Below are 69,436 nucleotides of genomic sequence, written 5' to 3'. Positions count from 1 at the left end.
TTGAGGAAGTGCGGTTGGGGCCCACGCGTCACGTCCTGCCCGGCTGGATTGCCGGCGATAGGGGAGGGTGGGGTGGGTCCCACTGGGAGTCGTGTGGTGCACCGCGTTCGCATAACGCGTCAACGCTGTGGGCAGAGGAATGGATCATTGCCAGGCTCCACTTGTTGAAAAGACGAAAATGGCCCCGTTTCCTTCCCGAATTTAAATTTGCCGCAACCACCGTTAACGCGCATTTGCTTCGCTAATCATTTGGAAATAGTCTTTCTTTTTTGTTTGTTTTTAAAAACAAAATTAAAAAGGATGAGTGACTGCTACTTTCCACGCTGTGTCCCCGTTGTATGCCACCTTTTGTCTTTGTCGATGTAGTTTATAAGTTATGCTATCGTCATTCATTTGATCTGAAAATGAGAATAATTTATTATTAAAAAATTAATTTTTTTTTATATAAATTTTATATTTATTTATTTTATTTAAAATGATTGTACGATACTTATATACTAACGATTGCAACTATCATTTTTCATAATTTATTTGTACTACTTATTAATTTTATTACATAATTAATATTATGCATCAAAAATAAAGTAGAAATTATGTTTTTTACAAAAAGAAATTCGAAATTAGGCTCCACTTGGTTTTCGAGTCTCCTCGCTTGTGTTGCCAAAGAAGATTATTTTTAGAAATTGTAGCTTTTCAAGGGCATAATCTCTTTGTCCGTAACGATGATCAAAGCCGCAAGGGAGGTAGATTGAGTTTGGCGGAGTCTGGTCACTTTTCGAGTTAGCTTTGCCTTCTTTGCGAGCTATCGTCGTCATAGCGCTCTCCCTCACCTCTCTAAACCGCTCTAGTCATGTTCTTGATTTTGGAATATCTACGTACGGTCTCTTTCTTTATTATTTTAATATATTTTAATTTCAACCACAAAAATTATTTGAGTAAGGCACTTTTTTTAAAAAAAATAAGTATGAGTCGTTGTTGGGGAAAGAAAAATAGTCATAGTTCTTTTATTTATCATATTTCTTTATTTTATGATGTAATATTAATTAAAAAATTATATATATATATATGTATGAATATGTAAAAAATAAGAATAATATTAAATACAATATTATGGTGTTTAAATTTTGCACACTAGTTTTTAAAAAAAATAAGTAAGCCTCATTTGTTTTAAAATTCTTTCTATTTTGCTTCATTTTATATAATTATTATAATTTTTTTAAATTTTTATACAAAATTAAATAAACGATTCAATTTTTTTAAATTTTAAAATAAAAATAATATTAAATAATATCTTTTATTAAATTTTATTAAATTTTAAATTTTAATTTTAAATTATCTCATCCTGCTTATCTGAAAAAATAAATAGAAATTATATATTTATTTTATAAATGCAAAAGAAAAGTAGAGGTGGTTGAAGAAGCTTGAAGCCATTTGATCGTGGAGAAGAGACGCCACCCAAGAAGTCAGCGGTGAAGCTGAGATTGGGGGCGACGTGGCTGGCACTAACTTTGTCATCGCGGCATTGGTCCTTGCTCTTAGCCGTTCCAACGTCCACGCCATTAGAGAAAATTACTGCACGGGACCCACCTGGCTGGCGACTTACTCCTCTGCCTCATATGTTGTTGAATGCACTGGCATTGCTGACCAAATTTATTTTTATAACTGTTTAAAAAATATAATTTAAATTGACGTGATTTTATTTTATTTTTTAGATTTATTTTATAGAATTATTATTATTTTTTAAAAATTCATTATATTTGAAAAGTTGCTTATTCTTTAAACAGTTGCTGAATGAGATTTATTACTGTTTCAGAGAAAAGGATTACTGTTGTTTACAATGATTTTAATTGAGAAATTCAAATTATAATCTTGGAGTATAAACCAACTTAAAAGTTTGGCTAATATTTACTCCTGTCGTTACCGAATGACTCAATGCATATTTCTATTCTTTGTAAAATACTGATATTATTTATCTTAAAATTTATCATCTTCAATCACACTTCTTCACGTTGCATATGATTTTATATTTTGGTCATTTATATTGTATTCACTTAAAATATGTCACGTCAATAAATATAACTACACAACTCGTGCTAATCCTGATCAATCCGGTTTATTAGGTTATTTTAGATAGACATTAATATTCTCTATTTTGTTCTGACAAAAAATAAAGAGTTATTCTATTCTCAAGCTAATGTATAGAATATATCATCCACATTACTTAAATGATAAGATTTGATTTGTAAGATTCAAATTTTAAAATTTATCTTTTAAATCAGAATGAATTATGTAAGTATTTTACTAAATATGATTTACACAATAACTTAAGAATAGAATCTTTAAAAAATAAATAAAATACAATATGAAGCAATGCTTGTTAACAAAGAATTACCGTGTCATCTCTGGAAAGAGGAAAACTCCCCACCCCACCCCTAAATTCTAACTATTAATATAGATGAAAATAGAATTTAGGGGGGGGGGGGGGGGGGGTAGGGGTGTTTAGGGTGGGGGGTAGGGGTGGGCAGCGGGGCCCCGCCCCCGCCCTGCTTCCGCTCCGCCCCCGCCATGAACCCCGCTCCGCCCATGCGGGGGCGGGGCCCCCGCCCCGCATTTCTCCCGCTCAGCCCCCGTCCCCATTTATATATATATATATATATATTATATACATATATATAAACATAAATATATATTTATATTTTACAAATTGTGTATATATAAATATATATTACAATTTGTTAGACTTGTTCACAAAATATGCATTGGCAAATTTAAAAATTACAGAGTTTAAAAACTAATACACTACAATTTACACAAAATATGCACTAGCAAATTTAAAAATTACATAGTTATTAAATTATAGTCATATTTATAAAATTTAAATTTATAATTTAGATCTAAAAGTGTATTTTTAATTACTTTTGTACTTATAAATAATTTTTAAATAAAATAAATTAGTATTTTTTTTTAAGTAAAAGAGGCGGGGCGGATGGGGCGGGGGACGAGGGGTGAAAACCCCACCCCCGCCCCATGCAGGGCGGGATGCGGGGAAGGGGTGCCCCCGCCCCGTAGGGGGCGGGTAGCACCCCTAGTGGGGGGCGAGTTTTTCATTGAAGATTTTTCCTATACAAAACACAAAAGAGTAATGTTATATAAAATTTTAGGATGTGTAAATTTTCCTATTTTAAGATACTTATATATCTTAAGACTGTAAATATCATTTCTTAGATTAGATATATAAAGTGCCGGTATTTGATAAATTGAAGATAAAATCTATTTAAAAACTTTATTTTTTAACACATTCAACACACTGCTCGTGTGAAAGCTTTCCACATCAGCGGTGCTAAACAATGATTGATGTTTTGATCTTTTGTGTGTAGCAAAATTCTAAATTAAATTATATGAACATTATGTTAATTTGAGAGTTCAAAATTTTACCCTTTCCTGATAAACATTATTGTGCTTCATGTGCTTGCATATCTTAATTTAAATTTTAAAATTCGGGCAAAAATCTTGATAATAATCTTTATTTGAAGTTTGAACATGAATCAGTAATGAAAAAAAAGAGAGAGAAAAGAATAATAAAAAGAGAGACCTAAATACCATCAAAGCGCTGAAAAGAAAAGAACACAAAAAAAAGACAACGCGTGGCCAGAGAGAAAAAGAAGAGCGTCGAAGGAATAGATAGGTTAATAGAACACGTTAATTACGGACGAAATCATGCGGGAATTAAGCAGTAGTGCCACGGATTCCCAGTGGGTTTTCGTCGGCAGGATTTTTACACTTCATTTATTATTTTTTTTTTAAATTTTTTTGCGCCTTTAATTAATGGGACCCAGACCTTGAGCAACGCTGCTCAAACAGCCATAAAAAATTCATATGACCTCCCTAGAGGGCCCATGCGTCCCATGATTGTGGGCCCATGTTCCACACCATTGCCCATCCTTTCCCATCATTGTACACTTTTTTTCTTTTAATGTTTTAAAGTTTTTATCTAACAATATTACGCTTTGTTTATTTTGATAGATGGAATGAAATAAGAAAAATTCATATTAAAATTAAAAATTAAATTAAATATTATTAAAATATATTTTTTAATATTATTTTTATTTTAAAATTTAAAAAGGTTGAATTGTTTAATTTATTTTATGTAAAAATTTAAAAAAATTATAATAATAAGATAAGAAGAATTAAGAAGAGTTGTGAAAACAAATAAAACTTAATCATATCTAAAAAATATCTCATTATATATACTGAAAATCTAATGTCTAAAAAATATCTCATTATAAGCCTAGTGTAAGAAAAAAAAATATCTCATTATAATATTATTTGAAAGATGTAGATGGATGATATGGAACGAGTTGAGTCTTTGATCTTGAAATTCTTAGATATTTTTTTTTCTTACTTTGCACGCAAGAAGAAAGTCAATATTAGGGTAACATGGAAAGAGGAAATAGAATAATCACAAAAGAAGACAGTGAACAGAAACTCAAAAGTTATGTTCAAACTTTTATATTCGGTATTTGGTATATGAATAAATATAGATGGAAGTTATTATTAAGAATTTTTATTTTATATATATAATGTGATATTATCTAAATCATATATCTTTTTAAGTAAATGTTGAAAATAATTAATCAGAAGTAATCATACAGCGAAAATATATACTGTTATAATGACTTCTCTTTAATATTACTCCCGATATATATACGAATTTTATGTACCTTTTATCTTCTTCATTTCTTCACTCGACACTTTTTCGACAACACCATCATCACTGTTTTCTTTGGCCTTTTCTTTTCTTTTCTTTCTTTCTCTTTCTCGTGCCTATTCCTTTTATCTGCCATAATCTTCCCCACCTAGTGGTTCAGTATAAAAGTACGCAAGTCAATAAAAATAGTAAAATGGTATATATAATTGTAGAGTGTATAAGTGTTATATAATCATTTTAAAAAAAGTAAAATTTATTATTAAAAAATTAATTTTTTTATATAGATCTCGTATTTATTCACTTTTTTCAAAATGATTACACGATATTTACAAACTCACGACTGCAACTATCATTTCTCATAAAAAATACTATCTACATAAATAAAAATACTATTTTCAAATAAAATTATGCTATATAAAAAAAAATCGTTACCAATGCCTTCCATAGACGCTCCTGACAGGAAATAAAGAATAAAAACTTCTTTAATATTAGAAAGGGAGAAATTATATTTATGACACTCTTCAAAATATGAAGTTAAGATGCGGATTCTTATTAATATATAATATTTAAAGTATATAAAAAATAAAGTACGTTCGTGATATGCACATTATGACTTGGATTCTAAATACAAAGTTTGATCCTTTGATATTACATTACAAAAGAGACTATAATTTAAGGACGAAAGTGTAATTATCAATTAGAAAGAGTTACACCACACAACAAAGGAATTAATTCCTCTTAAAACCATACAATTTTCTTATTTTCCTGAGCAACAAAAAGATTCCTAGAAAGAGACATTTTTAGCACTACAAATTTTCACTATTTTCTAAAAAAAAAGGAAAAACAAGGCAAGAGATGAGTACCAAATCATGGATACGATAAAAACCGGAGTGGTCCCTAATTCAAGCAAGTGTATGGTGCCATGTGCTGGATTTATAATCTTATCAAGAAAATGGTAGGGTTGGAGAGATAAGACAATGCCTTTCGCCTTTATGTTAAAGGACCAAGGTTTCCTGTGATCGCATTGGCGTGTCCCTGCCTAACACTATTTATTTACTGTGATCCAATCTGTCTTTTAGGAGATGAGTTCTCTACATACAGTCACTTTTAAATATTTTTTATATATTTTTGATTGGTTAAAATAATTATTTTATATTAAAAAAATATATATTTAATCATATTAATAGAATATATAAAAAATACATAAAAGTGAATAGACGTAACATTTTTGGTAAGTATATAACTTCATTGTATTTCTTCTGTTTTCACTTTATCCAAAACCGTCGGCAGGTGGAAACAAACGACTCGAAATCATTGAACCTAACTAGAAAGGTATTCTCGTTATGGCCGCTGCTTATATGGCAAACCTAACAGCCTGCCAGAAAATACAACGCAATAATGGTATCTCAGTTCCCACACCTAACTGGCAGGGTTTTTTCTTTTTTCTTTTTCTAACTGGCAGGGTTTAAATACGAAAACTATATATCTCAGTGATTTTCTGAATATATAGAAAAATTAATTTGTTTTTAAGGAGGACAAGGGTCATTAAGAAAGAGAATCAGATGATTGACTATGATTGGAACATCATTAATAATGATTACCAGATAAGAAAACAGAGAGAATAAATAAAAGCACAAAAAACAAACACAAGAAGGAAAAAAAAGAAAAGAAAAGATTATTATATAGGGAAGAACATGTCATCACGAAATAAAATCTCTAGTGCTTACCAAAAATTATTGTGCATATTAAAATGAATGACATAACATAATACTATCATATATTATCGTGTGTTTTCGAATTAATTTCTTTGGACCACAGAAGGACCGGCCACCATAAGCAACCCGTTCCTTGGGTTGCCTCCACCTGGCCTCCTTATGACAACCTAATATTGTGTATGGTTGAATACAAAAAGAAGAATCTGAACAAAAAATCTTTTAAAAGATCTGCATAAGGCAACTCTTTTTTTTTTTTTTTTTTTTTTTCTTTCCTGCATTTTTTTTTTTTTTTTGGGGGGTCTGGGTGTGTTGTCTGTAAAAGATTTTAAAGCATCACGAGAATAACTACTACTATAAACAAGAATAGGAGTCACTTTTGGGGTTATGCATAAAGAAATGACACGGGTTGCCTTGCAAATAAAGAGAAGATACAGGTCACCATGCCCAAAAAAACAAAAAAAGTAGAAGAAAAATTATGTCCATAGATGAAATTTTATAGAAGAAAAACTATATATGTCAATTGGAGTCACTTTTTATGATAGATGAAACTCTATACTAGATAAGGAAGAATGGATTATGGGTGACCACATGCATGACAAGCCAGGCTACACTTAAATTTGGAATCATGGCATTGTTTTAGGATGGAACCCACATACTTGGGGTGTTGGTCACTGAAGCTTTATTCTAAAGTTCCCTGTGTGAGGTATTTACTAATGCAATTACAAACCAAGTATAGTTTAAGTGCAAGAGCATTGCCATAAGGGGGACAAGTGATGGGGTTAATCATCTAGATACTACAAAAAATCAGGCATTTTTCAGTGCTCAAAATCGTTGCAAATATCCTTAATAATCGCTGCATTTGATCATTTTCAACGATTTTTAATTCGCTGCATTTTCAACGAAATTAAACCTTTACTTTTGATTAATTTCAGCGATAGACAAAAATTGTTACAAAAAGCTACTAGAAAATTCATCCTAGAGATGAAAACAGGATAACTTGAACCAAAGGAGCAAAACCCTACCAACGCAAATTGAAAGAAAAAAAAAAAAGGCATTTTTTTGTCAACTTTTTGACCGTGGCATAATTTGCAGTATTGAATAACCAAATGCACTGGTTCTTCTGGATGCAGCTGGAGGAAGAACAATGACCTATGCTAATTTCTAGCTAACAGCCAAATTTCTTGGGTTAATTTTTCAAATATATTAAATGAAATTAATTTAGACTTTTTAACCATACTAGATAAACTCTTAGGTTGCCACATAAATTATATAATCAGATGAAGCACGTAACAAGCAAATGCATGCTGAAGAAACCCCAAATTTTTTTTTTTTTTAAAAAAAAAAGGGGAAGTCAATTTATGTTCTCTGGACTGCAAGGAAGTACGCAAGTGAACAGATTCAATTGAATAGACCTGTGAACTACAAAGATATAAAAAAACAAAAGGATTCAATGCAGGAAAAGCTTACCTGAAGCTATCCTTAGTGTACGACAGCTGGAAAATTTATGAGACTAGTGAAGTGGCACGGCATTGCCATCTCAGCTAAAGAGAAAGGGAGAAAGAGAAATCAGACCTATCAGCATCATTCTATTCCCATATAAAAATATTTAAATAGCCAATGCCATCTTATATAGTTTCATACTGAGTACCGCCACAAATCAAATAATTCTATTTCTTTGTTTAGGGAAACATCGTAAGTTAATTACAAAATAATAGAACTCAAATGTGAATATGAAAATACTGAATGGAAACCAAGGCAGGCAATAGATCATCAAGTAACTGAAAACCCAATACATGAGATGGTGTAGTTCAAACTATTATAATGGGACAACAACAGCAAGTTTACTTATTCGCGTTGCAAAATCTGGATATTACTCATGCAAACAGACAAACAGAAAATGAATAAAACTCACATGCATTGTGGCCAACATTCAGGGGCCAAGATCAAAGTGTGGCCTTATAGCTATGCCCCTGCGAAAGGAAATTGCTTAGATTATCATTTCTTTTTCAGATCTCTGTGAGGGGCCTGCCCTTAGCTTAGCTAGCTTCTGCCCACAGTCATGATCATGTGTCTTTGTCGAGAGTCAAGTCCCTTATGATGCAGGAGAGACATTTTATACGAGGCATTCTTTACCAAGAAGTTAAGATATTATAACCATTTACATAAAGATAAACCGTTGTTCTCGCGCGTCATAGATCAGCTCACTCACATAGATGAGCGGGAGGAAGATTAATCCAAGTCAACATTACTACAGAGAATGCTGACATTAATGTATGTTGAGAATAAGTGTAGCTAAGACTAACACAAAGTATAGTAGCAGAATTAAACGAAAGAAATTGATGACAATCACACAGAAAGAACACCAAGAATTAAGTAGTTCGACTCAAAATGAGCCTACGTCCACTGGTGGAGTCGGTATCGAAGATTTCACTATCAACAGAGATGGAGTTCAGATCAATACAACAAAACTTCACAAGGAAGTTATCTCTCAAACTCTGTCTAGACTTCTCTCTCAAGAAAACACTAAAACAAGAGCAAAATGAATTCTGAAGTCCTAAAACAAGAGGAGGCGCCGTTTGATATTTATAGAAAAAGTGAGAATTCACTTTTGTGAACATTGGCTCGAGCGAACGTCGAGCGAGTGTCGAGCGAACGTAGATATTCTGCACTTCGCTCAAGCCAACAGTTGTGCGAGAGTCGAGCGAAGCTCTCTGCCTGAACTCGCTCGAGCTGGGTGTCGAGCGAGGGTCGAGCGAAGCTCTCTGACTTGGATATTGCTCGAGCTGAATGTCGAGCGATACTTGAGCGAAGCTCTCTGTCTGAATTCGCTCGAGCTGAATGTCGAGCGAATGTCGAGCGAAGCTCTCTGTCTGAATTCGCTCGAGCTGAGTGAACCTCTGCTCGAGCGAACCTACGACACTTGCACTGTTCAATCAGAATTCAAGCCACCTCATAACAATGTAACTAAAACTCCATTTTATAATCAACAGATTTGCTTCCCTGTGCATCAGATTACTAATGCTCCAGTAAAATTGAATTTGTAGAATCACCACAAGCAACTAAATTTGTACCTCGTGCACCAGAGAAAATACTAGAGATGCTGCTGCTAAGAACCAACCACACTATTTTTTTAAGTACCTATGATTCTGTCAGTTATTGAAAACCGTACACTAAACTCACTTCAATGTATTTCGGCCTCATAGGTGAGTGGGTATATGACTTCTATTTATGAAGAGTCTTAACCTCTTCAATGCATCGAGATATATAATGTTTTGTCCAAATTAAAAATATGCATCAGTACTATAAGTGAAAAAGAGGAGGTCCCAGTAAAAGTTACAAATTTTGCAGTTGGCTAGGAAGGATAGACAAATGCCATTCTCAGATCAAACTGCAAAAGTTATGGTTATGATTTATACAATCTCCAACAAGTTTGATGCAAAACTGAAAGGTTGAAGCTCCCCAAGGTCTAAGGTTCAAATCCCTGTGAATGCAAACAATCTTTAAGGGCTATCGGACTGGGAGATTTTTCCCTTGAATTACCAGAGGTGCACTTGCAGAAAACTCCTTGCCGAGAGCCTGTCCAACCTCGGGATTAGTTAGAATGCTATTCCCGGACACCCAATGCCAATAATATATATATATATATATATATATATATATATATATATATAATGAAGCAACGTACACATGCACACACAAAAATACAACATGTGCACAGAAGCACACAAGTTAGAAGCCATTGCGAACAATAAATTCTCTTCAACCACTTACGAGTTAAGGCTGAAATACCATGCGGGTAGAAACACTCAAGTTACAACAATTTAATATCAAAACACATTAAAACCATGCATTGTATGTTGATAGGGTAGTTGCCTCTTGTTGTCACACACCTACACACACCAAACATTGTGAACAATCTTCAACTACCATTTGCATTGTATGTTGATAACTACTACCTCTTGTCATCACACAAGTTTTGCTAATGCAATAACTTCCTTGCAATTTCTAGACCTTCTCCCCTCTGAAAACAAGACTATCGTTTATTCCTAAACCTATCTAGAGTTTAATCCTACCAAATCACCTGAATTTCAAGCTGACGATGAAAACAGAATACCTACTTGTAGGAACAAGGATATATGTGGAGCCAACACATCTTGCATGCCGAAATAAAATTATGGAAAATGAGTAAGAACCTGCCTTTTTGTATCCCTAATGTAATACCCAGGATTAAGTATAGGAGGGAAATTGAGGTGAATGAAATCTCACGTTGCTCGGGAGAGAGAAGTTACTGTAGTTTATAATGATTTCAAGAAGTTTTAATTGTGACCTTGATTAGTCATTTTAGAGTACAAGCTCAAATGTGACTTCGACTTTTTTTGGGCCATTACAGATGATATCAAAGCCAATTCCCATCTAGAAGTGTTGAGCTGTGCTGCCCATAACTAAATGACATGATAAGAATGTTGGATATTTAAGGTGAGGAGATTGCAGCATGCCATATTGAGTATAGGAGGGAAAGAGTGGTGAAAGAGATCCAATAGTGCCTAGGAGGATGAATCCAAAAGGCTCCAATTGCAACCTCGACTACTCCTTTTGTAGTAGTGTTATATATTACATTCTTATTCCACTCTCATCACACTGTGCTGACGTGACATCATTTGTCAACCATTAGATCATTTTTTTTTTTTTTGTCAAATAACATATTCAGAGGTTGATGAGTAATGCCATGTAACATAGTAGGATAAGAGTGGGATGTGGATGTAGGATATATCATTTTTGTTGGAGTATGCATATGGTTTGGATTTGGTTCGTAACATATACCTAGAGTCTGATATGTGGTGCAGAATCATAAGTTACTAACCATATTGTCTTAATGTTCACGCTCGTTGCATCGAAGTATAGGAAATGCAAATATTACGCTTAACCACATGACAGTAGTCTGAAACAAAGGCACAATCTAAGTGATGCGACAATCTGTAATCGGAAAAGAAGATTTATTGAACATTGGCACACTACTACACAATATACCATGATCTTTACGTTGCTTGCACTTACCGTCCTATCCAATGAGATACAGATTTAAAAATAAATGTACCGAATGAGTACTTTAGGTAGCCAACACAGAAACGTATTTTACGTACTGAAAAAATACAGATGAACTTCTTCGATCAAAACGTCATTATTTAACAGCTAACTTGACATCAAGGAAGAGGTGCCAATAATAACATTAACTAAAAAGGCATTGAAGATGAATACCTTGATTTCAAGCCTGAGAGTCCGTGAAATTGACACACTAATACACATGATTAAGAAAATAATTAGCACATGCTCGAAATAAGAAAAAAAGGTGCCAAACGCTTTCAAAGCACCTAATGATTCTAATTCAAGCATTAAAAAAAACATTGAGAATAAAAAGAGAAAATGAAACTCGAAGCGTCACCGATTGTCGAGGTTTTGCAGAAAATAGAAGCTGGAGCCCAGTTGTATCTGGACTATGGATGGAAGCAGGAGCCCGGTCCCAGAAAGCAGAACCCCAGGCCCACTCAGAAGCCTGCTTAAACTCAAAAGCCGCAAGGGATAAGAAAGTCATTTTAATTTTTAACGATTTACATTCATGATGTAGTGATTTTAGAATCACTTCTTTTTTGTCATTGATTTTATTACTCAATTAATTTCGTTAATTATTTTTTGTTTATTTAAAGGGCTGAGCAGGTAGTTTTTTAATACTTTTATTTTCTTATTTTTAAAATTTTTTTTGCTCTTTAGGATGAAGTCATGTGTTTGTATTTTGTACAAGGTCTTTTTACTTGTCGTCCAGCTTTTATTGTTGGAAGTGCCTTAATGCAATCTCTCTTTTTTTCAAGTATTTTTAAAATGTTTTTAAATATATATTTTTTAAAAAAATAAAAAATTTACTAAAACTAACTTTTTTAAATATTTAAAAATAAAATAAAATGCATTAACAGTCAAATTAACCTGCAGGGAGCAAACTAGCTAGCCTTTCGTATATAATTGTTTTCGCCACGTATCATTTTTTCATTTAGTGGCATTGAAGACAAACGCGTGACATCATTACGTTCATTTTATTTAACAGATTTATATAGACAAATGGATTTAAATATAAATTCTCCAAACCCAGAATTACAAATAGTAAAATTGAAAGAGGATAAATTATACAATTTTAGAACGCATGCAAACTTCATGTCATCTATTTAAAAAAAGTATATGAGAAATATGAGATCCTTTCATGGTGGACCCACTTTTTTAAATGGAACGTTCGAAACTTGTACATTTAAATAGACTTACAAGAATACTGCCTTCAATTATTTCTGAATCTCAATGCATTTGTGTCTGGAAGATTGATAATTGACAATGTGTTAGTGACTTATGAACTTGTGAATTATTTGAGGCATAAGAGGAAGGGAAAAACATGGTATATCTCTTTAAAATTGGATATGAGTAAGGCATACAATAGGATGGAATGAGATTTTTTGGAGAGAATTATGTTGCAACTTGGCTTTGCTCCTTGTTTTGTTAGTTTAATTATAGTATGTGTTAGGACTGTCTCTTTTTTAGTCTTGGTCAATGGTGTACCTCATGGACCAATTGTTCCTAGTGGAGGCATAAGGTAAGGTGACCCATTATCCTCTTATATTTTCCTTCTATGTACATAGGGTTTAATTGGACTTTTGAGATCTGTTGAGAGGGACCATACTGTTAAAGGGTTGCGAGTATGCAGAGGAGCTCCTATAGTTAATCATCTTCTACTTGCGGATGATAGCATAATTTTCTGTAAGGCTGATGCTACGTACACCTACCAAAAATATTCAAGCTATATTGGATAAATATGAATTAGCTTCTGGTTAGAAAATTAATAAGGATAACACAGTCATGGTCTTTTCAAAAAATGTGAACGGGGACAGTCAAAGAGAATTGTTGAGCTTGTGGGGTGTTAGATTATTTCAGCAAAATGAAAAATATCTAGGGTTGCCTAACCTTGTAGGTAGATCAAAATCAAGGGCATTTACTGAAATTAACAATAGAGTATGGTTCAAGTTACAAAGTTGGAAAGAGAAGCTTCTTTCACAAGGTGGGAGAGAAGTGCTTATAAGAGCTGTAGCTTTATCCATACCCACTTATGCTATAAGTTGCTTTAAAATTCCAGTGGGCTTCTATAAGGCTTTGGAGAGAATGATGGCTAGATTCTAGTCGGGGTAGAAAAATAATGAGAAAAAGTTTTATTGGATGAGTTGGAGTCGATTGTGTCATTCTAACTTTAGAGGAGGTATGAGATTTAAGGACTTGCATTTCTTTATTATGACTTTATTGGTTAAGTAAGGATGAAGGATTTTACAAAATGATGGGTCCTTATTACAAAGAGCAAGGCATGTTACAAAAGGGACATTTATTTTTCAATCTAAGCTAGGGTCAAATCCTTCTTATGCATGGAAAGGGACATGAGAGGCTAAAAAATGGTTATTGGCACGTTGTAGATAGAGAGTAGGAACATGAGAGAATATAAAGATATGGAGGGATGCGTGGATTTCAGAACATAACACTCTAGAACAGGAATTGGAAAAAAAGGATGATTTTTCTGTAGAAGAAACAGTGGACATTCTTATTAATCAACATACAAAAGCATGGAAAGAGGATCAAGTTAGAGCTTTCTTCAATCCAATAGTTGCCGCTGACATCCTCAAAATAAAATTGTCAACTACTCAATATGTGGATAAGTGGATATGGACTAAGGAAAAAAAAATTGAAACTTCAGTGTTAAAAGTGCATATCAACTAATACAAGACCAAAACAATAGCAGTAGTGGGGAAAGTTCAACATTTATAGAGGAGAAGAGAATGTGGAAAATGATTTGGCAGATGTTCCAAGGAGGATCAAAACTTTTGCATGGAGAGTTTGTAAAGATATTTTGGCAACATTTAGTAATCTGAGAAAGAAAAAGGTGAAAGTGGAAAGTAGTTGTTGTTTTTACAAGTCTGATCTGGAAGATGTTCAATATGCTTTACGGTTTTGTCCTTCTGTGAGTGAGCTTTGGAAGAAAATTGTGCCAATAATGTAACAGTTAAGCTCAGATATGGATTTTATTGATGTCATTAGATTTGTTATGGCTCGAGGTACTAATGCAGATTTCACATTGTTCTTTCAAATAAGCTAGAGTTTGTGGTTCAGGCAAAACAAAATGCAAATGAAAAAGACTTTGATTAAACCAGTTCAGGCTATCAACCATTCACTGTCTTTGCCAAAATTTTTTAATGATGTAAGGAATTCTTCATCTTAGGTGGTTGGAAGAATATGTCGTTGGCAGCCACCTCCAAGCGGTTTTTTCAAGTTAAATGTTCATGGGTTGTATTTTCTGATGTGAGCAAAGCAGGAGTGGGTATGATACTTCGAGATGACAGAGGTAGAGTGGTAATAGTTGCAAGCAAGTTGGAAGATGAGGTTGAGGATGCTGCCACCATTAAACTGCTTGCTTTATTAAGAGGCTTATAGCTATGTATTCCTCTTGGTCTTCAAAAACTTATTATAGAGTGATCGCCTGCTCATGGTTCAAGAATTACAAGTTAATCAAGACTCTTACTCAGCAAATGGAAATTTGATTAAGGAAGCTAAGAGCTTGATGCAACATTTTATAGAGATAGATATAAAACATGTTAATCGTATGGGGAATGAGGTAGGACATAGACTAGCTCGTTCACTATAAGAAAACTACTTATTTGCGACATGTTATTTCCAGCGAAATGACTATTTTTAACTAAAATGAGTCTGTTTTCGTCACAAATAGTCATTTTCTTTGCAAAAAAAAAAGTAAAAATACCTATTTTTCTTGTAGTGGTTATGCTTGGAATGTTGTTGATATTCATATGTAGTGGGAGAATGTTCCTACTTTTGTTGATCATGCTATTTGGTTTGATCAAAACAGTGCGTATGTATTGCTCTTTTTGAAAGTTTGGTTATCAAAAAAAAAAAAAAAAAGATTGTATCTAATATTCTTTGAAAATATACCAACAAAACTATTTAGTACTTTTCAACATAATTTTTAGTCAGTTGTATTTCTGCAGACGAGTAATTATACATGAATAGTGCCTCAAACTTCTAATTTTACATGAAACAAAAAAAAAAAAGGAACCCCTTTTACACTAATTAACCCTACATAACCGGCTCTCTCTCTCTCTCTCTATATATATATATTGTATATCATCACCGTATACAAGAGGAGTCTTCTGAGGTGTTACATCTGATTTGCAGTTTCGACTCGCGAAGCAAAAACCGAGATGCTTCAATTGCCTCATCTATAGACAAGAAGAAATACTCCTTCCCAATGGTGTCTACGAATTTCGAGGCTATCATCTTCTCCATAACCCTAATCCTTGGGTTTATGATTGCCATCTGGAAAATATGGATGAATAAATAAATAATCGAGCAGCTTCAATTAATTATTTATAACTTTTCTTTAATTTTCTGATCTCTCTTAATCTGTCCTAATTATTTATAACGAGTACTGGTTGCGGTATGTTTACCTTAATGTCATATGCTTGCAAGGTTTTACGTATTTCAGTTAACGTTTCGATGCCCGTCATGTCAATAGCTGTAACCCCTACATACAGAGACAAACACGTTTCAATTAATCCACATACAAGCCAGTGTTAATCCATATATACTCTTGACATATAATTATGAGGATTAGATTTGTAAAAAAAAAAAAATAATAAATAAAAAATTAATTAAAATTAGTAATTAAAAAATTAATGAGATTTGTGTTCCCGTGTTCTAGCTCTATCCCAAATTACAAATATATATAATTTCTCGATTTTAAATTATATTATAAACTATTCATCATGATATAGTGTCGAAGTTGATCTCCGTACCTGTGAAATCTAATAAAACATTCTCAAGATTACTTCCTTCAGAATTTGAAACAGCCTGTTCCTCTCGAATCCACCTCAAGATCCTACTCAAAATCAAAGCAGACCAAATTCCCAAATTGAACTATACCCTTTTGGAGGTACTGTAGAGTGAGTGTGTGTGTGTGTGTGACAATTTGACAAGTACTACATATTAATATATATATAAACATGAATTACGTACCTTTCTCTGAGGTAGGTGGAATTGGCAAAGTAAATAGGGGAACCAAGTTGTAGAAGTAGGATGCCCTGGATGTTCGTTGAATCTGGATACTGCTCAATGTCACGATACACAGAGCTGGCAACTTTTCCAAGCTTGCAAGTGGCAGGCCTTGCCATGTATACGAGTGCTCTAATTAGACTAAGTCCAACCTGAAAGAACAATTTATACACGGAACTCAATAATTAATAAACTAATTATATAATATACTTTTTGTTTGATACTTTATTCAGAGAATTATTGGATTAACTTTGGAAAAAACTCACTATCTAATTAATTACTTGATCATGATGACCCTCAATTATCTATTAAACAAGATACAATAAACCAGAAATTTCAATGGAAAATAAAGTGCTATATATTCTTAAATGAAGTGTAATGCTACAGTTACAAATAGATCCTATAAAAATTAACAAGACTTAATTCATATGATACGTTAAATTTACTTTACAATAAATATGGTAGTTTTACAATCTAACGTACTACATTAAATCAAGTCAGTTTATGAGTTTATTTTCGTAAAATCTTTTTGTAGTTAAAGTATTTCTCTTATTGAATTCATAAAAACTTACCGAAAGAATGATGCCAACATCCATGCTTATGAATGCAACACCGAAGAAGGCAAACATGCAAATGATAAAATCGAACTTGTCGACCTTGAAGAGGTGATAAGCCTCTTCATAGTTGATGAGTCCAAGCATAGCAGACATTATAATGGCAGATAAAGCAACCAGAGGGGTGTAACTAAAGAGAGGAGCCAAGAACAGCAGCGTCAGCCCCATGCCGATCGCCATCACTACGTTTGACATGGCAGTCTTACATCCGGCATTGAAATTTACAGCAGTTTTCGAAAATGGTCCTGCATCATGAGCGCATAAACTAATTTAAACGTATACCATTTTTTTTTTTTTGGGTAAAATTTCTGAATAAATATAAAATTTCACCAAAAATTAAAAGAAAAAGATCATCGAATAAGTATGTATGTATAATAATTTCACACCAGTTGTCAAGTAGCATGAAGTGAAAGACCCAACAATGTTCATCAAGCCAAAGGCTATCATCTCCTTATTCCCATCAACTTGTTCATTGTTCATAATGGCGAAGCTTCTTCCAATTGCTATTCCTTCCTGCATGAATTATTTTTATTTATAAATATATATATATATATACCCTTAAATGAAATTATATTAATTTATAGAAGAGATCAGAGTACTTACGGCCATAGCTATAAGGCCAGTTGTAATCCCCGCTTTTATTAACGTTGGTAGATATTTAGAATTAAAGTTTAGCAAATTGATTGAAAGAGGATTTATTCCTTTCTTCAAATGTCCCACCTAAAAAGGACAAGTAAAAGGTAAAAATTAAAAAAAAAAAAAATAGAGTTGATAAATTAAAATAAGAAAAAGTAGGGCACTTACAATTTGAATACCATGGTACTCCGCATTAGCGAAATAAGCAAACAAACATCCAACTACAACGGTCACCATTGGAGCTATGGCCGACACCCAAAATAGCTTTGGGTTCTTTTTTTTCTGCAAATTTATGCTTGAACGTCAATGCTATATATTACAAAGTCTCTTTGTGTGTGTGTGTGTGAGAGAGAGAGAGAGAGAGAGAGAGAGAGAGAGAGAGAGAGAGAGAGAGCAGCATTACCACGTATCTAGTTGTTTGAAGGAAACAAAGGAAAGTCACACCGACTACTGCACTCTGCCACCTCCACTGTCAAAGAAAAATATAATTAACCATCATCATCATTTTTTATAAGACCACTAACTACTGTTTATTAACGCTCGTGTTTAATTCTTCAATTATTCCAAAAGAACATCATGCTGTATGGTGCAATATGGCTAGGGCTATCAGAGATCGATATCCAACTACAACGACAAAATAATTCCATACCCTTCTATTATTTGTGAGTAACATTTCTCTAATGATATTAAAATATCAGAAACAGTTAAATTAAAAATATCATAGAAATTAGAGCGCGCGGTAGTAATTAAAATATCATATAAAAAAGTAGTTTAATTCATTACCTTTTATATTTGTGTATCATTAACTCAAATGATAACAGATTAGAAAAATGAACACAAGATAAATAAAATATTACAAAAAACTCATGATCTAAGGTATTTAATTTATAAAATCTAGTACTTATAAAGACTTAATTTTCTTTTATAAAAAATATTATATATAAAGGATCCAGATTCCTTCAAATTGTTGTTTAAATTTGAAGGTAACTGTGAGAGTGATAAATACATAAAATAAGAATTATAATATTTCTTGAGCATTTAAAATAGAGTATATCTAATTCTCTAGTATACCTTTCAAAAATAATTTTTCCAATAACGACAACTTTGTGTTACACATGGCTTATATCCAAGAGAATTTTCACGTGATCTGTATGAAAACCTTATTTTAAGAAAAGCTATCTAGAATTCCTTATTGGAAATACTGTATGCTTATTTATTATTTTCATTTCAGGTAACAAACCACTACATGAGTTCATGAGTTTATGTGCGTGGGATCCAACTTGCAGATACAAAGCCGGCCTGCCCTCAAGCCCTGTTTGGATGAAGGGAAAAAACAGACATGATCAATTCTTTTACTTTTGTTTCTAGGTGTTTTTTTGCGTACAAACCTCCTTTCTGTTCTTGAAGATTGCATGCATTACAGATATGACGTCTGTTTTAGTCGTGAAATGATGCATTCCGAAAAATCCCTTTAACTGTTGCAGGCAGATAATTATCGCCGTCCCTCCCATAAAACCAGTTATCGTCGAATGCGATAAAAAATCCACTAAAATTCCCAACCTGCAGAAATCACCTTTAACTTGTAATCAACGACCAACATCTAGGTAATTGTAATAATTTTTTTTTTCCTGTACAGACTTGAAATAGTCCTTAAAAAAAACCTTGAAACAGTCCCTCTTCTTCTCTCTATTCTTACCTCAGAAAACCTAGAGCTGTCTGAAAGATACCAGTGATGAAAGTTGTTGTAAAAATTAAGTGGATATACAATGCCGGATCATCTTTTGGCGATGCCACATCTGAAATGGTCGACTGCAGGAGCAATGAGCATGCAGCTACGGTTCCCACTGCAATATGCTTCGAGTTCCCGAAAACAGCGTATATGAGAGGCGGAACAAAGCTAGAATCTACAAAAAATTAATAGCCAACAAAATCTATCAGTTTTTTCTTTTTCATGAGTAGAACTAAATTAATTTCAACTGCATGCAGACCTTGAACCAGTTAAACCAATATATATAAATATATATATATATATATATAAATATATATATATATATAAATATATATATATGTATATATATATTTATATAGGTCTTACGTACAGAGGCCAATGATGGGAGGAAGGAATGCGAGTTTGGCGTAGCTGATTCCTTGGGGGATGGCAAGGCTAGTAATGGTGATGCCCGCCAGGAGATCATATCGGAGTAAACGTAAATTATATTTGGGAAGCCACTCGAGGATCGGGACGAAGTATTGTATGGCTTTTTTGGCACAGCGAGAGGGTTTTTCATTTTTGAATTGGTGGAACGGATCGTCGGGGAAGAAAGTTTCTTTCAGATCCGATTTCAAGACGGTGGAAAAGCCTCTAGGGGGAGCAAAGCTTACCGGGTGTTCAGGTTCGTTAGGAGTGCCCATAGAGCTAGGCCACAAGTAAAATTATTAAGTGGAGAGAGAGATCAGAGATCAGAGCTAGAGAGAGAGAGAGAGAGATCAGAGAGAGTAGAGAAGTAAGAGGGGATTGCCAAGAGTAAGGAGAATTTGTTATGCATTTATAGGCAAATATAGTGGAGAATGATACAACTGTGACGAATGGATAAGCAGAATATGACAAGCTAGCGAGAGTGACGCAGATAATATTAAGTTCAATTAAGGCTTTTTTTTTTTTTTTTCAGTGTACTCCATTCAGGAGAGGAAAAGCCGTAGAAACTAAAAATACCTTTCACAAGTCCATGCGTATATTAACCTACGATAGTTATTCAAGTGGAATTATTTGAAAACAGAAGAAGCTAGCCATGCATTTATCTCGAGGAATTAGAGGAAAAAAAAAGATAATGAACTGAAAATATTTTTCTAATTACAGTAATATATTAAATTTAGACCTAATTAATTGGTGCTAATTAAGTTCCAACATCTTTCACCCAACTTTCCTTTCTTCAAAGATATATATATATATATATATATATATAAATATATATATATATATATATATATATATATTGTTTGGGAGGAAGGAATGGAAAGATCATATGGAACAGATAAAAAATAATTTATTTGGAAAATTCAATTCTCTCTTATATATTTGGGAGTTTAGGTAAGAATAAATGGAAAAAGTACTAATTTCCTTGTTGAAGTATTTATGAGAGAAAATAAAATGAGTAAAAGAGAATATATACCCATTAATTTCTCAAAATTACCTCAATTAATTTTAATAAGAGCTAGCTACCTAGCTAGCGTTAAAAACATTCATATATATATATATATATATATATATATCGAAATGCATGCATGTAATGAATTATTTTACCTGTCATGATAGCCAAATTTGAAAGCTCTCATGTCAACGGAATTACTTTTCCCCTTCATATCACGAGCTGTAGAGGAATAAAAAAAGATCTAGCTAGTTGTTTTTGAAAGACTCGATCGATCGTATGTAGAATCATGACGGTTCCGAATAATATTTTCGAGCTAGTTTTCTAATAATTATAATGGCAAAGACTTTCAGTAGTACTATTTTTCGAAGCCAAACTTGGATAAATTGATCGGACCCGTTTTTCAAACTGGCCAGGATAAGCAATATTTATATATATATATAGTTGTTTTTATTTTTAATCCAATTAAAGAAATTAAAGAGAGGAAAAAAATAGAAAAAGAAAGAAGAGGAGATTATATATATATATATTTATATATATATATAAAATGCTGATCATGAGTTTTCTTTCATCTTGAAAAAAATAAAATAATTAATTTCTAATTGATCTAGTTGTCTTTTAGTTTATTTTTCTTTTTCGTGGCGTGACTTCATTAACGAACCATGCATCTATCATCTCTGCATCATGGATATTATATATGGTTTTATATATGAAACTTAATAACAAGCTGCTAGCTAGCAGCTGACGATCATGCATGATGACTGATTAATATTTATCTGCAGGAATCTAAAAAAATATTCTTTCACAAAAATCAGGAATTCTATCTTAATCTCGAAAATCCATTCGAGTGGTGGGTTCAACGCGGCCCTTCCTTGCAACCCTGCCCCCCCAAAAAAAAAAAAAATATATATATATATATATATAATAAGAAAAAAAAAGTTACAAAGATACATGAATGATACATGCACGACATCATGAGGTATACGTGCGTACGTAATTGCTTAAGAATAAAGCAATAACGTCGTGATGTATATTATATGTGTGTGTGTGTGTGTGTGTGTGTGTGTGTGTATATATATATATATATATATATGTGATTAGGTAAATAAAACTTTGCGCTAATTCATCGTAAGGTGAAAAGAAAGAAAAATAAAAAGCTTGCATATTAATATATATATATATATATATATATATATATATAAATTTGAATGTGATAAAATATTGTTAGTATTTTTTTTTACCATAGACGGATATTCGATACGACTAGCATTAATATTGTTGAAGATGCAAATTATTAGCGTGTTATCAAACAGCTTGCAAATGTGGATGGTACTACGTACACATGCATGCATATATATATATATATATATATATATATATATATATATATATATATGTGGCGTCGCCAATATTGATTCTTCTATATATGATTTGTTCATGACCACAGATTGAGATGTAGTTGAAGCCGCCATGCAATATTGATTTTGTCACTGGCCCAGCGGCTTGCAGCCCTCCCGCAGGCCTCCACCCCCCACCCGATTTAAAGAAGTAATATTTTAAATGCACATGATTGAAGATATTTTCAGATGGAAATTTTGGCCGATTAATAAAACCTCCTTTTATTCAAGCTAGCTTTATTTATTTTTTATTTTTTTTCACTTTAGCCTCGTACTGTGGCTGCTTGTGCATGATTTGAACCACATACAATATATATATATATATATATATATATATATATATATATATATATATATATGGCTTTTGCAGTTAATCTGACTCTTACCAATTAATAATTATACAAACGCAAAAAATAACCATTCGAATAGATTTTATTTGGGACAAAAATAAAATTCCGTCCCTAATAGTCATAACTGAATGGATTTTTGTTTTGTAAAACTAGTCACAAATAGTCATTTACCACGATTAAAAACATCACAAATAACTATTGCGGTGAAGGCATTTGTTGCCTTCACCTAACAGCATATAGTCATATAAAATCAACAAAATTAATATAAAAGCTGCAAAAAAATCTTCATTACAAAATCCCCTCAAATTCTTGACCATAACAAATTAATTGAGAGAATTGACACAACTCATTACAAATTCTTAACCATAGTCTTGAATATGCGAACAATACAAAATAACAAAACATACCAAGTTTGAAAATTTTGATCTTTTGTTCTTCCCAGATCTGTTCATCTCAATTATATTCAAGTCTTAAACTTTTTATCTTCCTTTGTAGTCAAGAACAATCCCTAAATTAAAATTTCTATGAACAATAATAATATTAGCCTACAAAATATTCCCAAGAACAAAACCTACAAAATATAAACATGAAGCCTACACCAAGCATCCAGAATTTGTAATAAATAATATTATAATAATAAAGAACATCGTAAGGTGCCAAAAAAATAAAATTTATAGTAAACAACAAGCTTTTATATATTTCAAGAAAATTGAAAACAAGAACAAAATCTATGTAAGTATATCTCAAATACAAACCAAAAAAGTGATTTTTGAGCACCAAGCATTCCCTATAAGAACAAAAAAGAGAGACAACATTAGTGGAGTATAGAAAAAATGTATATTCAAACTACAAAAAAAATTTCATTTGTTTGAAAGAAAAAATAACTCTTCTCATTCCCTACTTCACAAGAATACTTCTAAAATTTCTCCATCTTTGGTATGCTACTCTCTCTCTCTCTCTCTCTCTCTCTCTGAGCTGTAAAATATCCCAAATTTCTTAAAATCTGGGGCGCTTTATATTTTTTAGAACATTGTTGACTGTACGAACGGTAAAATTTCAAAAGATTAGAGTGTTCCAAATCCCGGGCAAATTTTACTGAAATTTAGCTGTTCAAACTAACACTACTCCAATTCAAACAACCACTATTTCCATATGAACAAACACACACTATTATAGTTTGAACAAATTATTACTGCTCAAACGGGTTTGGTGCCATTCGAACGAAACGAACACAGTTCAGACATATATAGTTATAAACCGTAACTATGAACGATAAAATGTCAAAATTAGTACGTTTCAAATCTCGGCAAAATTTCACTGAAATTTAACCGTTTGAAATGAAAATATTTCTGTTCGAACAGACTTTTCTATTCGAATGGGCATAATTTTCGTTCGAACCGAACACTATTGTAATTCGAATGGAAATTATTCTAGGTCGAACAAATTTTTAGTGTTTGAACGAGTTTGGTACCATTTGAACCGAATTAACACTATTCAAACGGATATGCTAGTATGTTTGAACGGACAATTAATTTTAGGGACAAAATCATTCGTCCCTAAATATTACTGTTTGAACGATAAATTACCGTTCAAATAACAATTACAGTTCGGATTGTTTTTGGAATGAGATTTGGATTTAGTGTATATATTGGCTTGGTCTCGTATGATGTATATCCAATAGGCGAGCAGCTGTCTCCCTTGATTGATTAGCTTGTGGATTTTGACTAGTCTCAACTCTCAACAGTTTATATATATAGAGGACTCCCATATATCCGACAAAACTTATAAGATGGATTAAATGATCATCTCAACTTCTGGGTATCGATCGTAAACAAGTTGTCGGGCAGAATCAATGGATTGAAATCATGGGTACCCACTTACCAAATTAAAAGACAAAATGTAAAACGTCGCTTCCTCAAATCCTCCAAATTAAAGGAACGGATCGATCATAGAAGTTCAAATTGGGGTGTCTCTACATTGCCATATAAAACCTCCCTCAGTTGGCCTGCATGCCGCCATGAAGAGGGAGACAGCAATACGCATCATGTATATATAATTGGGACTGTATTTTGGTTTGTTCTGAGCTGCATGCGGCAATATTAGACCTTTTAAGCTATGAAAAGAAAAATGTCTTAAAAAAAATTAATATTGATTAATTACATTATATATTATTCAATCAATGGATAGGAGCAATTCAATCAATGTTTTCACTCTACAAAATTATAATAAGCATGCAAATATGAGTCTTAGAATATTTATTTCGGAAAAGAAATTAGGGGCGAAATGAACTCATAAACAATATTTTTATAATTATCCATTTTAGCCAGGGACATGCGCGCGGTGGTTATTAATTATTTGGCTGCTGCGCCAAGTGTCGGCCCTTACAATTGGCTGCAATTGGCTTATGGATTTATTTACTTACCTCTTATTTATTTTCACAATCATCCCCTTTTCATCTCATCTATTTATTATAATTTTTTTAAAATTTTTAAATAAAATAAAATAAACAAATCATCCTTTTCAAATCTTAAAATAAAAATAACATTAAAAAAATATATTTTAACAATATTTTATTTAACTTTTAACTTAATATAACTCATTTTATCTGTAAAAATAAACGAGACTTTACAATAAGTACCCTAGATCAATCTATTAATGGACTGATCATATACGTATTTTTGATTGACAAAAGATATTGAATCGATTGATCTCTACTTCAGTAGTTATCATGATAATGAAAATTATTATAAATAACTTCAAAAACAGAATGATCAATGGAAAATGAAAGGTAAGACAATAATAGAAAGAAACATTTGTGAATTTGGATACCCACTTCCTAAAAAACAAGTATATAGTGTTAATTACTTCCACAAAACTTCCAAAATGGAGTGTTCAAATCAGAGTGTGCGTCTACACTACTGCCGGCATATGAACCTCCCTCAGTTAGCTTGCTAATTTGGAGATCAGGGCCGGGGGAGGCATTACCTTGCTACTTCGAATGTGTGATCGATCAAAGTCATGTTGTACAACACATCAAAAACATAAATCTATTCAAATTTGAAACGTAATCACTCAATAGTCACTTACTACTGTAGTTTGCTGGTTAATCATTCACCAGCTTTTCCAGTCATTTCAATGGCCTCAATCATTGCGTATATGCTTTGCCAACTAATTCAAATCTGGGTGACAAAATAGGGAAAAAAATGTACAAAACAAGAGAAAATAAATAAAAAAAAAAACTTAAAAAAATAAATTCTAGTGATCATCACGGATGACTCCTGACCAGCTAGCTAGCCTCATGTCCAAGCCTAATTTGCCAGGAAGCTCATAGAAGATGTACGTTTGAAACATGGCCTGGGATGATGTATCAGCTAGCGCGGGGGCTTTTCTATATTGGTAAAAGTAAATTAAATTCATCTCATCATTAATTCACACTGATAGTCTCATTCTTCCTGATCTATATGATGGCCGGGGCTTTGCTTGATTAGAACTAAACTCCATTCACACATATAAAACAAATTAAGCTAGTTTGGCTCAAATATTATTCTTAGACTAGATAAAACAAATTAAACTAGTTTCCTATTTAGGTTCACTGTATTATATTTTAAAATTAGTATTAATGTTCTTCATCATCTCAACTCATCTTATCTAATCGTTATAATTTTTTTAAATTTTCATACAAAATAAAATAAATAATTTAATTTTTTCAAATCTTAAAATAAAAATAATATTAAAAAAATATATTTTAATAATATTTTATTTAATTTTTTAACTTTAATTTTAATTTATTTCATTTTATTTCATTTCATCTCACTGTAAAAATAAAAAAATTTTTTTATTGGATAATGACCTGCCCTTTGATCCACAACTGTTTCTTTTTCTTTTGTTTTTTTAATTGAAGAAGTACTTTTGAGTCAAACATCCTTCAAATCTCTTTCCACTTATTCCTTGTTTTTCCAAAACACTGTTGCTTCAACTGCACACATTAATTAAATATATATTATATCATGCCTAAAAAAAAAAATATATATATATATTATATCATGATATAATGCAACTCTCAAGTCCAATAAATGATCCACCTACACACATACTTTAATAATGCAGGTTGATTAGTCCCTAAAATGGGAACAGACGTGGCCGCCTCCATTACCTCCGTTAAACAACACAGATACACTGATATCATATCATGTGGAAGTTCTGCAACCCACCAATATCCCATCCACCGTCCAAAAAAGTTAGCGTTCAACAAATCATGCATTTCTTTGAAGCTGAATAAAATGCCATATAAGCTTGTGACAGTTGGGGATTGTTTGGGAGCAAACGTGTGAAAAAAGTACTTACTGAGAATATTTAAACTTAGCATTTGTTTTTGGTAGATAACTAATATTACAAAAAAAATAAACATTTGTAATAAATTATTTACGATGAAAACATATTACTTTTAATAATAAATAATCATTTTTACAAGAAATAACTGATCACAAATAAACAATTTTTATTTTGTAATGCAAGGGATCAAAGAAATGAACAAAAACTAATGCCATCTGCCTTGTGTATTGGAGCAAGGAAGATCATAATTTGTTGAAAATTCATTTCACAAGTTCTTTCCTAAACTTGGCGGCCTCATGTGAGAAAGATAATCATAAGAAATAGATCCAACAATTTAATATTTATTATTGTCAACGTGTAAATTTCTCTAGTTCAATAAATGCGGTAAAACCTAATTTGTATGCTTGTTTCTTTCTCGCTTGAAGCCAGGATCTTGATCCAGATTTTCGGAAATTCTAATGAAATGAAACCAGTTTTTTATGAGCAAAATATCTAAAGTCTATGCAAGCTTTAATTTGCTTCCAAACTCGCCCTTGTACATATCTGACCTAGTTTTAAATGGATGCTTTTCAAGAATTCGACCTTTGGTGGGCTGGAAGGTCAAAACTCTTTGAGGCGTGCTCGAAAACAGTAGTAGATTCAAAACAGGCCTCAAGCTGAGAAAGCCAACACCAAAAGATATCATGTCCTACATATTATATGCACTCCAAATATATATACCACTAATATAGTAAAGTAAGTTTGCCACATTACTACATTAGTTTAGGCTGTGTTTGGTTTTCAAATTCAGCCGTTTTTAAATTCAGCCGAACTTAGTTAAGTTCAATCTAATTTTAAGTTGAGTCTAAAATTTAAATACTCAACTCTCAAATTATTAAACTCATCCCAACTCAAAACCTTCTTATATGTGGGATCCGCAACCTTTTTTAACTTAAAACATTTTTATACGTGGAATCAATAACCTTTTTTAATTTTTTATAAAAAGTACTAAATTCATCTTAACATCTAAATACACTTTAAACTCAGTTTAGATGAATCTCATATAACTCCCTTCACCAACTCACTACTATTCATAAATAACTCAACTCAGCCGAGCTCAAATCAACATTCAAACGTAGCCTAGATTAAAAATAAATAACATAGCTCTTTTTCAAAACCAAAGCTTTAATATCTATATGACTTCCAATTTAATAATGGAGTTGTACTATTCACAAGTCTGGTAGTAACACACCACTTACCGTAGGATTCATTATATTCATAACACGCCAAACATATTGTTTATGTACATCAACTTACGAAAACAAGTATAATATATACTTTTATTGTTAATGCACATCATCTTATATAAATAAATATAATACTTTAAGATTCTTTTTTTATATGGACATAAGTAATATTGAGTTAACAAACAAACTTATAAATTAGTCGTTGACAACATGCTTCCTAACACTGTTTGCTCTAACTTCGGCCCAGCAGAATCAATTCTGGCCCAGTTAAGACTACATATATGATAATGGATTGAATAACGAGATTTTTTTGGGTAATAACTTGCCGATAACAGTTAAAAAGGCTTATCAATCTGAACCGTTGCATGAGCCATTTGGCCATTACTTTCTTATCAGTTATTATTTACTATCTCACATTTAACATTTTATTAAAAATAATAATTAAAAATAATCAACAAAGCGGGAAATGAAAAAACGTCGTCTTCAAGCAAGCTTCGTCTTCTCTCGGTTTCGTTTTCAACTTCCAGAATCCCGATTCTTCTTCGTCTTCCCCCCTCATTTTGGCTTGCAGATTGTCTCGTTCTTGCTTCATCGGCAACGAAAACGAGATTGTGCCCGAGCTTCGTCTTCTCTCGAGTTGCAGAATTTCGAGCTCCCGAGCTTCGTCTTCTTCTCTCATCTTGGCCCGAAGTCTCGAGCTTCATCTTCTCCCGAGAGAATAATGGTAACCCACATCAACCAATAGATCTGATAGATTAAATTCTCACTATCTTTCTGCGTTCGTCTAGTATGTAGGAGTGGGTGGGAGTGAAACCAGAGTGAGAGCGAAATAGAATGTGGGAGTGAAAGCATTTCGTCGCTGTCGTCGTCATGGGTGAGAGACGGATCTGCGTTGGCGTTGGATGGGGTTGATGTCATTCGGTTCTTCAAAACCCATCCGAAATATTTTTGGTGCATTCTTGCCTAATCAAAGTCACGACTCCCCCAGATTTCTTCAGATTTCCTTTTTACAAATTTTCTGGTTAAGGTTTGTATTATGTCTTATACATGTTTGTAATTGAAACCCATTATTGCATTCACATCAGATAATATCTTAAAGATCTATTAATTCTCCTGTTTAGTAGATCATTTCAACATGCTCGAAAATTTTAGGATTTAGATCTCGTATGTATGAATTATTGTTGTTGAAAGGCAGAAAAAGCAATTGTAGATTAAGTAAGAGTTTGGTGGATCTAATGAGTTTCAGAGTTTCAGACAACTATTTGGCTGTAAATTAATTAAACAAGTGCATAATATCTATAGCCTGGAATTATGTTAATTAAACAAGTGCTAATAAACTGCCAATTATTGAGTTTATACCGAGCACATTCTATACTTGTATAGAGGAATTCTATATAGCTCATATATCTGAGCTTCCTTATTTGCATTTTTACTCTTTAGATCCAGTATTTGTTTTTGGCTCCCTCTGAGCATGGGAAATGGTAAAGAACACCCATCCACGCCAACACTATCTAGCTCAAATTCTCCATTCGCGGTATGTTATATAATTTAATCTATCAATAACATTGAAATGTATTGACTTGATATTTATTTTCAAAATACATAAATAACGCAAATCCAATAACATGTTAGGACATACCATCAACTTGTCCAAACATTCCAAATCACATGCATGGTTACTATGGAGAAGTGCCTACGTGGTCACCAGGATTTCTGCCATATCTAGATGGGCACAAATATCCAATCAACATACAAATGGTGATTTTATGTTATTATTTATTTTTAATAAATTCATTTCTCCAATTCAGGAGTTTAATTGCAGATTTATTTGTGTCTTTTGCAGAATGCTGGTTACCTATTTCCACATGCCATATATCCTTCGACTCCTCTCATCAATACAAGTTTTGCTACGAGTAGAATAGTTGATTCAGAGAATAATAGACATGAGGGTGGGGAAACTAAACCACTATGTACATCCGCTAGAGTTGAGGAAAGTAATGAGGATAGACCACTTTCACAGGAAAATGAGGATGGTAGTGCGGGGACATCTCAGAATGTTGAAATGGATGGTGATTATATGATTAAGGAGCCAAAGTCAAGAATGGAGTTTAATTCCTTTGAAAATTTAATGAGTTATTATAAGCAATATGCTAAGAAATGCGGGTTTGGGGTGATGACAAAAAGGACTGAGAGGGGAGAAGATGAGATGGTTAGGTATGTCACCCTTGCTTGTGCATGTGGTGGGAAGGCCCGTAATAAGACTTTCAATGTCGCCAACCCACGCCCGACAGGAAAGACAGAATGTAAGGCAAAGATTAATGCCTTAAAAATCTGATGGAAAGCTTCGGTTGACTACAGTTCATAATATCCTTAACCATGACCTCAGTCTAAAGAAATTCTGATTCTTTCGATGTAATAGAGAAGTGAGTGACTCCATAAAAAGAGTTTTAGATACAAATGATTTGGCTGGCATCCGAATGAATAAGAGTTTTGGATCTCTTGTTGTTGGCGCGGGCGGATTTGAAAACCTCCCATTTTTGGAAAAAAATTGTCGTAATTACATCGACAATGGAAGACATCTACGACTTGGTGCTAGTGGAGCTAGTGAGCTTCGAGAGTATTTTTGTAGGATGCAGTACAAAAATCCTGGATTCTTTGCATTGATGGATTTAGATGATGATGGGAGGTTAAAAAATATCTTTTGGGTAGACCCCCGTAGTAGAGCAGCGTATTCGTATTTCGGTGATGTGGTCACATTTGACACCACATACCTGACGAATAGATATGGGATGCCATTTGCACCATTTGTTGGTGTAAACCACCATGGACAATCAATTTTGTTGGGAGCAGGCTTGATTTCTAGTGAGGATACGGAGACCTTGGTGTGGTTATTCAAGACCTGGCTGTAGTGTATGGATGTCATAGCTCCGAAATCTATTATCACTGATCAAGATAGAGCGATGAAAAATGCAATTGCTATTGTTTTCCCATAGACCCAACATAGATTTTGCCTATGGCATATCTTGAAGAAAGTTTCCGAAAAGCTTGGCTCCTATGGTTCCTATAAAACTAGGATGAATAATGCATTAATGAAGTGTGTGTATGACACCCAAAGTATTGAAGAGTTTGAGAGGTGTTGGGATCAGTTAATTGCCAAGTACAATTTGCATGAGAATGCGTGGTTGCAAAGTTTATATGCTGAGCGTGAGCATTGGGTTCCAACATTCTTGAACGAGTACTTTTGGGTTGGAATGAGTACAACGCAATGAAGTGAGAGCATGAATGCCATTTTTGACGGGTATGTTCATGCTAAGACGAACCTAAAAGAGTTTGTTGACCAGTTTGAAAACGCGTTGAAAAAAAAATTGGGAATGAAAATGCCGCGGACTTCCACTCGTTTAGTGTCACGATTCCCTGCATATCTAAATCTCCAATAGAGAAGAGGTTCCAAGATTTGTACATGAATGCTAAATTCAAGGAAGTTCAACTTCAAATTACAGGAATCATCGATATGAATCTAAAGTTACATAAGAATGATGGTGCGGTAAAGACCTATCTGGTAGAGGATGAAGTTCGTTTGGAAGAGTTCACCAAGCTAGTTACACATTCTGTGGACTTTAGTGAGGGGGATGCAGCTGCAAAGTCTTCTTGTGGATTATTTCAGATGAGAGGGATATTGTGTCGGCACATTTTGGCCGTGTTCAAATGTAACGAGATAAATATTTTGCCAGATAGGTACATTTTAGATTGATGGAGGAATGATATCAAAATGCGATACACATTAATCCACAGTAGCTATGATGCAGGAGAACAACCGGCAGATTCTAATAGATATTCAGAGCTGTTGAATATCTATTATGAGATGATTACTGATGCAGCGAGTTCGAAAGAGCATACTGAGGATGCGAAAACTAAGTTGTATGCAATGATTGAGTTGTATCGTGCCAACCAACAACACCCATCGATTACCCAAATAGGTTCCAATGTTGGTTGTACGGTAAATGACACTACTATAGTTGGTACTTCTAAGAAAGTACTCAGTCCACATGTTGTGCGAGGGAAAGACAAACTTCCATCACTGAGGAGAGCATCCAGGATGGAGAAAGACATGCGAAAAGTCAAAGCGAAAACAGCATCAGGAAAACGCAAAGAGGTGGATCAAATTTAATATATGACATTTTTTTTTTAATTTTATATAATGCAATTATGACAACTTTGTGATATTATTTGTTACTTGATTATTAGCGGGATGGAGGAGATACACCATGCGTGGACACACGGAGACCTTTATTTATTATTCAGAGATGGATGCATCCAATGTTGGACAACAAGTATATTAATAAGTACATATTTATATTTAAATTCTAATGTTTGGCTGTATTTTTACGAGTATTTCTCACCAGGCTGTTCCAGAAAGCACAACCTTCGACACTAGTGGAGCCCAAATCCGTGGAACACTGATTCTAAGTCAAGAAAGTGTAAGTGTAATTCAAGAGTTTTTTTATATTTTAATGCTAATATCGACATGAAAATAATATTTGACTTTAATTTTTTGCAGATGCAAATTGGGTTGGATGGATCACAACCGCTGCAATGATATGATTCAAAGGATGTATTGTGTTTTATTTATGTTTTATGTATTTAATTTATTTTTTTGGAATGGATGTATTTCAAGGACTTGTGGATTTAATGTATTTTTTATGGGACTAAGTTATATTCAAGGACTTTTGTAGATTTAATGTATTTTTTGTGGATTTAATGTATTGTTTTGTGGGATGAGTGTAATCCAGGGACTTATTTGTGTATACTTTGTTGGAATAGAATTATTGTTTGTGGAATGAATGTATTCCAGGGACGTACTTGTGAAATGGATTAATTACAGTGACTTATTTGTGTAGCTTTTGTATTTTTTGTGGGACTAAGTTATATTTAAGGAGTTTTGTAGATTTAAGTTATATTGCTATTATTTTTTATGTAGTAGGTACATTGTAAGAGGATATTTCATGGTATCCTCTTTTAGAAGCAGGTATATTGGTATTGTATTATAAGTTTGTTGTATCTCATTTAGAAACAGGTATCTCATGCCATAAGTTTGCTGTATTATACGGGCAACATATTGGAATTGTTGGAAAAATAATCCAGTTTCTATGCTATATGTTATCTGGTGCAATTTGGACACCAAAATGCTTCCGTGCAACCTGCTCTGGTGCAATTTGGGCACCAAAATACCAAGTGCCTTGGCAACCTGCTCTGGTGCAATTTGGCCACCAAAATGCCAAAATGTCAAGTACCAACCTGCTTTGGTCATAAACCAAGTTTAGAATTCCAGGAGGAACCATCTATTTATTGCTAATTTAATCCAATCACAAAAAACACATGCAAATAGAAAAGGATACACTAAATACATGCAGTAAGTAAATTATACAAGTTAATATATACATGCAGTCAGTGACGTTTACAACTTACAAGTTAGCACCAAGTTTGGGCATAATCTAAGAACTGCCTCAATACATCAAATACAAAGTCCAATAATCTAACAACTGTCTCAATACATCACACACAAACACTAGGCAGCAATTACTTACATACAACTACTACCAACCAACACACAACTACAAATGAAAAAGCCCAATACACCAGAAGTATTGTGTGTGAACGCCTTATTTCAGCTTCGCGCTTCAAGAGCACCATCTCTCTATTGGAAACCACCATCTCTCTCTTCTCGACTTCATCCGCTCTCTTACGGAGCTCAGTCTTCGTCTTTTCAACATCGTTGAGTATCTGCTCGAGCTCTTTCTCCTTCCTTAACAATTCATTATTTTTTTTCTCGAAGTTGGGCCTTAAATTCTTGATTTCTATCTGCCCATATGAAAAACTTACAATATGGTAATCCCTGTAATTATACCCATAAAAAAAGAATTAGATGTACAACATATTAAATCCTATAATTTAAAAATGTTAGATGTAAAAATGATGTAGTTACCTCTGAGTTATATTTTGGACACCCTAAGAAAGGTCGTCCTGGATTTCTTATTGTATTTGAATATCTCAATGTAACTTCGACCTTACAGAAGCATAATGGTTATCCCAAAGTATGTTTTCCAAACGATTTAAAAGACATTGATGATGATGACATTCTAACACGATGTTTTATATTTTGTTACATGTGAAATCCGAAAACCAACATGGATTATTTGGATATTGGGGAAGAAGAATTGTTTATATTAAAGGCATCTGAGACTGACCCAGACAGAATATAACTTCAAACTTGGAAAATTCTCTCACCTAAAACCTAATTGATTCTTGAAGGATCAGGATTATTCATTGCCATTCTCAAAAAGAAGATTTATTTCTTCATCCTCACATGTTAAATATGGTTTTTTGGTTACCCTTTTCAGTACTAATGTATGAAAGCTTAAAGCTGCTGCAATTTTTATAATCAAGGTCGTTGTGTAACGTGTATCACCTTGTCCAATCATGTATATGTAGTAGATGAAATTAAAGAAAGATCAAACTTACAGGTCACATGCAAACTTACAAGCTAATCCAGAATCAAGATCAACCATACATGTACTAGCATTGCAGGTCACATGCAAACTTACAACAAGAAATAAAGCAAACCAGTCTAGAAGCTACAAGCATGTATGTGTTTGTCTTTGTTACAAGTTAGCAACAATAAACTGAAAAGCTTACATGTTATTTGGACCACCATTTCTTCTTTTGGATAGCTTACGCTATACTTTTGTGAAAATCATACAAAAAATATTTATAATAAACAAAATATTTTTTGCCCATAGGATACTTTGGATTGGAATGTCTTTCTTTATTTTCCTTCCCTATTATTCTCAATGACATGGATTTACAGTCTACAAAATTTCTTCTTTTTAGCATTTACATCCAATGTTTTTTGTAAATGTTTTCACTATAAAATGATTAGATTTCGTATACCTAACCCTCATCCTCTTTTAAACCAACAAACTGAAAAGCTTACAAACTAATCAAAGTGCACATGTTCTATGACTCATTCTAAAATTATGGTCGAAATAAAATGAATTACAGCATGTCCGAACTGATCATCAGTGGGGGCTCTCGATCATCTTTTAACATAAGAAATTCTATATAGCCAACATAAGAAATTTTAACACTATATATCAAGCATTTCAAAGCTCCTAATCCAAATTACCCAAATTCTACAAAACACATACCAGAATCAAGATCAAAACCATATATATACTAGCATTGTAGGTCACATGCAAAGTTAGCACAAATAATAAAGCAATTGAAACAACCTGAAATAGTTAGGTGACCTTGCACCAACAGAATACGAAGACGGAGGAGGATTTCAGATCTGGGTGGAGAATCTGGAGGGGATTTGGTGGAGAAGACGAAGGGGTTTCGTGGGTGTTCATGGGTTCGTGGAGAAGACGAAGGGGCTTTGTGGGTTCGTAGAGAAGACGAATGAACTTCGTGGGCTGAAACTAGTAGTGCTATGTGTGTTCGTAGGTTCGTGGAGAAGGCGAAGGGGCTTCGTGGGTGTTCGTGGAGAAGACGAAGGGACTTCGGGCGGTGACTTTAGTGAAGAAGACGAAGACGATGGCAGAAGACGAAGACGCTTGGGGGTTTTGATGGGGAGAAGATGTAGACGCCGAGATGAGGGTTTTGATGGGGAGAAGACGAAGACGCCAAGATGGGGGTTTCGATGGGGAGAAGACGACGGGGCCTCGCGGAGGGAAGACGACGGCTTCTGTGTTCGTTGGGATGGGGTTTCCCTGGGTTTGCTTCGTGGGTCGACTCGAAGATGAAGCTCGAAAGGGGTGAAGAAAACTGAAGCTCGAGAGGAAGAAGAAAATGGGTTTTGATATCTGAAACCGAGACAATCTGCAGGCCAAAACGAGGGGGGAGAAGACGAAGAAGAATCGAGATTCTGGAAGTTGAAAACGAAACTGAGAGAAGACGAAGCTTGCTTGAAGACGACGCTTTTTCATTTCCCGCTTTGTTGATTATGTGGGTTTCTGCCTCTTATTTTTTTTAATTAAAATAAGGCGTCTGACGTGGCATGGGCCACGTTAGACGGGGGGCCGCGGCGGGGACGCACCCCGGTTGCCCATAGAATTATTGTATTAAAAATACTCCCATATTCTATAAAAAAAAAAAAATTCATAGGTGTGAGGTGTGCGATGTGTGAGTGAATAGTGACTGATGCATAACATTCCTCTATCAATAAAGAGCAGAATGTTTTGTTATAATTGAAAAAAAAAAGAGCTAATTAGATATGATGATGAGAAGCAACCACAATATAATCGAATAAATGATCATTGTGATAGGGTTTGTGGCCTATTTTATATCAACTAAGAAGATCACAACAGGTTCAGCTTTATTTTATTTTGGTCGTAATAATTATTAATTCAATATAAAACCATAAATGATTAATACTAAAATAGTTTCTTAGTTTGTCTCTAGGGTATATTATTCTTAAGGTTTAAATTTTAAACATTTTATTCCTTATACTTTCAAATTTTATTAAATTAAGAGAAATAATATTTGTAGTTATGGAGTGCGCAAGTGCCGCGCAATCATTATGAAAAAAGTGAGTAAATATGGACCTACATGAAAAAAAAAATTAATTGTGAACTCCACTCTTTTTCAAAAAAATTGCTCAGCATTTGCACATTCTATGACTATATTTAACATTACTCTTAAATTAATTATTCCATCACTATTCCGTTAATCAGCTGGTAAAAATAACAGATCAACATCAAGAAATATTTGACAAACAAACTTCTAACAAACAAATTTCATTTTAAAATGAATAAATTATTTTTCGTTATGAGATGTATTATTTTTTACACCTATATAGGCATTTTAGAAGTTTGTGCTTTTTTTTAATCTTTAAACTCAGATTAAATCCTAGACTTTTGTTTAAATATTTTTAAAACTTTAAAATTGAGACTAAATCCTAAAAATGATATTCATTTTAAATTAAATTTTGTTTTTAGAAGTTTTTAATTTGTATACGATTATTTTATTTTGAATTACTTATGTATATTTTAATTTTTAAAATATGATGTACAGGTGTCACATATTTATTAGTATTGACCTAGAACTTCTAACAGTTGACTAAGGGAATAGTTATGGAAGAATTAATTTGACCAAAACCAAAAATATAAAGAGTAAAAAGATAAGAATAAAACTTAAACTAATTTTTAATAGAGACAAATCACAAGGAGTACTATTTTAGTGAACTCTTTTAGCATTTAACTCTGAAATAAAATATTGTAGCACGAGAAGTGATAAATTTACGATTGGTCTACAACTATTTTAACTTTATTTAAAATAAAGAATAATTATGTAAAATCAAAATTATTTTTTAATGAAAAAACATAATTACATTGATTGATTTAAAATGAGTTGTAAAATAAATATAAAAAACTATAGACGTATAATTATCGGAGATGCATTTCATATCTCCATCTTTCTACTCTAAAGTTTGGACACAAAACTTGAATCCAATTTACTCAATAGTTGATGAGCAGTTACATACTTACATATGATCTGCCTTAGTCAATATGACCATAAACTTATATTAACAAAATGACTATCAGTCATTGCATGGGTTGTATTGCAGTGTTGCACCATGTAATGAACGGTTGGGCTTAAGAAATCCAAGCAATATGTAAATTAAGAACAACATCCATGCATAAGGAGATATTTTCTGCAGACAACATTAGGCGCAAGGGTGAACAGTTCAACCCATCCCTAGTTAGAGTTAACTATACTTCAAGATTTCTTTACTACACGTTAAAAGAGTTATTAGCTCTACTGCCACCATCAATACCCCACCACCAAATCCGACTCCACCACCCAACAATCCTCTTTCGTTGTTAATGCCTCCGTCATGATCACCTATACCACCACAAAATCTAGCCTCCTCCAACTCCATCAATCCCTCCTCCTCCGCCACCACCAATGCCTCCTCCAAAACCCACACCTCCACCACTAATACCGCCACCTTTAACATTGCTACCACCACCTCCAATTCCTTTCCCTATTACTCCAACAAATCCATTACCAACCCCACCTCCAATTCCTCCATCGAATCCTTTGCCAAATATCCCACCACTTACTCCTCCACCACCGCCACCTCTATCACCAATCACTTTGCTAATACCTTTGCCAACTCCTCCTCCACTAGCACCACCACCTCCCATTCCTCCTCTTGTTCCACCATCAATCCCTTTGCTAATATATCCACTAGCTCCATCTCCTCAACTAACATCACCACCTTATGTTCCACTACCAATCCCTTTGCCAATACCTCCGCCATCTTCACCGTCTCCACTAGCTCCCCCAGCTCCTAATACTCTTCAAAACCTTTTTCAAATACTTCTGCCAGCTCCAGCTCCTTCACTTGAACCACCACATGCACCTCCTCCAACGCCACACCCGCCACCAATCTCTCAACCAACATGGTCATCTCTATTGCTTCCACCAATTCCAACACCACCATGATGAGGCTTTTCCTCTATTTTCTTATGTGGGTTTCCAACAACACCACCAAGCCCACCACCACCACCACCACCAATGCTCTTGTTATTGCCACCTCCATCACCTTTTTCAAAACAATCAACCTTTGTAAAACTAATGCCCAGTTTTCGAGAACCAAAGCTGAAACCATATATCTTGCCAAAACTAAATGAATGTCCGAAAGTTAGCCCTTTTCCCCCCACTAGAACCACCTCTGAACCTTCTCTTCCACCATTGCCACTTCCAATCCACACTAGGTTACTATTGAGGAATCTCCATCAACACAATCATGTACTGCTTGCAATACAAGACTTTTATGGGCCATGAAAATATTTATATAGAAGAGCTCAAATCATTGAATTGCAACCTACTTTTTTTTTTTTTTGTTGTGCTATGTTTTCAGTAAATCATTGGAAAATTAAACAAAAACATGGTTGGGTGATAGGACAGTCATAATATTGCTTCACTGCTAGCTTTACAAAAGCCATCTAGCTTGATTACATTACCATCTACGTGAATATTGGTTTGTCTATATTCATACCATCTATGTTGAATAAACTATAGAAGATACAACTCCCCTTATTTCCAAGAAATTCAATTTCAAATGCCCGTTACACACATCTAATCATCGCGGGGCGGCCAATGATCATGGCCACCCCTTGGGCAGCTTGATATATATGTTTGGTTTCTTAGAAAATTTATTCTCAATCTCTTGTTCGGGAAACATTTGATCATTTGATTTATTGAGAGAAATGATGAAGTGTTATCTGTAGAAGATGAAGTTTGTAAGAAGGTAAGAATTCGGGTGCAAAAAATAATGATGCAAACGCTTATAAGGCATGGTTTGATGCAGTAAAATGAGTACTACTTGGAAGAAAAGTTATGGATGCCAATTTATTTAAGAATTGCAAATTAGGATAGGTACACGTTTTTTAGGTCTTGTTATTGTAAAAGGTTTAGTCCATTAAAATAGAATATTGCAAACCTTAAATTTAGATTATATGAACCTATCTAAATGGCCTTACTCTATTTAGAATGTGAAGCATATCTCACAAGAATGCTCTAAGGTGTGGAGTGACTAATAAATTACCTTTTGGAAACCTAGCTAGGGATGACTCCTAAGAAGTTGAGTCGATGACAATTTTATCGAAGCCTAGCTACCTAGGGAAGTATTTTTTATATACTATTGTCTGTCGGTAGTACTGGTAGTAATAGCTTTTTACATGTTCACTGTTAGATTATCTCCTAAACAGTGTGAAGAGCAGCTTATATGGAAATAACTACACATCATATCAACTCAATCATCTATATATCATGATGGTCAACTACCAGGATCTTGAGTATCATCATAGTAATAGCAAGTTATGTCTTTCCTTTTGTTGTATATTCTACTACGTGTATTGTTTCCTTGAATAGTATTATATTGCAAATCCTAACACCATATCCTTCCATTACTTGTACTCTGTACAGCTATATATAATGAAATATAATTCATGGTTTCGATCAAGTTGATAAACCATTATGTTATAATTTTGTTAATGGTATAAGAGCACTACTGGCCTCTCTCCACTCCTCTACTATGCTCAAATGACATCTCATGTTCCTACTGTTTTTCCCTCATTCACATAGTTTTCTGGTGCAGAGTTCGATGGTGGCAACTACCTCTAGGGCCTATCTTAGACGGTTCATATTCTGAGAAGTCACGATATGATGAGCATTTTGGATAGTACTGAGCCATGCCCTCATCATTTTCTTGTTGATGAACAAGGCAAATAGATCCCCAACCCAACACATGCTGCTTGGGTAAAGGACCAACATTTAAAGAGACAACTCTAGTGTCTCTCTCAAGGCAATAAATCTTGCTCTGAATATCTATAAGGAGCCAAGTCTCTTGCAAACTAGCTTGCAGCAACAAGGAAGCCTACTGATGATGAAGATATTATTTCTTTCATCATTAGTGGCCTTAATTCCTCATCTCATTCCTTTGTGACCTCATTCTCGTTAGCTACTTGAGACAACCTACTGTCTTTTGCTGATTTCCAAGAGGAACTACTCAAACATGAGATGTTTTTGCAGCAACAACATGCTGTAGTACAAGATCCCTCCAACTTTGCCTTAATTATGCAAAAACAAGGTTTCTCTTCATCAAATAGGTATCTTCCTTGCGGAAACTCTCATAATTTTCACAAAAAGGGACAAAAATCACAGAACAACTCTTGGTTTTCACCAAGAAATGGGAACTCCAAATCTTTTGGTAGCCCTTAACATTTCTAGTAGCATCTCCCAAATAGTAGTAACACCACCAAGGTCCCATGTCAGATCTGCTGCAGATAAAATCATCAAACCTTGGACTTCTTTCACCGTTTGGGCTATTCGTATCAAGGGCGCCATCCTCCTCCACAACTGGCTGCAATGGTAGCACAATCCAACCAAGAGTTTGATAGTCAATCATGGTATGCCGATAGTGCTGCCAATGCACACATCGCAAATCAACTTCAAAACCTCATCATTCAAGAGCCTTACCAAGGTCATGAAAAAATTTCTATTGGTAATAAAGCTGGCCTCAACATTCAAAATGCTGGTTCCCCTACTCTCTACATTCCTCATTCCACAATGAGTCTTGTGATTCTTGTTAAATTGGAAAAAGTAAAAGCTAGCCTTCAAACGATCCACATGAATCACATAATCTCCTGTAGAACTCATCCATACTAATCTTTGGACTTCTCCTATTACTATCCTTGGAGGCTGCAAATGCTATATTGTATTCATAGATGACTTCTCCTGTTATACATGGTTGTATCCTCCTTAATCCAAAGCTCAACTTATGAATGTTTTATCAAATTCAAAACCCTAGTTGAAAACCAGTTTTGCTCAAAAATCCAAAAACTTCAATCTGATTGTGTTAGGGAGCATACTTCCTTTCGGTTTCACTCCTTCTTGACCCACCACGACATAGTTTATAGAAATTCATGTCCTCACACCTCACAGCAAAATGATTTTTCTGGAATGAAACTTAGACATATAATTGAAATTGGTCTTACCCTCCTTGCTCACTTAGGTTGGTCTTACCCACCTTGACTTTAGTGTATGTTATCAATATATTGTCCTCACCAATCATTGATAACCAAACTCTCTACCAAAATTTGTTTCTCAAACCATCAGATTACTCGATGTTGCGTGTCTTTGGATGCAAATGCTTCCCATTTCTTCAACCTTATGCACCATAAACTTGACTATAGGTCCAAAGCTTGCATTCTCTTATGTTGCATCTATGCTGGTTACAACTGCGTTGATCCCACTATAACTAAAGTCCAGCTATCCTGACAAGTTATTTTTTATGAGAAGTCTTTTCCTGCTAAGGAACATGCACTGCTAACCTGCAAAGCTAAATCTGTCTTCCAAGATCAATGCTACCTCTGATAATCCTTTCCTTTACTCAGTAAGTAATACTTCTTCTCTTCCTTTACCTACCCATGACCATTTACATACTGCATCTATAGAAAGTCCTGAGCCTTTAGAACCTGACCTCACCTCCCCCACCTTTAAGCCTCTTGTCCCTAGCCCTACTACTCTCAATAGCAGCACTCTCCACCCATCTTCTTTGCTTCCTCATGATGCTTGTACTCTCATACCCTTGACTAATGTTAAAGATGTTACCTCCACTGCCTTGGCCCTTGTACCCTCTCATCCTATGCAAATCGGGTCACATACATGTTCACTTCGACCCAAAACCTTCTCTGATTATCGTTTATGTTACGCCACTCGCTATCCTCTCACTTGTCTCCATTCTAACCTCCCTGAAGTTGAGCCTACCAGCTTCTCTATGGAAGTAATTGATTCTCGTTGGTTGGCAGCCATGACAAGGAGTTTTGAGGCTCTCCTCTTTAATGGAACTTGGAGCCTTTGCCCTGGACCTCCTAATCAGAATATTATTCGTAACAAATGGGTTTATAAAATTAAACATATCTGATGGTTCCATTGACAGGTTCAAAGCATGCTTAGTTGCCAAAGGTTTTGATCACAAAAGTGTGGCATTGATTACCATGAAACCTTTAGTCAAGTAGTCAAAGCCTCCACTATTTTATTATCCTTGCCATGACTATTCAATTTTAGTGGAAACTTCTACAACTTGACGTCTCTAATGCCTTCTTGCATGGAGCTTTTATGGAGGATATTTTTATGGAACAACTACAAGGGTTTATTGATGGCTTTAAACCTGACTTTGTGTGCAAGTTTCATAAGGCCATATATGGAACTTGAGTTTCAAGCCTCTCTGGTTGACACTTCCTTGTTCACTTTCATTCAAGACAACATTCAAAGTTTTATACTAATTTATATGGATGATGAACTTGTTACATGCACTACCCCTACTGTGATAAATTCTCTTATTTCTAAGCTCCAGCATCATTTCCCTCTTAGTGGATGCTTGTGGAATGAGATGAAATGAAAAGTTTATGAATAGTAGTAAGATGATTTAAGATAGGAGTGAGATGGTTTGAGTTAAGTATTTTTTAGATTTTGGAAAATGAGAGAGAGAAAATTGAATAAAAAAATATTATAAAGTTAAAATATTGTTAGAATATTATTTTTTTAATATTATTTTTGTTTTAAGATTTGAAAAAGTTGAATTATTTTTTATTTTTTGTTTGAAAATTTGAAAAATTTGTAATTATTAGTTTGAAAAAGTTGTAATGATTAATTCTCATTACAACTTTTCATCTTACTACTATTTTTTATTTGTGTTTGTGTTTGAGTGATATTTGAGAAGGAAACAAGATGAAATGAGATGAGATGAAAATGATTTCCAAACATCCCCTTAAAGATCTCGATCTCTTGAGCTATTTCCTAGGCATTCAAGCCACACACACTACTGCAGGTCTTCATTTGTGTTAGTCCAAGTATATCCAATATTTGTTGCATCATGTTGTGCTACGTGCGACAATTATGATGAACAATACGGAAAAACGAAAACAAGAAAACACAAAGATTTAATGTGGTCCGGTAGTATGCCTACATCCACAGAAGCGGGGGCTGAATTTTCAGTAACTATCAAATTGAGGTTACATAATGTTGTATTTATACTAATCCTAGCCGTACAGAGGTATTAGCTCCCCTCACTCCACTCTGTTTCACTCTCAGTATCAGCCTACTTTCTTTATATATGTGTTTCACTCAATATGAGCCACATACTATAACACATCTGTTAGGGACCCCGGTCTTGTCCCTAACACTAAGGACCACGAGCTTGCCTTGGTGAGGGTGATGACCAAGTGACCTTGCCAACTTGCTTGACCTTCCACAAATGGTTGGTGTTTAGGTGATGGAATGATGAAGATGATGATAAACTTTGGTAGAATAAGTGTTTAGGAATGGCAAATCAATGTGGGTGGCTTGGGACTTGTCCTTGAGTGTGGCACCAAGATGATGGGCTAGGATTGGATGAGTGAGGTGAGGTGAGGTTAGGGTTTTGGATTATCTAAGTGATGATTATGAGTGTTTGATGCAATGTGGATGGCTTGAAGGGTGCCCTTGATGTTTGGGCCACTTGGATGGTAATTAGGGTTGGTATTGTAAAGTGTAGCTAGGGTTTTATGGGGTGGCTAGGGTTGATTTCGAGATTGGGAAAAGTTGGCTTAGGGTTGGAGTTTAGGATGATGCTAGGGTTTGGGAATGAGGTAGAAGAGTGGGAAATTAGGGTTTTGGGTGTAAGACAACTAGGGTTGCCGAAATGGGTATGGTAGGATTAGGATTGACTTGGTCTTTGGAGGGTTGACTAGATTTGGATAATTGGAAATGGATATAGAAGGTTTGCAAGATGGAGGGAATCTTTGATAGGAGATGGGAATTCAAATTTGGACTAGGATGGCAAGTCAGTAGTTGACTAGAGAGATTTTAAGAAGAGTGATTTAAGTGATTGAATGTGATTGTCAATTCCTTAAATTAAGGGATTTGAAATGAGATTTAAATTTGAATGTGGGGAAGTCAAGACTCCTAAAAGGGATGAATTACCTTATAGGACTTGAGGTGGGTGGCTAGGATTTTATGAAGGGAAGGCTTATGATGTGGCCGAATATGGTAAGTGTTTCTATGGGAAGAGGGAAGGCAATTAGGGTTTCAGCTAGGTCAATGGATTTAATAGATGAAGGCTTTGTGGTAGCCGAATATGGAAGGTGGAGGTTATGGGTTATATGGATTGATATGGAGGGAATTAGGGTTCTTAAAGTTGAGGAACACTAGTATGGTATGAGTGAGTGGCGGCTAGGGCAAGTTGTATGAATGAATCAATTTATGGAAGGTGGACAAAATTATGAAAAGAATGACAAACAATATGGTGGTCGAGTATATGGTATGAAATGGATCAAATGAGCAATGAAAGAATGAACACCAAGAACAAAATAATGAACACTCAAGAACAAAGTAAAATACTTAAGAACTTGAATGAACAAAATGTAACAAATCAACTAATGATTCATGAATTGCACAACAGTTGAAATAAACCTCATGAATTGATAACTTGATAAAAACAAGGATAACAACAACTTGGATTCACAAATTGCACTAAGTTGCAAGAACAAGATAAATGAATCACACATATTTAAGAATTGCAAGGTATGATCCTCTCTTTGGGATTCACGAATTACACCCAAAAAGCCCAAGTATCTAGCACCGATTATTGATCTCCTAAACAAAATAATCCTCATATAGGAAATTTCCCGAAAGATGTAAATGCAAAGACTAAGGGTCCTATTTATAAGGTTCCTATTTATAAGGTTTACAACTTGAAAACCTCCAATTGGTCCATTAGAAAATAAATAATTAAATTAAAATAAACAATAAACAATAACATAATTGGCATGAGCCAAGTTGACCCATGGCATGCATGAGCCCAAGGGTGGGCTGGGCTGGCCCATGGGCATGGCTGACGTTGCTGGCAAGGCTGCTGGCATGTGGTTGACATGGCCTAGGAATGGCCTGGGCGCTGGCCTAGCTGGCATGGCCCAAGCAGGGCCCATGGCATGTCCGTGGGGCTGCTGTGGGGCTGTCCAACCTTATCTCGACATGGCTAGTGACTTGGCCATGGGCCACAAAACATGGAGTCCTACCCTTCAACACATCGCACTTGCATGGTTGAAGCCAAAGCAGCCCAATCTCCTTGCCCCTCAGGTCCCAAAATGTCCTGCAATGATTGTGACCCCTAGCTGATCCTATTGAGTACCGGAAAGTGGTTGGCTCCCTCCAATATTGTACACTCACTAGGCCCAATGTTTCCTTCTCTGTGAACCAACTATGCTAGCACATGCACTCTCCCTCTACTGCTCATTGGTCTGCTGTCAAAAGAGTCATTCGCTTCCTCAAGCACACTGTTGACCATGTGTTGTTCTACTCCAAAGGAGATATTACTTTGCAAGACTTTTGTGACTCGGATTGGGCTAACAACCTGCATGAGAGGCACTATACTTAAGGGGTTTGATGTTTTGCTTAGCAATTGTTTGGTCTCTTGGAGTGCAAAGAAGCAAGCAGTGGTGTCTCGGTCTAGCACTGAAGCTGAGTATCGAGCCACAACATCTAGATCTACTGGAAGGATTTTGGAGAAAGGAGCATGTTTTAAAAATCTTGAGGCTTTTGTATCAAGAAAAGGGTAGCAACGGGACCAAATTCTTTTTGAATTTTCAGCTTTTATGCATTTTTTATGGTTTTTGTTTCCATAGTAATACTCTAGGTCTAATTTAATATGCAACAAAGTCAAGCTTGTTCTCTTATTATTCTCAATGATCTGGATTTGTCTCTAATTTATGCCCTGTCCCGGACGTCTATGGTTCTTAAATTTAGTTCTTGGAAATCCACTCAATACAAGTTCTCAATTTAATTTTCGTGCTAATGGATTCCCAAGTAAATGCTGTCTGATTCCACAGCTTCGATTCCCCTCAAACAAGTCGGTTTATGTACCAAAAGAAAGAACTTGTAATTGACAGTTGCATATGAGCAATTGAAGTATCACAGGAAAATAATTTAGTGGCTGATTTGTACGTGCATGGGATAAGACTACCTTGGCATGTTACATCCCTCAAACTTGACCAAAGCTGTCTTATCACTTCGTTTTCACTAAAAGATTTCTTCAGGAAATAGTTCGTCCTTGAGTGAAGGAGCTATCCATTGTATCTGAATATAGGTAATCTCCCAAAGATCCTCACCTTCCTTCCGCACTAAAATCTCCTTTTCCTTCATCTGTGTGATCATCTTTCTCAAAAGGTCGGGAATTAGCTCTTGAACTGTTGATTTACCAAACTCTCCCAAATCAGCTTTCATACACGTATCCATTCTTCTTAACACCCCTAACCAGAATGTCCGAAACCCGGGACTCGCTGATATCTGTTTCAAGAACTGCAAGTACACATCAGTCAAGAGCTCCATTGAAATCTTTAGGGTCCCTTCCATACTTCTCATCTCCCTCTCTGAGTTCTCCCTTCTTGAGTATTCCAACATCTTTTCATGTAAATCATCAACCATTGCAAAGAGGACAAGGTTAAAACAGTTAATACAGTTAGTTGAAGTGAGATCCAATTCCTCAGCCAGTGTGAAGCTTCTTTTAAGCGATAGGATTGCATGGTTTCTCATCTCTTCTCGCCGGGCTAAGCTGGTCTTTCGAAATGCTTCCCCAAGTTTAAGAAATAAATTCATGGCAAAGTTTAAAGAGCCAATACCTTTTGAATTGTCCTCCATAGAGGAGTTACTTGTATTGCTCGCAACACTAAAACTGTTCCCTGATTCTGAGAATTGATTCCTATACCATTGGATCAACAAATTCACAGAATCCGCCATTAGGTCCAGAATCTTCAAATTCTTATCCAATGGACTGTTCTTGAGTGCAATAAAACCAAATGCACAATCTATACAGTAAGCATAGTTTATCCGGGAAACATGGGTCCCGTCTGACAACAACATGATCAATGTCTCAACTCCCTGATCATAGGTTTCTGGGTGCCGCCCAGTGACTGATAGCAAATGAAGCACCGACTTCCATCCCAATTGGGTTTGCAAATTTGCAGGATACTCTGTAAGAATCTTGCTCGCTGACTGTGTTATCAACTCACAACATGAGTCCAGGATTTCTTTGTCCAGCTTCCACATTAAATTGATGGACTTGAAAATGAGCTCCTCTGGGAACTTCTCATGTCGATACGTACTAAGGAGCTTAAGACATACCTTGAAAAGGCCTATAATGGCCTTCTCTGCGAATGGAATGGGAGAGAACATAGGAAACTGAGCGACTGCTAGCATATAATCATGAAAATTAGGCCAAAATTCCTGGAACCTTTGAATGTTGGCCAAAGCAATGGCAATCACCAAATCCCAACAGAATCCAACTGTTTCTTCTTCTTCAATGGGGGTGCTGAACTTTTGTCCTTTTCCAGCAGCTGCAAATATTAGAGAGCGGCCAAGGTTGAATAAAGCTTCATCAGGTAAGTTTGAACTATTGCTGAAGATATTCCCGATATGGCACTGTTTAATGATCTTCAAATTCTGTTCAAATTCACTCATGTTTAAGGACAGAGAGTCTTCCGTACTGTCTAGAGATAGAAAATGTGAAAACCGACTAATTGTGCTAGAAGTCTGGCGGCTACCAAATTTAGGATTGCGAGCAGGGAAGATTATGGCTGATTCAGATTCTTTTGGGATGTCAGATGAAGAGGGGGAAGCAGTATCAAATTCAATGACAGATTGGGGAAGTAGTTTTAGCCTTTTAAGTTTCAATAAGCAGTCCACAATATTTCCCCATCCCCCACGAATTGATTCCCCGAAGTTATTGGCAATGGTGAAAACAGCTAGTGTGGCCATTTTTGGCTTCATATCATTGCTGAATACAAATAAGGTTTCTTCCGCAGAGGCATAAGGATTTAGCAGTGTAGTGTATTTGCAGAAAGAGGCGAGGAGCTCATCTAGAGTGTCTTCCAATCCATACTGTGCTATCCTGGCAATTGAGAACAGCACTTCAACGCATTCATGTAGGAATTCTTCTTCATCAGTATGTTCAAAGAATGCAGAGAGAGAAGCAACCGATGGCCCAGCAATGCAAGCAAACATGTCTCTTCCCAGCCGACGATCAAAATTACTTAGTACCAAGGGTTGTGTATAGTTGGATCGATTCATCAGCTCAATCCATCTGCTTGGATTCATATCTACTTGCACGCCAGGCTGACCAAAAAGGGTGATAGCATTGTTTGAAATAGAACAAAAAAGCTCAGAAAGGTACTCCCGAGGAAGATCCTGCCCTCCATTGATTGCTCTATTGTTCCTGATGAACTCCTCTTCTGTCATCTTCTTCCTTACCTGCGGATTGTGTTGGTCAGTGTTGAGCATAATAAGGGAGTAGCAAAGAATGAAGACTGCATCCTTCGTTGCAAAAGTATCTGAGGATTGTTGATCATAAAATTTCTCTGAGAATGATTCTAGAATCCGCTGTATCTTTTGAGACTCTCCAGGCAATCGGAAAGTCTCTAGAAACGTTCGTAGAGCAGTGTCAAGAATCATGCCTGAAAAATTGAAGGTATCCGTGAATTCCTTAAGAACGAGAACGTGAAACTGATCGGGGTCGCCAAGATAATCCCCAATCATGTTCTTGTCTAGTCCAGGAGCATAGCGGAAGAAGAAAGCATGGGCTTTGGGATCTGGGGGATCAGAAACCAACTTGGATAGTTTAAGGTAATCCAATCCCTTCTTTTCATCTCTATTGAAATGGTTTGCTGCAATCAATATTTTCTTTTTCTGTGCTTTCCTTACCCTTACAAATTCCACCAAAGACTCGAGTTCATCTTGGGATTTCTCCTCCAAAAGGGTCTATACTCTGTGATCTCAGCTGGGTACGGATCAAAAGGGCTCAAATCATCTTCTCTATCAATATTATCCGCAATGTTGTGAATCATGGTTGCTAATCCTTCGAAGGCTTGTACCTGTGAAGCAGTCGCAGGGCTAGCTACCGGAAACGTGTTCTTGCAAAGTAGCTTCCCGGTGTCCTCAAATATGCTTCGACAAAGGGGATCACAATCATAGTTCACAAAGGCTTCAATTATAAACGTTGGTTGCCTGCAGAAATTTATAATTCCTTCAAGTGCAACTTCTTGGAGTGGCAATGGGCTTCCAAGAGCGGCAACTCTAAGCAATACATAGACAAAAAAAGCTTCCAGTTGGAGACGGATAAACCTGCAAAAAAAAAAAAAAAAATATAGCATTTCTGGGTTCTCCTAAAAGATCTTGGTTTCAAATCTAAGAAAATAAAATTCTGAGCTATCGGATTTTTAACCTGCGAAGAAAGTGGTAGATGTTCAAAACAGTGCTGCAAATCATGGACAAAACAAGAGGGCTTGATCGTATTCCGTAATGGATTAAATGGTGAAATAGGTCATCCCTGATCATCCTCAAAAGCTTCGGGTGCCTCCCGATTTCATCTCCGCTCCATTCTATTGCGGAGTTGATCAAAACCAAAGCAAAAAGCTGCACATCTTCGTCCGCAGCTTGAAAACTAGAACTCTCCGTCTCCACTACTTGAACTACATTTAGCAGAGAGCACAAGAAGTGAAAGATATCGACTGCACATCGAACGCCATACCCGGAATCCAAATTGCCACCAACGTCAACATCGTGGCCATCCGACTCAGACTCTGAATCCTCCCCTTCCTTAACCTCAATCTCGGGCAGTCGGGAGAATATAATCTGGATTAGTTCGTGCATTGTGTACCGTGCACTGCGCTGAAGCAAATCCCCTCTGCTCGCTGATTGCTGCACCACCTGAAAGCACGTGTTGACGACAGTGCAGACAGCGTGATCGGTGAGCAAAACCGAGGTGCGGTGCTTCATAACACCGGTAAGAACCTGTAAGATTTTCAGCATAACGGCATCCTCAGAAGTCGAATCAATCTTCTCTAACCGACAGGTCGTGATCCCAATAACAATGGAATTGATACCTTCTTTCACTCCCGGGGTCTTCTCGTCGAAGATTTCGAGCGTAAGCACTTTCAAAATGGCGGAAAGAGCGATACCTGTGGCGGCGGCTGGGATGTCATCGCCTTGAATCACTTGGAGGAATGGGGTGAGATAGATAGAGGGATCAACCGTACGCCATTCTTGTTGGGTATTGAAGAGGAGGGCTCGAAGCGATTTCAAGGATTGTAGGATCGTGGGATCGACATTCTCCTCAGGAACGAAGAATTGGGAAGTTGGATCGAGAGGAGGACGACGGATCACTGCCAGAACAGCGCCCAATTCGGTGTTCAGCATGCACGAGATTCCGAGATCTTTCCTTCTGGATCTGGCTGCCGAGTCTTTCTTTGTTTCTCGGCTCGACGTGTAGTCGTTTTCGTCTGTGTCTTGATATTGACCTCTTGCCATGTCCATAGTGAGTAGAGGAAGAAATTAGTGGAAAAGCAAAGAGAAGAAAAAACATTTGCATGCAGAAGTTCAAAAAACGGTTAGGAACGGACAGCGGATGTTTTGGAGGGAGAGAGTTTCGGAATCTTTGTGGTTATGAAATGAGTAATATTTTAGGGGTTTGAAGCAGATAAGAGAAAGGTCTCCGACAGATTTGTTTAGCGACGCTGACAGAGGGAGAAACGTCGTCGGAGGTTGTCGGTTTAATTTTTTATTTAATCGTCTATTATTTTTAAGGGAAGTGATAGGCTTATCATTTATTTACTACTTATTTATTATTATTTTTAATGTATTTATTTTTTTATTATTATTTTTTAAATATTTTTTTAACATCTTTAATTATTAAAAAAAATAAAAAAAATATAATTTTATTAATAATAACTTTCTTAACTATTAAGTAAAATAAAAAATTAAAAAAAAAATAATAAATAAATAGTAAGAAGGTTGTAACACTATAATTTTCGTATTTTTAATTAATTTGTTTGGTTCCAAAATGAACGTTTGAAGATTTCTACCGTTAATAACTCCTGATTTTGTTCATTTCGGTTAAAAGATGCCTTGGCTGCCACTTCCTTTTTCCTAAATTGCAAGTTCAGGTTAAAAATCATACCTAGTTTTATATTTATATATATATATATATATATATATATATATTTATACTGCTGCAGTGCAATATTTATAAAGTAGGACAAAAATAAATATGAGAATATGGTTATTAGAATTTTGAAAATTATACACTAGCTAGCTGCAATGAGCAGATGAAAGGAAGAACAACGGCAGCAAAAAGTACTCAAAAAGCAAAGTCTGAACGCATATGTAATGGCGTATCCATCAAAAGTGATTCTTTCTCGAATCAGTTCACTCCAATTCTCAAATCTAAAGATTATTCTTAAATTTTTTTAATCTCATTTTGTTGAGAATTAAAAATCAAATTCTTACTCTCCTTTTTGTAATGAAAATGAGTGGTTATTTTTTTAATAATTGGATTAAAAACTTCTAAGTATTATTAAGTTTTATAAATATGTGTTTTAACTTTCTAAAATTTACATTGTTGTTATTTTGAAATATAATTTATACATATATAATTAATTTATCTATATATAGACTATTCCAAAATAGTACTCAAAACGATATAGTACCGAAATATTTTGTTTCAATGCCTTAAGAATACTTTGGTTTGTCCTTTGTTTAGTAACGTGGAGAGAGGGAGAAAGGTTGCCGGTGTCTTCGGTGGCGATGGAGGTGGCTCTGTGTGCGATGATGCCGCGATGAGAGAGAGAGAGAGATGACATCGCGAGGGGCTAAGAACTGAGAGTCTGAGAGAGGATAGTGGTGTTGGCCGTGACACAATTGCCGGGGAGAGGAGAGAGTCTAAGAGTGAAAGGAGACAAAGTCACGAAAAAGATAGGAAGATGAGAGAACTGTGAAGTGTAAAATGTTGAAGGAAGAAGGGAAGGGAGGGGAATCAAACTATTCATAACCCTAGCCCAAAATCAATGCCGTTGTTTGGTGTCATTTTGTTCAATTATTTTTCATAAGATTAAGAATAAAACGATATCATTTCATTTGAAGCGGTACCGTTTTGTGTAAGAATTATATAAAAATATATATTATATCAATCAATTAAGAGATTTGAATCGAGATCGGACCGGCCAACGTCGATTTTATTAATTTTCTCCCGCCGGCCTACCGGTTCTCCATTGGTTTCGGCCGATTCCTAAATTTGGCAGCTTGTCTCCATCGACAATGGTCGGTCTGGCTGGTTCGTGTACACCCCTAATTTCTACTGTTAACAACTCCTGATTTTTTTCATTTCGGTGAGTGATCAAGCTAGTGGAAACTGGAAATTCGACACACATCAAGGATGCTTTGGCTGCCATTTCCCTTTTCCCAAATTTACAAATTCAGGTTAAAAAATAAAATCTTATCAGATGTTGATACTTACAGACTCGACTTATAAATGCCATGCGATCCATACGAGCTTTTTAGCTCATGCCACAAGCAAAACAGCGTATCAAAAGCATCACTGTCGTCAAAATTACAATCTCCGGTTTGAGAGACACCCATCAGCATCTTCAACCACTCTTCGTGTAGGGTCGAGAACTCTGATCTCCGTTCACATGACCTGAAACTTTCGCCAAGTGATTTTCTCATCACTTGGCCAGCCTTTGATGCAGCTTCAACCACCTGTTCCGGGATTCCGGCCATCGTTGCCACTTGCAATCCATAGCTCTCTGGGCATGCTCCAGAGGTTAGCCGGTACAGAAAAACCAACTCCTGGTCACCTTTAGAATTGCAGTCCAATTTTGACTTGAAAGTGCAGGCCATGTGTTGCAGGGTGACATGAGGATGAGAAGCAAATTCCTTTGTAAGTGGGTGGTAATGTGTAGCAAATAGCAGTCGACAGTTAACCTTTTCGATCAAATTGCGAAATACCTGGACGATATTCATGGTTGGTTTCATTGAAATGGACAACACATGTTAAAAATAAAACATAGTGAACAATGGCACATACAAGTAAAGGTTAATAACTTAGTAGTATGTAATTACCCTAAATTATAAGTGGCCTAGATCATTCTTTTGTGTTTTTTTTTTCTCTTTTTTGGTTTATTCTTTCAGATCACTCTCAATGCTGCCTCCAAAAGTACCATATTCCTTATGCAGGATATAAGAGTATACGTGTGCTATTGTCCATGCCTATTTCAAAAGATACAGCTATGTGACAGTAGTGATCAATTCACCCGAATACATGCTCGCCAGTCATCAATGTGCAACATGTTTTTAAGCACTAAACTGGTTATTATCTCCAAAGCAAAAAGTTCAATTATATCAATAATGCAAAATTTTAGTACTTAAAAATTGTTTTTCTTTCAAAGTAGGTCATATTTATGTTTTTTTTTTCCAGAGTTGCCACCACTAGTTTAGAATAAACCAGTACAGAAAGATTTTACATTTCAATATGTCCAGAAGCACACAATCAAAGTGTGACAGTACATGTGAGGTGAGCAGATATATATATATATATATATATATATATATATATACATGCAATATCTATAAAATAGGATAAAAATAAATATGAGAATATCGTTATTAGAATTTTGAAATTTATACACTAGCTGCAATGAGCGGATGAAAGGAAGAACAAAGGCAGCAAAAACTAGTTAAAAAGCAAAGTCTCACCGCATATGCAATGGCGTATCCATCAAAAGTGCTTGTTCCTCGACCCAGTTCATCAAGAATAACCAAAGAATCTTGAGTGGCATTTTGAAGAACTGATGCTGTTTCCATGCACTCAACGAAGAAGGTACCTACAAAAGATTGACATTCAAAGTCCATCACATGCAAACTAAGTAGATGTGTGCCTGAGACTGAGTTTCAATCCATGTCAGATTGTGTTTGCTAGAACACGAGATTTAGCTTTAACATCCCATACTGTAATTAGTAATACAGTAAAAGGAAGCAAGCATACATTTTACTTGGTGTAAGAAGACTGTCAAGTGATGGCCCATTTATATGTGTACAAGCCACTTCACTTGAGTTCAGCAATTGAATAAGTTTTCCAGCTTGAATTATTGTGAATATCAAATTAGCCAGTAGAAGTTATCTTCTTATTTTAATAGTGTTGGATGGTCATACTAGAAAGGGTCATTCAAAATATTACTGAGAGTAATTAATTAAGCTTCCATCAGTTTTTTCAATTAAACCTAGCAAAAACCACCACTGTAACACCACCGCATGCAACCACTGAAGGACATGACAGGATCTACTGGAACACCTACCACCATGACTGCAGTGGCTTTATGACCACTGTACCATCAAAACCCACATCCCCTCGCATTCCACTGGTGTCACCATTACTATATTGTGAAGTACTGCATGCACTTTTTTCATTTCCCCTTTTATTTTCTAATTCTGAATTTGCATAGATATGCAGAACTAACACTGTTTTCTTTGTTCTCTCATTTTGTTTTTTTCTTCCATTATTACTTGGTTGTTAAATGGTTCAGCATGCCAATTTCTCAGTTCTCGCACAAAACAAGGGGGCTTCAGATAACAGAGAGTGAAGCAACCAATAAATTAAATTATTTTTTTCAAAAAAAAAAATGATGGTTACTTTGTCACTATTAAATTTTCCTTTTTGGTGCTAGAGAAAACTTACTCTCCCCGGTCATGATTCGATCAGTAGCACCAAGCCGTGTGAAGATAATATCCACGAGTGAGAGAATACACAACTCACAGGGCACATAGCAGCCCAGCTGCAAGTCATTGCAGATTAACAAATGTAAATAAGATGAACGCAAACAGAACATCAATGGGTTTAAAATATAAGAGGTTAATTCATTTGTAGGCCTTAAACAACAAAATAAATTAACCAGAGGGAGAAAAAGAACCTGTGCCAGTATGACAGCTAGACATGTTGCACGCAAGAGAGTTGATTTCCCACCCATATTAGGTCCGGTCAATAGCAAAGTTCGAGCATGATAACCATCTATATCCTTACCAAGGATAATGTCATTTGGGACAGGCAATCCTCCATTCTCTCCAAGGGCAAATGGATGCCATAGCCCTTTAACTTTAAGCGTGGGTCCCGTTTCTTCCCCCACAGTCATATTTTCAGATTGAGGCAAAAAAACAGGTCTAGACATCGCCCCGCATGATAAAGTAGCAGTGACTCCAAAAGATCTTAGTACATCGATACAGTTGATGGCATAAATGACTTCAACCCATTGAGTAGCTTTTTCGATAAATAACTCAATAAGAATGGAGAGTGTTTCAGCATCTGAATCTATTATATTGTGATTCTGGCACCAAAGAAAACAGTGTGAGCCACAACACTAGAAACTAAAATCACCACTCAACGATAATAAATTAAGAGAACATGCACTCGTGCTGATTATAATGCTTTAGAAAATACCGAACAGATTTGATGCACAACTGACTAGACAGATCAGAAAACAAGCCAATGCACAAGACAGTAAGGTGGTTTGAACGAAAAAATGTATTGGATCAAAGATACAAGACCTGGTAATTCGGGAACTCGCTATCTACAGCTGCTTCAAATTGGGCAAGGAATTGGTCCAGCCCATCACTGCCACTTAGCATTGGAATTCTACATACTTTTGCTAAAGACTTGATTATATGCCTCTCATTCTGTAATAGTGTTAAGAGATCAAATCCAACACGCAGGCCTTTCACAAGTGACCCAAACAGTTTAACCTGTACCATGCTAAAAACATCAGATATTTTCAAATATAAAAATAGAAGTGATCAAACTAGATAATTCTATTAACTTTCAAACAGGAAATATTATTATTACTTGAGAAAAAGGTAGAAAAGACTTACTCGCTGTTTCAATACTTTTTTTCCAAATGAGGGCAGTAACAGAGAAGCTGATGACTGAACACTAGCTTTAATCCGTCCAAGCAACCTTTCTAAATCAGGAAGCTTGTGAAGATATTGAGCAACAAGTGACATAATTTCTGAACGTGCAACTAAATCTTCAACCACATTAAGCCTATTATTAATGTCTTCAATAGCTTTTAGCGGATGGCAGATCCAATTCCTTAAAAGCCGCTTACCAGATGATGTCATACAATTATCAAGATATTTGTACAAAGTACCTGAAATTCAATCAGCATTAAGCTTTTAAGGGTTACATAACTAAGAATGAAACCAAAATATAGAACACATTATTCCAGAGTATTTTTCTTAAAGATAAGGAGATTAATGAACTTGCCTGATGGACCACCATCAGCATTATTACTGAAAATCTCAAGATTGACCAGTGTCTGTCCATCCATTTTGAGGCAACCCCTATAAACTTGATATGGCAGTATGTCTCCATTCCGTACGACATCATCTAACTGCAATTTTTTTTATAAGTCAGGTCAATTACTATAAACAACAGACACCCTTGCAGTAGATTTTCCTTACTCTTAATGCTTTAAGAAAAGATAAGCTTACCATCAACCTGGATAGATGACTTATTAGTCCACCAAGAGCAGATAAGGCAATATCATGGTGCATCACATTATCAAGGACATGATTCCATAAAGTAGAAGACCCTTTAAAGTATCCCTTCAATTGCACCAAATTTCTAACTTCAGAAGCTTCCAGGAAATCTGTAATCAGCTGCACCGGACTCAATTCCAGTGTAACAGGACCTGCAAGATAAACAAAACTTGATGATTTGAACCTACTTATTGGGAGATTCTAAACTCATGGTAAGGTAAGCATTTGGTTTCTTATCATATAAACATGCATGTATATAATAAAATCTTAAATAACTGAATATAAACTCCCAGCCAAAACTGTGCTCTGCAATAACTGAATATAAAAACTCTGGTTTGAAATCCGTGCTCTGATTCCACTTTTGTCACTCCAAATTGCAATCTCTCCTATTTAGAAATTGCACGTACAAAATTCATGATTCTCTCTAGGTTTTAGAGCACAGTAGCCAAAGCATCTGCCATGCTGAAGTCAAAGCTCAACCTTTTTTTCATACATAAAGCTCAGAATAAATCGACCGAGATACATAATCTAACCTAATTTCAAATTCAGTGTGTTGAAATCAATGTCAATTATATTGCAGAACTCTGGCTAAAAATGTTGTTCTTCCCAAGTTGTATTTGTATTGCACAGAGTGGTTGAACTGAGATGGTTATACATAACATGTGAAAAACCAATGCAATACTTGTAAAGTATGTATAGGTTCTGAGCATTTAATGCAAACTTTTTGTTTATAATCTTCCATTCAGAAAAGTTATCAGCATTCTGACCTGTTAATGAGTACTTTCTGAGGGCTTTATGAGCTTCCTTGGACAGCCCTGCAGGAGTTGAATATTGAAGTGTCAAAAGTATGAAATTCTTGTCACATAAAAGTTCAGAAACTCTGCTCAAACCACAAATGTTGGAGTTGGGGAAGAATGCTCACCTCTACTCTCATATATAACTTCTTTCGGCGACACCTAAATCAAATCCCCGACAAGAGAATTAAGCTTTATTCTTCAAATTTGATGGTTATCCATAAAAACATATTGCAAAAAGCAAACTATACATTAACCCATACCTGCATCAGCAAAGCCCCAAGAGTAGCACAGGACGCATCATCCTTGATTGAACCAACCCAAATTTTTAAAGCAGCACAATCCACAAAAGCAAAGCCATATATAATCGAACCATTATCCAAGCCAGAATGCTCCTACAGACAAAATTCAACAAAAAATAGTGTTAAAATATCAGAACAGATTTTTCTGGTTGGTAATAGCCATAAGATAAGTACATAGAACCATTACTGGTTCATGCAGCAGAACCCTTTTCAGGAAATGATGTAGGAGCATGCTTAAAGTTAACTACCTCATTAAATACAATAAACAGTGCTGGTGAAAAAAAATGTTACTTCAAGGTGCTCATAAAGATTAAAAAAGCGACAAATAAGGAGAAAATCACAGTGCATTGTTCCAAGGAAATAATAAACCAAGCCTTCATAATCTACAAAAATTTTCCCAAAGCATAGAGATAAAAAAACAAAAACAATTCTTGAGATCGAATCTTTTTCCCACTGGCAGACCATCTTTAATGATGAGATCATAAGATGAGCTTGAACTAAGACAACAATTTCAGAAATGTGTACTGAAAGATAAATGACAAGCTTATTCTGTCATGCAAACAGCAAATAAATTCAGGACATATCCCAAAGGTTGACATTGGGCGAGTATATAAGGGAACATAATTAATTAGTGACAGTGAAGACCTCTTTTATTGCAAGAAGATGAACAGCATCAGGCCCAATATTACCATCAGTTGCGGTTGATGGGGTGACTACCTGAACCAATTTTCTTGAAATTACCTGAATCAAATTTTTTTAGTCAAACCAAGAAACTTAATGTTAACTCAAGCACCGATATAAAATTATAAACCCAGAAAGACAAGATGCAAAAGAACCCAAAGGTACTACTGACACATTAAAGTTTCAGAGTACAAAAAGTATAAATATAAAATTCATATTATGTGCATGCATAAAACGAGAAAAACTGATGGTAACAAAATAACAATCTTTAGGTGTGGCTTACAGCTTTTATCATAGAAACTTACCATTCATTAACAGATACCTAAATTTTTGGCACCAGATGAGGAAATAGATAACAATCAATGTTAAGGCTAGAAAGCCAAACACTATGTTCAATTGTAACAAGTGGCAAACACAGGATAGATATCATGCATTCATGCGTCAAGCATAGACCCAATATATAAAACTCTATGAATTCATTTGAAGTGCCCATCATTCAGCATGGATAACTCACAGAATTTGAACCTCTGGCTTTTGCTTGATCAGATGTCTCCAACTGCTCTATTCGTCCAACTTTATATCTTCAGAAAGAACAAAGCAAAAGCAACAACTCAGAAATAGCAACAGTTGTGGCTAGATCAAACAAGTGTTTGTGACAAACTCTCTCTCTCTCTCTCTCTCTCTCTCTCTGTGTGTGTATGTGTGCGGTAAAATTAGCAGATGCAGTGGATGAAAACACAGAACATGCCCAGTAAAAGACTTTCATTTCAGCAAACATGCTGAGCTTCACCCTTTACAGAAAGCCTTAACAGGAGTTTTTGCATACCAGGCTGCCTTCTACCAGAGAAAAACTTAACTACAATATGTAGTTAAAAAGTAGAGACAATTGCAATTTCCTTACTCTTCCGTTTTTTTCTAATAAGTGATCAAATATTTTACTAAAAAATGCAAAAGGAGCAGCGCAAGTACATAGGAAATATACAAGAGGAACACCTAAATTGCAACAAAGAATTTCCTCACTCTTCCTTAAAAGGCATAATTCAACAAAGAATACACAGATAGGGTAAGACTAATGCAAGTCTGGTCACCCTCTTACCCACGAGCAACAAGCTTTTGAACAGCATCATCTATCCCACTTTCAGATATACCGACCTGATAGAAAGGAGAGATTTATCGAGTACAAAATCATGCTTAAATAGATGAAAAACTAGCTCAAGCGAGCTATTGAAAAAGGAAACAAGAACCAAAACTATGTCAACGTGTAGTCACCTGCCGACATTTCCCCACACCACTAAATGTCATTTTCCAATCAAGCTCCTTATGGCCAATTTCAGCATCTAGTTCATAAAGCTCGTAAAACTTTCCCTGTATCGCAATTTGTGACACTAGGTAAATATATTCCAAAACCATAAATTATAATTTAAAAATCACTGCAGCAAACAATTCAGCACATCTAAATCAAGTTTTTTAGTGTAATTCTCAAATGTAGAAAGATAAAACATGGATAGCTTCCAATGACCCAAACTATGATGAGAATATTTTTCCTTTTAGACAATTGGAGGCCGCTTGAGCCTAAGGGCAGAAGGAGGATTTAATCCCATAACCCATAAATATTACCCAGAGAGTTATATAACATATCTTGCAGTCACCTTCATGTAGGAAGCATCAAGACAACAAGCCCACCTAATGCCCTCTGTGTCCAAAAAAACCAAATAGAACAAAAGAAAAAGGTTTTTTTTTCCTATGATCAGAATGGATTGCTTTGCTCACAGTGCATCTGTCATGTTGTAGCATTCAATCTTTCTACCAAGTCTCCAACAGAAGAGGGTTTGCATCTTCTTAGTAGCCATTGATTAGAAATCGATTGACATGAGTAAATTAAATATAAAATGACTTTCAGGCCTATTCTTGCTCTAATGCACAAGGACAGGTAGAAACATATGCTGTCAATGAAATTATCAAGATTTGATGCAACATTGACTAACCACTTTAAAGAAAAGCACAACATCCATATATTGACATTTGACACTCCAATATTGTTTCTGAGATGCTGACATTTTCTTCAAAGCATCTGCTGGTATATAAAGTGTCTTCTTGTCATAAAGAGGATCACCAGGCCTTCGCCCATTGGCATCTTTGATTCGAGCAGGGTCAAGCCACTCAAACTTGCTCGTTGTATCAGATACTTCTGTATGATTCTTGTTTAAAGCTGTTGAATCCTGGAGTAGTTTCAGCCTTTTGCTCGAAACCATCAAGGAAGTGTCATTCTTAACCCCACAACTTGGAATATCCTCTTGAAATCGCTTCAAACAAGAAGCAAGAGGTCTCATACCAGGCGTTTCAGGCCCAGGAATATCGTCATCAATTTCGACATGCAAGGCGCATTGTTGATCAACTATCCCACTAGAATTGACTACATCACCCTTTTTGGGACGTTGGGAAGCCACCACATCTTGTTTATGCAATCCTTCCGGCTCAACATATCTACCAGATATTGTAGAAACATTAGAGAAACCACCATCACCCAACTTCCTGTAAATTTCACACAAAGGTTACAACAAGATGTGACACAAGCATATAAGTGCAAAGTTAGTCAGCTATAACATCAGATACTTTGCAGTCAGGTATAAACCTCAGACTGACAGTTGTTTATACTAGTCATGACATATGCTATCCATGTCGTAATTTGTGTATGTTACAACATCATAAAGCTACAGGTATCATTAACAACTATAAGCTTGAATTTCAAAACTTGAGAGTTACTAGATTTGTGAATAAAGTTGTATGAGACAAGCGCCATTCAACTATGTCTCAAGATATTTCAAAATGTTCTCCTTCATAAGTTGCTGCAGGCTCGAAATGATCATTGATTTACTTTTGACATAACCTTCCAATCAGTGCCATCATTTTGCAGTTGACTAGACAATGAATAATCAATTAATATCTTCAAAAGGCAAATGCCTGAGTTAATCTATTCTCTACACTTCTCGAGCAACACCATGAAGTGTAAGTCATAATATTTACATATGCTTTTCATTTCTCTCAGCAGCCAGATGGTAGGTAATATTTCACAGGAAAAGAGGTTGACAATTCAAACTCCACTTAAACTCGGATACTAGAGATGGATATAAATAATTACAGTGCTCTTTCAAACATGCAGCCTAATAAAACTGAAAATTTCAAAATAACAACTACGAGCAAGTTAAAACAGTACCTCTCGCTAGCCTTTTCTCCATCGTCAACCTTCACAAACTTATGCATTATACTCGAGAACAGGGAAGAATCTCTGTCGTTCTCGTTTGTGGCGAACTTCACAGGCAAAACCTGCCGCGGCACCTTCTCCGGCGGTGTATCGGTTCCTCTGATTTCAAAAGACGAGTCCATGGCAGCATCATTCGTGGCCTGATTGAGAGCGGAACCTTTCTGCTTCTCCTGCTTAGAAGGAAACTGAGGAACTCGCCGGCTTCCGATCTCATTTCTAGCAACGGAGCCACTGGTCTCCGACGAGGGTTTCTGAAAGAATGAGAGTATCGATTTTTGGCGCTGCATTTTTCAGATCTTCGGAGAGAGAGAGAGAGAGAGAGAGAGAGAGAGAGAGAGGGAGGAGGAGGAGGAGGTCCAGGAGGAGGCGAGGGATAGGTCAGGGAAGCGGTATTTATTAGATTGTGAAAAAATGGCGCCAAAGTTTTGCCCCTCCCACTTGGGCAAAGAAAATGCGTTGTAAACATTTTCTCTCTAATGAAAAGGCACAGTTAGGTCGGGCTCGCTTCTTAGACCAAACTTTAATTCATCTTAAATTAATTATTGATAAAATTTATTATTTTTTTAATTTTTCATAAAAGAATTAAACTCATCTAAATCTACTTCATATATTTTAACCTAAAAAATTAAACTTATTTCAATAGAACTAAAATACTAATATTCACAACTTAACTTAATTGATTATCTCAACATTTAAACCTACCTTATCCTTTTGTGGAAGGGAATTTTAGAGTTGGTGGCACTTAGGGATGTAATTAGTTCAGTTGGATCAGGTTTTAAACAAATTTTAGAATCAAAGTGATATAAATTAGTTTTGAAAATCTGAAAATCACTACGGACCTATTCATCCAAGAAACGGAACTTATAATTTTTTTCAGTCTAATTCGCCATTCGGTTCAGTTTACATGTATGATTCGGTTCGATTATTAATAATTACTAATTCACCAATATCTAACTATACTAGTATAGTATAAGTACTAGGTAGTGTCTAACTTATTAGCTATTATATTAATTTAGTATGGTATAATTAGTGAGATTAACTTATTATACTAGATTTATTTCTATACTTGTAAGTAATGTCTAATTTATTTATATACTAGACTTGTATTAGTATCTAATTACATGTTATTATACTAATGTTTAACTTATTTCTATACTTAATTATGTATAGTAGTAATGCTATGATGTTTACATATACTAAACTATTAGTCTATTTATATTATATTTTAAGCACGTTATTTTATAATAATTAGCACGTATTAATATAGTATTGAATTTGACTATAATCTATATAAGTTCTAGATTTTTTATATAAGTATATATGATCAAATGTGTAAAAAGTATTTAGCAAAAAATATATATATTATAATTTATTATACCAAAAATGTATTTATCCTTAATATATATATATATATATATATCAAAAGTAAGTTTATCTGTTAAAAAAATAAGTTTATATTAATAAATTAATATTAATATTCACATTTAAGATAAAATTTTATATTATATTAATTTTATGTTCTAAAATTATAATTTATATGTTATATCAAATGTTTTATTAAAATTTATAATATTAACTTTATGTAATAAGATTAATATTATGTTATAAGATTAATTTTATTTTATAAGATTAATATGCACAAATAATAAGATTACAATTTTATGTTATATTAATTAGCGAGAAATGATATAATAACAACTATATCACAATCTATTTACAACTAAGGATAAAATAAATATTTTTTTATGTACTTTAAATTGTTTATAGGTCAATAATTTTAAATTAGAGTGAAAAAAATAAATATTTAATATGAAGTTGTAGATAAATTGTAGAGTAATTGGTGTTGTATCATTGTCTTTAATTAGCATAATATAAAAAAATTCTATATAATATAAAAAATTAAAAAATATATATTTTGGTTTAGTTTGGTCCAAACTGGTTTTCATGTTTTAAAAATGGGTACCACACCTGTTTTGATTCAATTTTAGTTCTTAATATTCGAAACTAACTGAACATGTTACGAAACGGACTGAACCTACCAATTTGGTCGGTTCAATGGGTTTTCTAGTTTTTTTCTTTCATCCCTAGTGGCAGCCAAATTAGCTAGCAGTAAACGGTTGGGTACAAACGGAGTGTGCAAGCGGTAGGTAATCGGTAGTTTATTCGGTCTTTACGTGGAATAAAAAAATAAAATAGAGAGTAAAAAGTAAAAAAAGAAAAATAAGATCTCTTTCTTTCTCTCTCTCTTTTTTCTTCCCATGACAGTACTTTGCAGCATTCGAAAATTGTTCCATCTCATACACTTACACTCATAGAACTAGTCCAAAAGCCTAAACCCAGAATCAAGAAAAGTTAGAGAAACTTCGTAGGCTTAGATCAAGAGTTCTTTCACACTTTTCTTCTTGTAAAAGCAGCCGATGCTCTACAAATCTGGCCAATACATCATCACCCAAGATACTAGACACCTCGTTGCTTGACTCCCCATCGTTCTTCCCCTTACTCTTCCTATTTTTGTTCAAATTACGCAACTTCTTTGGCACCAAATTCTTTACAAGCTTTGATTTTAGTATAGCACTCTGGTTACGTTGATTCCCACATACCGATACGTGAACATCTTCCATATGTTCCTCAACCTCGTTTTCCTTATCCAAACACCCCCATCTCTTGTCACGACTAAGAAATTAAAGCTTTGATCTGACAATAACAATCACCTCTTCATTCGTAATACAATCAGTTCCTGCGATTTGAGTTTTAGGAATCGAAGAGTTCTTCAAGTTCAACTCTTCCCAGTAATCTCTTTGGCCACAACAGTCTCTTCCTCCCTATCAAGACAAACCTTAGAAGTTCTAATATTCTTCAATAGCAACACGAACTTTTCGATCCAAACAAGTTGCGTAACCCTTTGGAGAAAAGATTCCAAGGCTGCTTTCGTAGAAGCACAGAGTTTCAAGAAACAAATCATATTCAACAAAAATAAGTAGAAATGCGGACATGGTAACACCAAGGGCAATACTCACCGCCAATACCAAAACCACCATGACCACCACCAAAAACCGCTCGGGACTGATCACAATGATTTTCACACGGACACTCAGTACCTTCATCTTTGCTACGATGATCTTCCTCCTTGATTTCATTCCACGGTGCCAGATCATTGTCTACGCCAAAGCTAGGCGACCCAGAAAGCGTTAAATCATCTGTTATCGAAATGGAGAGAGAGAGAGAGAGAGGTCAATTGGAGGAAAAATGAGAGTGATCGGTAGGTTGAAGGCAAGGAGAGGGAGGGATTATATCTGAAAATTTTGAAAGAGAGAGAGAGAGAGAGAGAGAGATTAAGGGAGGAGAAATGGAGGGAAATGGAGTATTCGTCTTCGAGGGAGAGAAATATAGATAGGGAGGAAAACAGAGATCTGAAGAAATGGGGTAAAAGTAAAAAAATTAAAACAGTGCATTTTTAATTTTTTCCACGTCAAATGTTTGCCCTGCACTTGCACCAATCGATTGCCTATAACATTTTTCATTAGCTAAACATGAAACATTTTTCATAATCTGGCATAGAATATAAAACTACTTTAATTTATAAATTTAATTTTGTGTGCATATTAAAAATATGGTAGTATGCATAACATTGCTATATTCAATAAAAGTAGTTCTATAATCTAACGTACCACATTAAGATATGTTCATTTGTGGATTTATTTTTATAGAATCTATTTGTAGTTAAAATATTTTTTTTTTTATTCAATTTACTACTCTTTTTACTAAACCCAGTAAGTACAACTATGTGGAACAAATGTAATGTCAGATTAAAAATTATATAGGAACAAAAAGACAAATCATTTGTCTTTTTGTATTGTCCAAATTTAATACAAAATTGAAAATCTGACATTACATTTTTATAAATCACCAAATTTATATTAGTGGACAAAATTATTTATCACAGTAGCTTGCTACTGGGGCTCTCGAGCGTCGCCTTTGCGTTGCACTACCGCATCGGCCCGGCGCGCAAAAAAAAAAAAAAAAAAAAACCCAACACTTATAGTATTAAGAACATGATTTACTCTTATATTTTGAGATATTTAAAATATTATCATGATTATAAAGTTACTAGTATAAACTTAAAAGATAATAAATGTAAATTATTCAAGTTTAGATAAACTTATAATATAAATTGTATTGAACTTTATACCAATTGTATCATTTAATACTAAATCATAATTTTTTGTTAATGAACACTTCATTTGACAAATGTAGTTAGCCACATTAATCTCGAATGACTTGTCAAAAATTTTTATTTATTTATAACCCTATATACGTATACGTGTCTATATATATATTATCATAAATTATATACACAACAACTCATTGTAATCTATCAACTTAAAAATACATTTTATAATTAAATAAATATTATAGTTCATGTAAAATCTAATTTTCCGGCGTAATTTAGAAACAAAAGGAGCAACAAATATTGTTTGATCGAGAAATTGCTCGTATGCTATTTTTGTGAGGGACTGTATGTAGAGATCTTTGAAAATGCAACTTTATAGATAAGAATAAACTTAATTAGTATGATAAAAAAAAAATTCAAAAAAATTCAAAAAAATATTGCACAGCAACTCATCAAGTGATCTACAAGAGATCTACCAAATAATTTAGCAAAAGGAAAAATAAGATCCACTTTTTGAAAATATTTTTTCCAGTCCAGACTTTTCGTAAAATTACTTTATCTTTTAATGTTTTTGCCAAACTAATTTTCTGAACTAGACGTCAAACACCAAAAAATCATTTTTCGTTATTCTCAGAAAATGTTTTTGGCAAAGAGATATTCGTACCGGGACACTAAAGTTGGTGATTTATGCTAGCTATCAAGTTGCGAAATATATATTGTCCACTAATCATTTTATACTTGCCGTATCCAATTATGTTTTCCTCAAGAGTCGGATTTGTTCATCCAATATATTAAGTTAAAAGGAACGAATAATTCTATTTGAAAGTTTTATACCATACATTATTTACGTAATATAATTTGATTTGAAAGATAAATTTTAAAATCTGAATTTTTTAAATTAAATTATGTCACATAAATAGTATATGATGTAGATGTCTTCAAATAATGCTACTAAAAAAAGAGACTGCATAAACATTATAAAGATTATGGCTATTAATCTTCGGTACAACTCATGAATCAAACATGAAAATGATATGAAATGAGAGAGCTTGTGATCAATGTAATTAGACCCAAGATTTTTTATTTTATTTTTTTATTTTTTCTTCGCAAGTTAAATATAATATAGATAAACTACGCGGTTACAAGGATACAATATTTAGTGGGGTGGAAGTCCCCGACAATCTTTCCAAAACAAAACAAATAAAAAGCAGCACTAAAATAAAAAGAAAATAAAAGAAACGGGATAAGTCAAAAGGTTGACTCAAACCCAGTCCCACAAGGGGATGCCGCTCAAAAGCGGTTTTAACATAATCTAATAAACAAAATATAAACCTACGACTAAACGCCGTAGTTGAGAGGGGTGCGCTGCATTTTGTTGATCTGGTTCAATTGGAAGACTATCACGACCATATCATCTTGATCGCTGATAAAGAAAGGAGCAAGAAGATTCAAAAGATCCGAGGCTGCTAGCCACTGTGGTGCTGCGCGTGCGCGTGGCGACTGGAAACCCATTTTGAAGTGGAGGCGCGTGAGGCCTACGCACACTATTAGCTGCGCATGAACCCTACGCGCCACTGATCTGGACAGTTTTCTTCCTCCGTTCGACAAATCGGTGGCTGGAGAGACCATTGGAGAGGTGTGTGTTGGTTGAAAAAAGCCAGCAAGCACTAGATCAGAGCAACTTGTTACTATTAGCACCAGATTAGAGCAACTTATTGCTATCGCCGGAAAAAGTTTAAAAAAACTGGAAATAAACCTATAAACTAAGGCTGGCGATAGCCTCTGAGTGCAACGTTGTGGTAGCCGGAAATGGGAAAGAAAGAAAAAACGAGAGAGAAACAGGAGAGAGAGATGTACTGCACTAATTAGACCCAAGTTACTTTAACACAAACCCAACAACTTGATTTAATTATTTTTTTTAGGTCACCGTGAGATTTGTGTGTTGACCCAACTACCCCATTGATTTGATACATCATTTTCCTTTTCATAAACCCACAATTTTATTCCATATAATCACGTAATATTAGGGTTGGCACCCGGGTCCCATCCGGGTATCCAGTAATTCGGATTGAATTCGGGTGTCAAATCCGAACCGAATACTGGCACAAGTTAATTCGAATTATGACCCGAGTTGGTATTTAGAATAAGTTTCAAAAATCTCATTTGTACCAAAATTTCGTATTTATTTTTAAAGCATTATAATACGAGATTCAAGTCTCCGATAAGATATAATACAGCATGGCTAGGCTTACACATATTTGAGATACTTTCGCGTATAATTTGTATTAGCTCTTTTAAATTATACTGTACATGATATACAACTAGCTAGTGCGTCCTTCAACTTGTTATAAATGGTATTAAGGTTTTTTCAAAAGGAAAATATTGTTGAAAATATAAGACTACGTTTGGATAGTGAGAATACTTGAGAATGTTTGTGAATAGTAATAAAAAAGTAATGAAAAAATAATAATAAAATATTAAAAAGTAGGTGAAAAGTAATGAATAGTAAAAAAGTAGATAAAAAGTAATAATAAAGTAAAAAATAATAGTGAGAGTACCTCGAGTACTCTCACTTGCCAAATATAACCAGATATTGAACATTGTCCATAATAATAAAAATATATCAAAATGAAAGATTAAAAAATAACTAAAGCTATAAATAATTAATTACTTTTTTTACCTAAATGCATGTAAAATAAAAAAATAAAAATCTAATATTTATCACGTAAAATGTATGCAACACACAATGCAATCCATTACATATTATATTATTTAAAATTTATATATTATATTACAAAATACAAAATTACAATATGTGAGTTACTATATATAAGCGGTTGCTTCCAAGTTTCCAACACTGTTTTGCTATATGCATTATACTTGAAGTCCAGCCTGTCCTTACATCACTGTTCCACTTAGTCGATGAAGCAAGACCGGGGGGGGGGGGGGGGGGTTAAAAGTTACCTATTGCAAATTGATAGCACGAAGTTATCTAAAAAGTAA

The 69,436-nt window shown here is 34.8% G+C and overlaps 4 protein-coding genes and 1 long non-coding RNA gene across 7 annotated transcripts; all 5 read right to left on the bottom strand.

Moving 5' to 3' along the window:
• Window positions 1–9,693: 9,693 nt before the first annotated feature.
• LOC121250951 lies at window positions 9,694–11,838 on the bottom strand. The gene is made up of 2 exons (XR_005937890.1): window positions 11,680–11,838; window positions 9,694–11,563 (listed from the first exon to the last, which is right to left on the bottom strand). It is a non-coding gene; the product is annotated as an uncharacterized LOC121250951 (long non-coding RNA).
• A 3,600-nt stretch (window positions 11,839–15,438) lies between these two features.
• LOC121250718 (probable sulfate transporter 3.5) lies at window positions 15,439–21,251 on the bottom strand. 2 transcript variants are annotated; one of them, XM_041149914.1, is made up of 12 exons: window positions 21,112–21,251; window positions 19,507–19,714; window positions 19,199–19,370; window positions 18,214–18,279; window positions 17,979–18,092; window positions 17,778–17,894; window positions 17,561–17,687; window positions 17,133–17,419; window positions 16,525–16,712; window positions 16,305–16,387; window positions 15,957–16,033; window positions 15,439–15,825 (listed from the first exon to the last, which is right to left on the bottom strand). In XM_041149914.1, exons 1-12 carry the CDS (start codon window positions 21,116–21,118, stop codon window positions 15,637–15,639), a joined length of 1,635 nt encoding a protein of 544 aa, XP_041005848.1. In that variant the 5' UTR covers window positions 21,119–21,251; the 3' UTR covers window positions 15,439–15,636. The 2 variants fall into 2 exon arrangements, with proteins under 2 accessions (XP_041005848.1, XP_041005847.1); XM_041149913.1 differs by lacking the exon at window positions 21,112–21,251 and adding an exon at window positions 19,910–20,332.
• A 16,930-nt stretch (window positions 21,252–38,181) lies between these two features.
• LOC121249491 (glycine-rich protein 23-like) lies at window positions 38,182–38,469 on the bottom strand. The gene has a single exon (XM_041148196.1). The coding sequence runs from the start codon at window positions 38,467–38,469 to the stop codon at window positions 38,182–38,184; it is 288 nt and encodes a 95-aa protein (XP_041004130.1).
• Window positions 38,470–46,715: 8,246 nt separating this feature from the next.
• LOC121250524 (ARF guanine-nucleotide exchange factor GNL2) lies at window positions 46,716–51,171 on the bottom strand. Its single transcript, XM_041149652.1, is given in 3 exon segments — window positions 46,716–49,611; window positions 49,614–49,984; window positions 50,085–51,171. Coding segments are annotated over 3 exon segments (4,179 nt in total). The 5' UTR covers window positions 51,170–51,171; the 3' UTR covers window positions 46,716–46,888.
• Window positions 51,172–53,055: 1,884 nt separating this feature from the next.
• On the bottom strand, window positions 53,056–62,739 carry LOC121250829 (DNA mismatch repair protein MSH7). 2 transcript variants are annotated; one of them, XM_041150059.1, is made up of 17 exons: window positions 62,215–62,739; window positions 60,986–61,532; window positions 60,270–60,365; window positions 60,097–60,152; window positions 59,515–59,581; window positions 58,965–59,060; window positions 58,281–58,412; window positions 58,146–58,179; window positions 57,991–58,038; window positions 57,176–57,375; window positions 56,949–57,075; window positions 56,555–56,832; window positions 56,234–56,428; window positions 55,603–56,013; window positions 55,371–55,467; window positions 54,392–54,519; window positions 53,056–53,644 (listed from the first exon to the last, which is right to left on the bottom strand). In XM_041150059.1, the coding sequence occupies exons 1-17, from the start codon at window positions 62,547–62,549 to the stop codon at window positions 53,150–53,152; spliced, it is 3,342 nt and encodes a 1,113-aa protein (XP_041005993.1). In that variant the 5' UTR covers window positions 62,550–62,739; the 3' UTR covers window positions 53,056–53,149. The 2 variants fall into 2 exon arrangements, with proteins under 2 accessions (XP_041005993.1, XP_041005994.1); XM_041150060.1 differs by having other exon boundaries at window positions 60,986–61,484.
• Window positions 62,740–69,436: the final 6,697 nt, after the last annotated feature.

The sequence above is a fragment of the Juglans microcarpa x Juglans regia genome, chromosome 2D, assembly GCF_004785595.1.
Source record: "Juglans microcarpa x Juglans regia isolate MS1-56 chromosome 2D, Jm3101_v1.0, whole genome shotgun sequence".
NCBI classification, from domain to species: domain Eukaryota; kingdom Viridiplantae; phylum Streptophyta; class Magnoliopsida; order Fagales; family Juglandaceae; genus Juglans; species Juglans microcarpa x Juglans regia.
Note: the sequence above shows the minus strand (reverse complement) of the source record. Positions and strands in the feature narration are given on the sequence as shown.

Bases quoted from the DNA above. Each gene is read 5' to 3' on its own strand.
- LOC121249491 (XM_041148196.1), bottom strand. From the start codon at position 38,469: ATGGGAGGTGGTGGTGCTAGTGGAGGAGGAGTTGGCAAAGGTATTAGC.
- LOC121250718 (XM_041149913.1), bottom strand. From the start codon at position 20,222: ATGGGCACTCCTAACGAACCTGAACACCCGGTAAGCTTTGCTCCCCCT. The intron at 19,371-19,506 runs GTAAGAATAGAG...TGATTTCTGCAG, and splicing joins ACAGCTCTAGGTTTTCTGAG to GTTGGGAATTTTAGTGGATT. The intron at 15,826-15,956 runs GTAAACATACCG...CATATTTTCCAG, and splicing joins TGCAAGCATATGACATTAAG to ATGGCAATCATAAACCCAAG.
- LOC121250829 (XM_041150059.1), bottom strand. From the start codon at position 62,549: ATGCAGCGCCAAAAATCGATACTCTCATTCTTTCAGAAACCCTCGTCG. The intron at 60,366-60,985 runs GTTAGTCAATGT...ATTGCGATACAG, and splicing joins TTGTGCTTTTCTTTAAAGTG to GGAAAGTTTTACGAGCTTTA. The intron at 59,582-60,096 runs GTAAGAGGGTGA...TTCTTTCTGAAG, and splicing joins CAAAAGCTTGTTGCTCGTGG to ATATAAAGTTGGACGAATAG.